Source organism: Lepeophtheirus salmonis, chromosome 3, assembly GCF_016086655.4.
Source record: "Lepeophtheirus salmonis chromosome 3, UVic_Lsal_1.4, whole genome shotgun sequence".
NCBI lineage: Eukaryota > Metazoa > Arthropoda > Copepoda > Siphonostomatoida > Caligidae > Lepeophtheirus > Lepeophtheirus salmonis.
The window spans coordinates 48,949,741-49,010,688 of record NC_052133.2 but is presented as its reverse complement, the minus strand read 5'-3'; the positions used below and the strand labels follow the sequence as shown (position 1 = coordinate 49,010,688).

The window sequence follows — 60,948 nt, the reverse complement described above, 5'->3', positions numbered from 1 at the left end:
AATAATTATCATGATTTATGTCTTCTTCTTTTTCTATATAAATCAATTAGCTTTTTTTTCTTTTTTTTTTTTCCTATTCACAAAAGTATATCCATGAATCATGATTCACTTCCTTCTTCCAATCCCTGTCCTTGAGGAGTAGCACTCCTTTCATTCAATGTGACAGCATAAGAAACTTTTAAGATTAAGCATAAAAATGTATTATACCTAAAACATATGTTTTCATACCTATAGATATATAAATAATTGATGAATAAATTACTAAAGGAATCTCTTCAAGCATGATGTATTTGCTTCAAAACTTCATATACAGGAGTGGTTTTTTTTTAAAAGTCAATAGTTGATAGTAAATTTTCAATGAGTCAAATCTGAATGGGATGATTTTAAACGTTACTAATATATTTTTAAAGATTTACGTATGAAAATATATTCAAATACTCAACCTTGTGAGTACAGACATGAGGCTCGAATTTGACTTTAATTTTCTATGATTAACCATGTATTTTTGAAATTTTTCGACAAAAAATTAATATTTGAATATTTTTTTGAAAAAATTATATAGGAAATTTAATTTTTGAAAAAAAAATTTCCAAAAATTTTTTATTTTTGTGAGTAGTTGTGGATTTTGGAAATTTTTCACCATAAAATTTAATTTTTTGTAAAAAGTTGAGGATTTTAGAAATTTTTATGCAAAAAATTTCATTTTTTGATGTTTTTTTCAAAAACCAAACCTCTTCAAAATATAATTTTGTGGACGCCCCTGATAGAAAAATTGTATTATTTAACTATTATTTAAAATATTAAAGGATTGGCATCGTGAATTTTTTTCTAGAATTGCATCAGAATCGATTTGGATTTTTTTTTTTTTTAATTGTCCCATCACCAATATTTTCTCAAAACTCAGAGTTGATTTCATTTCTGAGTAGTAATTTTTATTTGCATTTTTTTGGCTTTTATTTACATTTCTTTTTCTTTCTCTAGGTATTTGCATTTTTAGGTAGAAAATATGTACTAGTGTCATCGTTCTTACGTTACGGAGTTTATTCAGAAAATGCTTGACGACAAGAACAAGGCTGCCAAGGACTCCATGAAACTTTTTTATGATGCCTCTCTTCCCTAATACCTCGCCTAATAAATATTGGTTTAGTGCTCTCTAGTGAGAATGTGTCTCGTTTGAAGGAGATCCCCAACATCGAAGTGAGCTTCAACTACACCCCCATGACATCCGTGTACTATGAAAGAGCCTTGAGCTTCTCCAAGTACCTTCTCACCAATATGAGGAACAGGCTAACGGAGGGTCGCCTGAGGGATCAGATGATTATTCAGTGGAATAAGTGTTCTTGGAACTGGATTGGGCAAACTCGAATTCACTATTGTTAGCTAGTGAACAATTCACGATAGTTACTGTGTAGTAATTCTATAGTTTGGAACAATGATGTAAATCCAGTTGTTGTTTTTTCCAGCTGGCCCGTTAATTTGTAATAGGTAGTATAAAGAAAGAAGTTTCTTTTCCTTAGCAGTTGTCATTATTATTTAATTCCTGATTAGTGAACATCCTTTCCTAAATTTATTCAAAACATGATTGAACATTCGTACAAGGTAACCCTAGAGTGTTTGCTGTCATGCGTCTGTTCAGCCTTCTCCCATACCCCCAATGAGAAGGCTGAACAGACCCATGACAGCAAATTCCCTTCAAAACTATAATTAGATCTCCAGGCTTAATTTTCACACAGTATAGAATTCGATGTTTGTCTAGCCTTATGATTTCATTTTTTAATCTTTTAGATTCTATATTGCTTCTCTTGTCTATTTGAATGATAGATAAGTAGAGATTGCTCGAGGGAGTTATTGTGGCGTAAGACCACGTCAACTGTTGTATGCCCCTGCTTTATGACATACTTATATAATCTTTGAAAATAAAGAAAAAAAAGAAACATTTTATAGATGATTATAACATAAATACCCCTACAACCGCTGTCCTCATCTTCCGTCGATAACAACTTCCTTATTTGAAACTTCGTCCTTCTATGACGTGGTTAACGTTATTTTATCACACACCCTTTCTTTAAAAATGAAAAAAAAAAATCAGTTCACCAATTTTCCCAACCAAAGATGAAAGTCCATTGTTTAACGGGCATGTTAAAAAAAAGAAACCAAAAATCAATATGGTAACCCTGACAATTAAAAGAATGTTTTGGAGGAGAGAAAGAATAAAGTTCGTGACGTTTCATTAGATCATCCACAATCAGCTGTGACAAGGGAGGAAGGAGAAAATGAAATAAACAAGGACATTTGCTAGAATTACTCCCATGTCGATCCCCAATTCTACTCTGAGTCCAACAAGGACTTACATCTATAACTCTGGAACAGATCATCAGGGTTAGGCTCTGTCTTTTATGAGCACAAACAAATGTTCAATCCGGTTATTGAATGTAATTTAATCTATTTAGGAAAGGATGTTCACTACACAGGAATTAAACAATAATTACAACTGCTAAGTAAAAGAAAATTCATTCTTCACATTACCAATTCAAAAAAGAAAAAAAAACGGCCAGCTAAAAAATTCACCGAGTTTCCATCAATGCCTATGACTTATCACCTCTTTTTATTATTGGAGGTACCGAGAGATTAAAGTATTACAGATATAAAGAAAGTCCAATTTGATAGCTAAAATGCAATGTTAGTAGATTTGTAGATACGGACTTAGTGCGTATCCGTATATCCAGCTCATAATTGAGTTCCTCATCGATATGGTGGAGGGCTTTTGATACGTAAACGGCTGTCTCTGATATGTAGTCGCAAGTCTCGGGTCCAAGGTTCCATGTCAGTTAATAAGTAAAGAATAATAATCAGTTACATTGAACATGAAGGCTACTTAAACTGGGGATAGTCTCCTTCACTCTAATAATAACTTATTACTTATTTACAAGTAGTCATATTACTCAGATTCAATTAGATGTTGAGTATAACCATAATCAATAATAGTATGAGTTGACAATCACATAAGAGGGCAGGTGAGTAGAAATGAATTCTTTTGTAAAAGTTCTAATTGGGAAATACACCATAATATGATGAATTTCTTTGAATGGTTATATATTTACATAAATTAATTATAATTATTCTTAGAAGCTTGTATCAAGTGCATATTTGATTCGGGAAAGTTTTCTTAGAAAAGTTGTTATTATTCAAATTGATTTTCAATTTTTACAAAAACAAACGGTTAATGCGATTTAACTAACTCATGCTACATACATAGAATTGTGTACCTATCCCATGCGTCATATTTACGTTTACACTTAAAGAAATACTCAAAGCTTGAGTTTTCATAAGAATTTTTACAAACTGAGGTTGCGTTATATTCTAATAATCATTTGAAATTGTTCTAATAAATAATGGTTGTATCTTCAAAGACAACAAAATGGAAAGCAAAATAATTTTTGTGGTGGAAATGCTCGCGCGCCCGAAGACCCCAACTGAGATTGGCTATGATCTCAGGATCAACCAACCACCGTGTATACATTAAATGCGATTTGAAACCTAAGGAACAGTCGCCAGAAAGTCAGGGCAAGGTCGGGAAGGAACATTAAAAACAAAGGCCATGACTAATTGTGTCAAAAACCGCCTTGCTGGAAATCAAGTGAGGCTGATTCGTGGTATGTCCAACATGATTAATGTGAGCGAGATTACGCTCCAAAGGATATTAAAGATGACTTGGGAACAAAATCAAGAGCAAAGAGAAATAAACATATCATTACGACGACCACAAAGGAGAAGAGGTTGTCTAGAGCCCAGCTTCTTTTGAATGTGCTAAAAGCACCAATCATCACCTTCTCGGACGGAAGTTGTTTAGGGTTGACAAATTGTCAAATACTCGAACGACCGTTACATTTCGGACCTCGACGTGAATGAAGTACCACCAAATCTGAAATTCACATTTAAAACAAAGTATACAGCCTTGCTTATGGCTTTGTGCGCCTACGAATCCGATGGGAAGAAGTGCCCAACCATCTTCATTCGGAACAATGAGAAGGTGCACTCCTCAGGAAGTAAATAATAATGACAACAGCTTAGAAAAAGAAAATTTTATCTTCAGTTAGCCAACTCCAACAAAACGGGCGGCTAAAAAATGCAACTGATTTTCATCACTACGGGGTTGATTTTCTCTATTGGTACACATTTAATTTTTTTAAACTTTTCAAGGGTAAAATTGAAACAAGAGGTTTTGTGAGCACATTTATTTTACAAAATCATCTTAAAATAGTGATTGGCACAACCCTTATTATATATATTAGCCTTCATCTCTAATAGTTGCCTCCATACGAGGCCTAAATCACTGCGGACATTGACTACTCGTATATAGTCAGACTCGAGCTCGGTCCTCTCCTTTCTTGAGGAAACATCCAGATACTGGAACTTCTGTGAGGAGTAGAACACACCCTCTCCTCCAGATACTCCCAGATAGGGTAGTCCAAGGGGTTCGTTCTGCAGAGGAGGCCGGCTATATGTTGAGGTCCCAAAAGTCCAGAAAGTGGTATCTCACAAAGGCCTGGGTCTTCCAGGTGTAAAAACACGGAGCTCCGTTTTAAGTGAAAACAAAGTTGCCCCCGAACTTTACTCTGGCCATCCGGAAGTTCGATGTAATCTGCAGTGACCCCATTTTTATGGAGAGGAAGGAGTGTGTCAATGTAGATTACATCGAACTTCCGGATGGCCAGAGTAAAGTTCGGGTAGACTCCCGAACGCCCAAGACTGTGGTTTTGGCTGGATTTTTTGTTCTCAAGACATGTCCCACTGAAGCTGAGACATTGCCTGGATGTTCATCTGTTATGTAGCGGCTGTTTTGGTTATTCACAGTGACATCAACGGAAAAAAAAATTAACAGAAAAGAGCAAAACTTTGACCGAATTTTTGTTGGCTTTGAGAAAATTTAGAATCTTCTTTGCTTTTTCCAACTGGCTCAGCTTGCTCTGCTTATAGATAAGATGTGTTATTGTCTTTCTCCGTAATTTCGTACCAATTTTCTTCGGGGTTGAAAATAGTATTATGTGTGTTAGTGGTAGATATGATCAACTCTGTATCAATTGCTAGCATTGTTCTAAATTGTAAGCATTTGCAGCATGTAAAAGAAAAGAAACCGAAATTAACCTGGTAACCCTGACAATTTGAAGAATGTTTTGGTGGAGAGTAGATAAGCTGGCATGATGTTTCCTTAGATTAACTACAAGCAGTTAAGAGAGAATGAAAATATAGAGAAATCCGAAAATCAACATGGTAACCCTGACAATTTAAAGAATGTGTTGGTGGAGAGCAGATGTACTGTCATGACGTTTTATTATCTCAGCTTCAAGCCTGTACGTAGTAAAAAATATAATTCTTTCTTATGGGATGAATTGCTTTAATATACGAGTTTTTTGACAAACAATCTCAATCCACGAACGAATTATACTCGCATGTAAAGGTATTATTGTGGGTATATCTCGAACGATATAATAATTAATATCTGTTGCGTCAACACACAAGCAATCTTGAATAAAAATTTAGTGCTATCTTCCTAAATATAAATGACCCATTATTTAAATGACTTTTTTCGATTAATTATAAGCTGTATATTATAATTTGTGCGATGGGTTGAGATACTTAGAATTATTTACCATAGTCTGGAGCCTTTATTTGATATAGGTTACGTTATTTAACTCCAATATGGCCCATTCAATTAGAATCTATATTATCTTTTTTTTTTATAACGGATCGATGATTTTTACGATCTTTAAACGCAGTTTGCTCAAATGATGAATCAAAACTATTTATTAATAGAAATAAAACAATTACATACAAAACACAAATATAATCCAAAATCATTTATGAAAAAAATCAAGCCAACTTGTTTTTGTGTTGACGGGCAACATACTCATATGTAGTTGCATTTGTGAAAAGATCTATCTATGTACACTCTAAAGAGTTTCAATTAACCGTAAAATAGGATTTGGAGTAATTCCATGATAAAAACAAATCATATTTTTACATAAAAAAATAAAATAATCCCGAGTTAATATTTAGATTATTCAATATAAGTATATCAGGTTTGTAGTCGAATAGGGGGTAATTGGTAGAGATGTAGTAAATGCATTCTAGAATGCAGGAGCGGCTTTTTTAATTGGCAATCTCTGGAGGCTTTTTTATTTTCCAAAGTTGCTATAAAAAGTGGCGTTGCTAGCTTTTGGTGGGGGGCCCTTAAGTTTATAAAGCACCCCCTCCCAATTTTCATATCTTAAATATATTTATAAGTTTGTTTTTAGTGTTATCACACATGGAATCCAAAGTGGCCGAACAGATCAGTCTGATATTTAGCAAGCAGACGTATAAAAAACATAGCATGTACAAATGATATTTTTTGGGGCCTCAGACGTCATTAAGAGCTTGTTTTTGACCGAAATAAAACCTAACTTTCCTTTTCTCTTTCTATATATCTCTCCTTCTCTTCGTCTCTCCCTCTTCTCTTCTCCTTCTGTATCTTTCTACATCCCTCTGTCTGGTTCTTTTCTTCTACCTTCATTCCTTGTTTCTATTCCCTTCTTTTCATCCCTTTAACGCTGACATCTTCAACTAGTATCTGTATAAAATAAACCTACTTGTATATGTAATTATAAAATGGTGTTGATAATTTTTGGGCTTAAGCTTCCCCAAATGATGAAAGCTACCAAGGCCCCCTGGCTATTCTTATTGTTTAATTATTGAGAAGAGAACAATTAAGTATAAAGTAATAACTTATTCGTGTGCTCATGAAAGACGGAGAGTAACAATGAGGGATTGCTCGGGAGTTATAAGTGTAAGTCCTTGTTGGACTCGGAGAAGAATTGAGGATTGACATCGGAATAATTACAGGCTATACAGATGTCCATGCTATATATTGAGAGTGATTTGTGTTTATTTCCTTCCTACGAGGGCTTCTTTCAGTAGATCAAATAAAACGTCATGACGAATAAGCTACTCTCCCCCCAAATATTCTTCAAATTGTCATGATTACCTAATTAAATAATTCCCCTTGCATACTTTAAAATCAGGACAGTATTAGAAATTTTAAAATGAATGCCATCACTTTAACAAATATTGTTTTTATCCCATCAGAGGTGGTAATAAGTCCTTACTGCATGTATGTACAAGTTGAGTCTCCAGTATTTGCTCACTAGTCCAAGTCCTTGAATAATTTTTCAAGTCCAATTAGAGTCCTTGAATGTTTTCATTGAGCTCAATTCGAGTTCATTTCACGCCCATAGAAATCTCTCTTAAATTGAGTTTCTCCTTTAATAAAAGATACTTATAAAAAAAAAATGAAACAAGTCATAGTCAAATTTCGAGTATTAGCTTTCGAGTCCATGTCAAGTCTTTGATTGTGAGATCAGGTCGAGTCGCAAGTCTTGATTTTAAGTCCCCACCTATGCTTCATATTGTCTAAAAAAATGGTTTCTGATCTTTTGTAACCTGCAACCCAAAAAAAACAAGGGACTCCCCCACTAATGAGAGGGCTATAAATAAGATCTATGTCAAAGATAAATGTGTGGGGCCTTTTCTTTGTTTTTTTTTAAATATAAATTTAATTTCAAATCTTGGATAATAATTGATATCATGGGATTAAAGTAATTCTTTGGAGGAACAATATTTTTAGAATACTGAAGTCAGTTTTTCATTGTTTTTGCTGTCATTATTGATTATTTTCCTATCACTAAATCAAAAAGCAAATATCATTCATTAAGGGGAAATTTGAGATATTGTCCTTTGTAACGCTTAATACAAAGGGGTTCGTTGCTTCATCGTATTGTTTATTTTTCTTTATTCTTTCAGACATAATGGTAGTACACGAGATATCTGGAGTCGGAACCGTAAGGGCCATTGCCCCCCTTTTTTAGGCCTAAGTTAGTAATGTGTCAGTCCTTATTTATTCGGTCCAGTGTAGTCTCAGGAAAGGCCCTATCAGTCCTTGGGACCGATCCTTGAAATTTTTTATAAAAGTGTCGATGATTTATTAAGCCAAATAAGATATCGTATTAAGATTATTACACATATCTTGCAAAAAATATTCCTTTTTTCATTATAATACGAACATACTTAGTTATATAGTTGATTTTATTACGGGGAATAATTTAAAAAAGAGGAAAATACCCTCAATGACGTCACGAGGTATCGATTTTACCTTCTTTAAGGACCGATAAATGGGACTGGACTGGAGCGCGATCCTCGTTCCTATTTAAGACCTGACACAACACTAGTCTATGTATAATATTTCCATAAAAAAGTGTAAGATTGTCTGACTATGACGTGATACATGATACAATAACCTCCCCACCTCACTTCCAAATACATTTTTAGAGATCTTTATATTTCCTCAGGTGGTACACAATGTAAAATGTTTGAGAACCACTGCCTAAAGGCATTCATTATGTGATTTTTTTAATTCAATTCTCTCTTTAATTTCATAACTTTTCTATAAATAGATAAATAACCCTTAATAGGCTTAAAAAGGAAAGGAAAAAAGAGTTCGCATTCCAGGTATAAATTATGCCGTAACAAAATACATAGATCCAACTTTGAATTATAAATGGATCTACTAATGAATAAAAATAGATTTATTTGCAATAAAATGCGTTCAAAATGTCCGAAAATGATAATTACATTGTTGTTTTCATTTTTTTAAATCAATGAATAGCTAAAACGAATGTTAATCATTTACTAATTCATAGTTACATGCATTTTCTACATTCTTTACGAGTTTATAAGCAATACATTTTAATGTTGCATCATAGTGTCATTTACGTCATAAGTCTTTGGACGATCTAATTACTAAGCTCATTAAAATGCTTATAAAAATGTGTATGATAACTCAATTTAACTCATAAATGTGCAAAAAAAGTTCACTACTCAGGAGTTAAATAATAATGACGGCAGCTAAACAAAAGAAAAGTAATTCATCAGATTACAGAAAAAAACGGGCTACCTAAAAAATATACACGATTTACATCACTAACCATTGTACTTCATTTTTCTCTTATAATTCAAAAACCCTCTGAGCGTCTTAACATCTTAGATAACATTGATTGAGATGAATTAGATTCGGGTGATACGTTTCTCCATATCCACGATGAGCATAGCATACATTTATTAGAAATTGATTCGGATGCTTCTGACTTTAATTTGCGGAGAAGTCTAAATAAGGCAAAAGGGGGGACCCTCCAATTTTATGGACCACAAATATTTATAATACCAATCAAATAATATCTAAATCTCCCCCTCTTCATTATTAATAGTCAGGAAATATCTTGTACTAATTCTGAATACGATACAGTCAGACTCTTCGTTGTTGACGATTTCATTGAAAATGTTATTAAACAAAGGAATACAATATTGAATGTCACCACAAAAATAAAATACTAGTTATCTTCTGTTATCAGAATTTGCCAAATATACAAATAAAAATTATATTGGAAGAGAGAAACAGGCATTATAAAGGATGCAATAAGGTCATAGGCAGAATTTGAAAACTATACTAATCGGGGGGTTGTCAAGAGTTTGAAATTTATATAAAGGGGGGCAAATAATTTTTATTTACTTACAAGGTATATAATATTTATCGTATGTATGTTTGTAAACTAAATCTCGGGGATCAAGAGGGCCTGGCTCCCCTGGTCTGCCCCTCCCTGCAAACTGTGCATATGGCTAAGCTGTAATAGATTTGAAGACATCTTACATCAAATTAACTTTAGGTGTTTATGGTAAATACTAAAAATTCTTCTTTTTTTCGGAGGGAAAGTTGCTAAAAAAGAGTTATTATAAGATTTATTTCATGGATTACTCTTGTGTAATCCAGGATTACACAACCGCGTACCGTTTTTGAAAGTAACTCCAATAACGGTAATTAAGTAAATTAATTTTTTTGCTCCAGTATAACTGTAAATTCTCATAAAATACAGGTGTTATAGCCCCCTTTTGCATGGTCCCTTTGTGTGAAAATTTTAGCGTTTTATCAATCGATAAATTATGACAAATTTAAAACCTTTAGTATTCTTTTGAACTGAGTTCGCAAGATTATTTTGAAATAATATTCACTAAACATATTTTATTCATAATTCAAATATTTTGTTGCCTAGTTGTTTCTCCATAATTATTAGAAAGTCTGTCTTAAAAACTGTACCTAATGCTTAGGAGGATATCCTTATACAAAAAAAAACAATATTCCAGAAAATAGAAGAAACTGAACAAGGAATTGAAAAACTAGTTCATAGACAGTAGAGGTACATATTGACAAATGAATGGAGAGAAGGAAGGGGGAAGCGACTTTCTTCTTCCGACATATTATAATAATACCGCATGAAGTAAAATAATTATTTTATTGTACGTAGGAGTATGAAGTAACTTGTAGCGATGTGTCGCTCATGACGGATTTATTCATTTCAAACTAGGCAAGTAATTACTGACATACAGAATAGGAAACTCAGGCATTTGAAAGTATGTGAGTTGGTCTAAGATAAATTATAAAAAGATTGTCTTTACTGAAATAGTTACAAATTTGATAAATTAGTTTCAAAAATGCAATCAAATTTTTCCATTTAAGAAATTGAAATTTTGAATTATTCAACAAATAGAGTCAATTATTTTAATTTGTTGAGTTATAGCAAATGCTACAAATTTAGTTAGTTACGGACTTAATATTAGAAAAGAAGGATTGAGCCATTTATAAAGAATCGGGTTGATTATTTTGTGAACCGAGTCTTTTCCCCATCACTAGTGACTAGAAATATCAATAGTAAGTTTGGGCATCATAATTCATAGTAAATATATATAGTAATATATAGGAGGGGAAGGGGAGGAGTGTGTATGGCAGAGAATGGCTCTGTGGTTTGGGTGGAGAAAATAGGAGGAAAGAAAATGAGGGAGGGAGGGAGAGAGCTAGAAAAGGAAAGAAACTAATAATCCTAGCTGTGAATGCTAATAAAGCGTCATATTCGCCGCCATCTTTGTTTTCATTTCTTAGCCGAGAAGGGAAAACAAAAAGGGACTTACCTGCGGGAGGAAATCAGTTTGTGACTCTTCGTAGAAAACATATCCACATCCGATACGTAATTAAAGAAATCAACCCGTGGATTAATTATTTGGAACTGGGTCTTCTACGAACTTTTCAGGATGGAAATTGAGAAATTGAAGGTTGCGGAACTACGTTCAGAATTGACAAATCGGGGATTAGACCCCAAAGGTACTAAACCCATCCTTGTAGTTCGTCTCAAAGAAGCGATTCAGAGTGAAGGTACTTGATACTCAGTCTTAAGGATTCTCCATTCTTTCACCTCCACCTGATTCTTATATTGTTTGAATTGATTCCCATTTTAGAGAACAAGGGCTCGACCACGACCGTCAAGACGGAAGTGAAGAAACCCGAAGGCTCCGCTAAGGCAGAGGGAGACGAAGACGAAGAGGACATGGAAGAAGAGGAGGAGGAGGAGGAAGAAGAAGAAGAAGAAGAAGAGGAAGAAAAGGAAGAAGAAGCCGGGAGCAAAGAGGATGTCGCGGATACGAAAGAAGGGATCAAGGAAGAAACCAAAGATGAAAATGAATCTGAGAGTGTCAAGAAATCCTCCGACTCGAAGAATGAAGAGAAAAAAGAAGTGACTCCACGCTCGAACCGCCAACAACGTCGGGGAGTTAAAAGAAAAATGAATGAGGATGAGCCCTTCGTGATTCAAGAGGATGAGCCCCTCGTCCCTCAAAGTGTTTGCCTCTTGGATTGGTACAACTCAGATCTCAATCTCCTTATTGAAAAGGCATCCTTTTTAAAGGCTGAACCACTCTTTAAAGATGGATGGGGCTACGTTTGGGCTGGTGTTAAAGCCACCCATGGATTTAATGAAGGGAAGATTGGATTCCAAGTCAAGTTGATTGATAATATGGACTCAAAGTAAATTAGTCACTTATATATCAAGGGAGTTTTAATAATGATTTACCCTTTCTCAATCTAGGTTAGAGGATGAAAAGGATTTGCATGAACTCCGCCTTGGTTTCTCTACAAATGAACCCAGCATGCAACTTGGCGAATCCAAAAATTCGTTCTCTTATGGTGGCAGTGGAAAAAAGGTATGATACTTTTTCTCCATGAATGCGCCTCGATAAAAAGGACTGTAATCTTTCTATTATTTAGGTACGGATTGTACTTTTGAAGACTATGGAGAGAAATTTGTTAAAGGGGATGTCATTGGAGCCTATTTAGATTTGACATCTGATGATGTAAAGATTACCTTCACGAAAAATGAAACTACTTTGGACGAAGCATTTTCTTTTCCTAAGTCTCAATTAGAGGGAAAAACATTGTTCCCTCATATTAGGTATGCTCTAGTCTGACTTATTTCTTTTAGTTATGTTCTCTCTCTATATATATATCCCATCCGAATATAGCTCACGTAATGTCAAGTTTGAGGTTAACTTTGGCAAAAATTTGGACGAAACTCCAAAAGAGCCTTGGTTTCCTCTTCTTGCGGAATATGAATTTCCATCTAATGCCAAAGATAGCGAACAGGGACCAGCTAGAATTGCTACTAGAGAAGAATGTGAGATGATAATGATGATTGGTCTTCCTGGATCCGGTAAATCTAAGTGGGTTTCTGAATATGTCGAGGAACATCCTGACAAGAGATACTATGTTATTGGTACTACTTCTCTTATTGACAAGATGAAGGTATGTACATAATTAATCATTGAACAATTACTTAATCGTGATTAACAAATAATTCCGTGGCATAATAATCCCTTATTGGTGTTTCAGGTGAATGGTGTCTGTCGTAGAACGAGTCATACTGGACGAAGGGATGTTCTAATTCAGAAATGTACGCGCTGTTTGCAAGATTGGCTTCGTTTAGCTTCTCAAAGACGAAGGAATATAATCATCGATCAGGTATTGTTGTCTTATTTCAAGTGTATTAAATATTTCGTGGTTTTTCTTCGTATGGGATTGATACTATGTGCTATATATTATTCATTTTAATTTAGACAGTTCAAAATTAAAATTTGATATTTTCTAATGTTTCATTGTTCCATTATTAACATGACAATTTATATTTTTCAAATGGCAAGTGTATTACTTTAGTTTGTTTGAATTGTATTAATTTCCTTGAAGATTATATTATAGTTTCAGATTTTAATTATTTATTTAATATCTATCCATAGTATGTAATTCCTCAAATTAGCAGAAATTACGTCTATTGTAAACATATTCACAATACATATTAAGTTATTTTGTTCTGTAAAATGATTGTAAAGTCTGAAAAGCTCTGCAGGTGAGGAGCCTGACATAAATAATTTTCAGTCTTCATCCACGATCATTCATTAATTAATTAACTATTCAATCCCATATGTGTTAAGAACCAATTGTTTTAAATTATAGGATTTTTTTCTTTCATTTTTTTTTTGTTTTTTTTTTGTATCTGTTCATTAATGATTTTAATTGGTTTGTTTACAATGATAAACACTCCCGTTGGAACTTGAACGGATATTTAATCGTATGCATTGCGTTTGAAGGGAGTCTTGTTAATAACACACACTCTCACATTATTGCATCTTAGAATAGAACATTTATATGGTCTTAAGAGTTATAATGTGATGATGAGGATATTAGAAGAACTCAAAAATCCGTCGCATACATAGACGACAAAGATAACGGATAAGCGGAAATCTTCAATATTATAATACATATTTATTATTTATTCATAATTTACCCTTTATATACATATATATAATTTATAGATAATGTATATGGATTGACGCTTATGCTCAGTCTGTACCTACTATTATAATAACAATTTATATAATTATCTTCTTTTAAGCAACATTTATAACTATTTGGTGATTATTGTTGCTGAGCAGTTTAATCACCAAAGTATGTTGTCCCAAACTCTGTTATTTTTTTAGACCAACGTCTACCCTAACGCTCAAAAGCGTAAAGTTCGCCCGTTCGAGGGTATGATACGTAAGGCCGTTGTAATGGTACCCTCTGATGAGGAGTACAAGGTCAGGGCAGAGGCTCAAGAAAAAGCTGAAAGCAAGGACGTTCCAGACACTGCTGTTATGGAGATGAAAGGTATTAAACCAATGCAGCCCTAAGTCGTATCGACTTAAGGCAACAATTGTACTTAAATGTTCTAAAGATTTCATTTTTTTATATAAAATTATTGCTAAATCTTTATAAAATTTCACTGGAAATACTGGGGGTAGTTGAAGTACATATAATTAGATTATTTGGGGGTGGGAAATAGTTCCATTTTTGTGCCACTTTAGGAATGAGTAAAATGTTTCTTTTCTCATTTTGGCCAAGTTAAGCAGTTATATTTATATTTCCACTAACAAGTATTTTCGTGTAATTCCTTCTAGCACAGTAGAATCTGTATGAATCACTGAAGGGTTTTTTTCAATGAAATTGTAATACTGCACTGCTTACTTCTCTGTTCTTATTGAGCTCTTTTAAAAAAATATTGAAAATAGATAATTAAATTTGGTCTTTGCAATACCAACAGCAAGTTTGAATGCGTAAATTGGATTGATACAGGTTCTTCTCTGACTGAATTCGAAAGCAAATAAATAAATATATATATATCTATTTTTTCATTTTCAATTAAATTTTATTTCTATTCGTCTATCTAGCTAACTTTTCACTCCCTGTTGAGGGTGGCACTAAAATAACAACCAAGAATGCCTCAGGAGAAGAGGAAACAAAGGAAATTGTTTCACCCTTTAAGGAAATTATTTTTGCAAGTCTTCAGAGAGAAGAAGCTCAAAAATTAATTGAAGAATATAATAAGGTATTATTGCAAACATATTGCTTATTAAAAGCCGAATGTTTAATGTGGAATTTGTAGGATGCCAAAGAAAAAGGCTTCGGTAAAAAAGTAGAAAATAAGGCTAAGAGAGCCCGAGGCAATAATTTCCGTCGTGGACGTTCCATGATGAGAAATCGTAGAGGAGGAAGAAATTTTGGAGCTCGTGGTGGCAGCGGTTTCCGAGGAGGGCCATCTAATGGGCGTATGTTTATGAGAGGAAATAACTTTCGCCGTGGAGGTGGTGGGCCTCATGCCCCGCCACCACCCCCTATGAGAGGATTCATGCACCCTAGAGGACCTATGCAATATAATAGAGGAAATCGTAATCAGGTCAAATTTGGCAAAAACGGAAGATCAAATTGGGGAGGTCAAGACTCTGCTCCTTGGAGTCAATGGCAACAACCCAATAGACCAACAGGATGGGGTCATTGGAATCAAGGAAATCAAAACCATCAAAACCACCAAAACCACCATCAACAGTCATGGGGTGGAAGTCAAGGAAATAACAGGAATCACCAACCCCTCAATCACCAGGTTTGAATCCCTTATCTACGTATAGTATGAGTCTGTTTTTTGGGCTAAGGGAAGGTCATTTAAATAAAAGAAAAGGCCCTTCATTTTATTTTCTATATACGAGGGTGATCTGAAAAGTTTCCAACCTCAACGTGAAGATCTAGCATCTCAAACTCAACAAAAGTTACACCCATTTTGGATGGCCGGTTGTTATGTAGCAGTCGTTTGAGTGAGTTGAGGTGGTTGTTTTTGATAAAACGGCAAAATTGAGTAACGAGCTGTCATTAAATATTTGTTTTTGAAAGTGGTACCTTTTAATAGATTCAAACAGTAGCAGACATATAATGGCTTGTTGTATTAAAATTTGACGCAAATAGATCAATCTAACTTGGAGTAATTGAGTTGAAAACAAAGTGTCTCGTGAACAATTATTTTACAGAGAAAAAGGCCCAGTACTATTTGGACGGGTTACTAAGATGGGAGCATCACTTAGAGAAGTGTGTAGAGCTACATGGAGACACAAAAAATGTCTTGTATCTTTGTTAGGTCGGGAACTTATTAGACCACCTACGTTCAGTTATGAAGTATTACTTAACTGTTTCAAATAGGTTAAGTATTTATATTTTTGTAAATATGGGCCACACATCTATCTTTGTACAAGGCCTCGCTTACGCCAAGACCGACACTAGCTTTTAATAGTAGCAGTTGCAACTATTAATAAAGAATTCTACCGACTCATAATTATTTTTACAGGGTTTCTCTAGTGGTGGAAACGGTGGAGGTAACCATGGTGGTGGTGGTGGTGGCGGACATGGCCATTGGAATTCGAATTCCTCCGGGGGTGGGAGTGGTAATGGTTGGAACAACTCCAACTCTAACCCATCAAGCGGTTGGAACTCTAACCCATCAAGTGGTTGGAATAACTCGAATTCCTCCTCTAGTGGCTGGAATCAAGGAGGAAACAGCAAATGGTCCAATAACTCAAATCAGGGCTATCCTGGTAATTCCTACTGGGGAGGCGGAGGAGGATATGGTGGACGCTAGTTTATAATAAATTAATGCATATTTATTTATGTACTTTAACAAGTATTAATTTTTATCGTCGCATCGTTTTTTATTAGTACGAGTACCTCTCTCTTTCTCTCTTTCTGATGATGGAATCAACCTCATACATAATCTTTGTTTATGTACTTCTGCATTAAACGTATTATTAACTATGTACTGTTCATGTGTTTAGTGAGACTTTCTGTGTACCAGTATAAGAATTCGGTACTTAATATTCTAATCAATTACTGGTTATTTCATTTATATTTATAAGTTTTGTTATTTTAATAGAAGGAACTGTTATAAAAACTCATTCGACTTTTATTTTTCGCAAAATTTTGCTTCATTATTGTTATTGGGGAAGACATCATTAAATATGTTGGCAGGTTGCGGGATTCCAGATTTGTCAAAAGATGACCAAAATACTTTGTGAAAATGGTTCATATTTTAGAATTGGAATGGAAACAAATTAATTTTATCAATAACTAGCGAGAGTGATCTGCTTTGCTCGGAGTTATTAGACGTCGACAAACAGCATTAATTCTATAAATATGAATTCCCCTTTTTTATATGACACGCAGAGCTTTAGCTACACACGCTCGCTCCTACATTGTTATTTCTTAGCTCAAGGAGTCACACAGTTCCAAGATATTAAGCGCACATTCAAAAATAAGGTATAGACAGACAGACACATCTTGCTATATCCATACATATTTACTAAAACAAGATCTATATTTCTCTTTTTTTTGTTAAGAGAAAGAATGTTCTTGTCTCGCATTAAATCGCCAAAGGGTCTTACATGACCCAAAACAAGCTATTTACAAAAACAAGTTCAAAATGAAACTTTTTTTAACATATATTTACTTTTCATAAATAATACAATTTTTTTTCTAAAATGGCAAAAAATAAATGGGTTCATATTTTGAGAAGCAATCATGATTGCAACAAATAAAAATAGCTTGACGAGGGGGGACAAAAATACCCTTAAAACAGTCAAATAAAATAGTATCCTTGCATTTATTTTGCAAGTATTTATGAAACCAGAGTACTAATACTTTATTCAAAAGTATAACTTAAGTACTAAGGAAAATATTTCAGTCATTTTGCTTAAAAACGTTCCAAAAGCAATAAATTTGTTCATCTAATATTATGAGCAAATCCATGAAATTTTTAATCATCGTGGACACCCTTTCTCACAGATTTGAATTAAATTAGAAATAGAGTTAGATATATATGCAATTATCTTAAGTTTTAAATATCAGGGCTTAATTTGATCTACAGTAAGAGTTATGATAATATGAAATTCAAATCTGATTTCCTGCCCAACTTTCACCTCAAAGCACGATCCAACTTTACAAAGTTAGTTATGTGATCAAATAGTTAAGGAATTTTTATTTTCAAGAAATTGTCTGTTAATCATGTATTGAATAAAAACGTACGTCGGATCCCGATTCCCCTGTATTTAAATCCTTATATATAGCAACAACAGTCTCGAAGTGTAAAAAATTGTTTAAGGCATCATTGGAAAGCCAAAGAACTGCATTCGTGAAGTATGCATTTTATTAATGCTAGTTCTCCAGGATTTACATTAGATATTTAATCTTATCTCATATGGTTGTGTTAAGAAAAAGTATTTTAACAATGTTTCTTCATTTTATAATATATCTTAGATCAGGATTCTCAAGCTTTTTTTTTTAGTAATGTACGACTTGTAAAATATTTATTTAACCCAAGTGGTCCCTTTACAGTACAAAACATTTTTAGTTTCAGTAACAAGGGCGTTCACCTGATTCTATTTTGGAGGGGGCTTGGTTTTTGGGATTAAAAAAAAAAAATCAAAAAATTAAAATTTTGTGGAAAGAAATTTCAAAATATTAAATTTTTTGGAAAAAAATATCAAAAATCCATTGCTATTGTCAAAAAAATTTCAAAAAACCATATCCACTCTCAAAAAGTAAAGTTTTTTTGGGAAAAAAAAATCAAAATCCACAGCCGTTCAGAAATTATAAAATTTTTAGGAAAAAAAAATCAAACATAAATTTTTTTTAGTACCAAACAAAAATTCTTTAATTTGGGGGGGGCTGTATCCTGCAGACGCTCCTGAGTTATGTACCGCTTGTAAAATATTCTCTCGAAATTTCAAGTAGCCCTTGGAGGGTCTCCAAGAACCCAAATTTGAGAACCACTGTCTTAGATAATATATATAGGTGAATATCACATATTGTGGATTTAAATTGATTATAGATTACCCAGATCTCTAAAATATAGTTTCACTATTTTCAAGGGATTTAATCAAGGACAATCCACCGCTTTAAAAATAATTTTCACTAACTTTACAAATTGCATCATAATTGAAGCACAAATTTGAAATTTTTACTCCCATAAAATAGACTCATTTCCAATAAATCTTGATTAAACTCCATCAAATGACTTTATAAATAGAATAAGACTTGCATGATATAATAAAGGTAACGATGTGATTAGAAAAGTGGAATATTTAGAGAAAAATATTTTTCTATTATACTAGTTAATTTTGTATCTACAACATAAGATTGATAGAAATATATATTTGATTGAGATTATAATTTCCATGCAACACCCGGTATGCAGAATGACAGAGCAAGTATTGTTATGACTGCGAGGTTTCGTGACTAGAGTTGGGAAAGGAAGGGAAAGAAAAAGAGATGGAAATAGAGAGTTGTAGACTAGAAAGAGAGAAGAATCTGTTTTATGCTTAGATCATTCTCAAATTCGTAGTCGGGAATTTTGAAAGTAGATTCTTGAGGCTGAATAAAAAATGGATCGTTTGCTCCGGTTAACGAGTTCTTCTGGTGCAGGAGCAGGAGGGAATACGGATGTGCCCGTGGTGGACACTGCGGAGCAGGTCTACATCTCTTCCTTGGCCCTCCTGAAGATGTTGAAGCACGGTCGAGCCGGTGTGCCCATGGAGGTGATGGGACTCATGTTGGGGGAGTTTGTGGATGAGTACACAGTGCGTGTCTTTGACGTGTTTGCCATGCCTCAATCCGGAACGGGTGTATCCGTAGAAGCCGTGGACCCCGTATTCCAGGCTCGAATGTTGGAGATGCTCCGCGCCACGGGGCGTCCAGAGATGGTGGTGGGTTGGTATCACTCACATCCCGGCTTTGGGTGCTGGCTCTCGGGAGTGGACATCAACACGCAACAGAGTTTCGAAGCCTTGAGCGAACGCGCCGTGGCTGTGGTTGTGGATCCCATTCAGTCCGTGAAAGGGAAAGTGGTGATTGACGCCTTCAGACTCATCCATCCCAACATCGTGGCCATCAACACAGACCCACGACAAACCACCTCCGTTCTTGGACATCTGACTAAACCCTCGATCCAAGCCCTTATCCACGGCCTCAATCGCCACTACTACTCCATCTCCATCAATTATCGCAAAAACGAACTTGAGCAGCGAATGCTCATGAATCTGAACAAAAAGTCATGGATTGACGGTCTCACTCTTACAGACTACCATCAGCACGGCACTCAAAACCAGGAAACCGTCAAAGATATGGTCAACCTTGCCAAAAACTACGATAAAGCTCTTGAAGAAGAAGAAAAAATGAGTGCACAGGAATTGGCTATCAAGAACGTGGGGAAACAAGATCCCAAGCGTCATTTAGAAGAAAAAGTGGATGTTCTCATGACCCGTAACATTGTTCAGTGCTTAGGAGCTATGCTCGATGCCATTGTTTTCAAATAATTCTGTTTGTGTGAGTGTATATATATACATATACCCCTTTTCAATTTGTATGATATCCAATTTCTATTATCGAATAATAAAATTAAACAAAATATTCTTTATAAAATAATACAATATCAAATGCAAGCAATATATCTAAATAATTTATCCCCAACTTGAACAACATGAATTAGTCTTCCTGGCAGACTTATAGAAAGCCTTGGAATGCATTGAGAGTCCTTCACTCTTCTGAATAAGATCATCCAATTTCTCTCCTCGATCCAATACGGACTCAATAGTGCCATGCAAAATTATTTTAGTTTCATCCAATTCGTTTTGAAGACGAGACATGGAGTCGGCTTGCTCAGGAACTTGGAATTTTTTCAAGTGAACGTCCAAAGGACCATTAAATCCGGATACTTCTTTGCGACCAGACCATTCACTTCGTGGAACTTGGGCAGAAAAATCTTCGAGAATTTTGGTTAGTAGAGTATGGGCCACACGCGTAGGATATTCGTAGTCTGAGAGACATACTGCAGTTAGACCATCTTCTCTTACGAATACGTGACACATATATTCAGCCTCTTTGACAGATTGGCGAGAATTGTTCGAAGTACGCTCAGCAAGAATTTTTGAAGTAAATGTGATGAATTCTTGGACAGACGAGCGTTGAAAAAAACTAAAACTTGAGAGATCGTAGGCGGATTTTAATACATCAGCACTATCGGCTTTATAAAGGACTAGTAACGAGAATAGCCTTGTCATCCTGAAAAGAGTAAAAATAAAATGGATCATTATAGCATTTTATTAATGAAATTTAGTATCACAGCTTTTTTTATTATTTAATTATCATGGATGAATACGTGCATGCATAAAATAGCTCAAAAGTATAGAAACGAGGACTAGAGAGAAGTGTATATGTGTTCAACTCAATGAAACGGCATTATTTTTTTAACGCCCTGAATAACATGATATTCCATTTTATCAATTAAATCTAATTCGATTAATTCTTCTTGAATAAGCACAGAGTCATTATTCACTAAATTCCCAAAAAACCATAAAGTCTCTTTTACAAGATGCAGATAATTTGTGGATAGGAGTGTGGTGAGAACAGCTGGTAAGTCAGGTTCTTGCAGAACAGATAAACTAGGAGTATCCCCTGATGCACAGAGATTTCCCAAGAGTCTCACTAAAGGTGTCACAATTTTTACTAATGGGCGAGGATCGGATTTTTGAAATATTTCATAGAGTAGAACCTCAAAGACGGAAGGTATGATGGGAGTTAATTCATCAATAACGGATCCATATGATGAAAGAGCGTATGCTACCCAGAAAAGCTCTACTGGAGATCTAAGACTCAAGTTATGTACACAATATGTAGTCAATTCCTATAAGAAAAAAAATACAATAAGTATTAGTATTCATTAGTTGTAAAATAAAATATGAATATGAGCAAAATTCTATAATCATTATCTAATATCATATTTTAGAAAAAATATTATTTACTCCATAAGTGTAATATTAATATAAACTTTCTGAATAAGAGCAACTTTTAATGATATTTAATGAGGTTATTAATTCTCAAAATATCAACATGGAAAATTCTTTAAATTCACAAATAATTTTTAAAGCATAAAACTACCATAAATGTATTTCCTTTCTAAATCCATCATATCCAATTCAAGCAGCATATCTACTAGTATTATTTAGCAGGGTCTCGAGTCCCTAATAATTTTTTCAGTAGTAATATTTATCAGCCCTATTAATATTGAGTCCAAATTCACTTATACTATTTGCTAAACTGAATTAGCAAATATACAGAAAGATGGCTGATTTTATAGACTCAATATGTATACAATTTAATAATAATGAAATTGGATATGGCACTTCAGAAATATGGAAAATATTTTCATAGAAATCGAAATGCTACACTTTTCCGGATTTGCCTGTCTTTATAAGATTACATTAGTAATGAAGATGTCCCAGAATTGATTCATCCTTCATTATGAAAAAGGAAAGGATGTAGATAAGTGACCTTCTCTTCAATTTAAGTGCGCTTTTATCAAAAGGGAAGTATGTACATATGGTACGTGATGAAGCCCCAAAAGTTGGGGTTTTCTATTAGATAGAGTACGTTAAAAGGAATGAATGGATAGAGGGAGGGACGGAGCTTACAAGGAGTAAAGGCTGACTCGGAGGAATAACCCCAAGTAAATGATAAATAGCGTAGAAATAAGCCCCTTTCTCTTCTTCATCCACATCCTTCCGAATTTGTCGTAGTAACTGTTCCAAAACACACTGTTTTTGAAGTACTTCACCCCCTCCAGATAGACCAATATGTGCCAATGCAACAGAAGAAGCCTCACGAAGTCGTCGAGATCCACTGGAGAGAAAGGAAATGAGAATGGGGCTCAATGAAGGGGAATTCGGAATGGAGTCCATAGAGTTGGCCGCACTTTCCACATTTTCAGCCTTTGCAGAGGATATGGCGTCTCTCCATTCCTTGGATGTGAGGTCTTGTGGTCTCCTTTGCAGCGTAGCTGTGAGGCGGTGTCCGTTCCCATTCACTGACATTTCTGCTTCTCAGCTCTCCTCCTCTTTGAATGAACAATTGACGTCACTACTGCTCCCTTCGCTGTCAGCAAAAGCTGCTATTAATTGTAAGAAATGGTTTTTAAAGAGCTAGCTAGAATTAAAGAGAGCTAGAGAGAGAAAATAAAAAGGAAAGAACGACAGCTAGTAACCAGGCAGATGAGAATGAGTTAATTGATATGCCAAAACAGCAAGAACCTATGACGTATGTATGTTGTGCATAAGTTGCAACTTGTATAAGCAAATTGTACAAGTTGCCATTTCTCAGTCTCTAGAAGCATTATTTAATTACAGCATTGATCTATCTAATTAGATAATAATGACCGATTATTAACTGATACTATCGTTCCATTTGGATCAATTAAAATATCCCAAAATTACACCCTATTCAATGTTTGCATGATCCTCATCCCAAGTACTGTAAATCCTTCATCTAAAAATATACATATCATTTTTTGATTGCAACTTGTACAAAATTGCAACTTGTACACAATCTATACATGTATACTATAACACGTGAATTTATATTAAAGGATCCACTCCTTAATTTAATATTAAATATAAGCTGCTTCTTACTTGAGGCCTTACGTCAGATGTAATTTTTTATTTGTTTTTTTCCACTCCGTTGCTTAACGCATCATGATTCATGTGATGAATTAATTAAACCAGGCAATTAATTTCTGCCAACAAACTAGGATCTCATAAATAAAGGATTTTAACCATTAATTAAGGGCATCTTATTTTCTTTTCCTTACGCTTGAGTGCACTAACAAAAACATTCACTTAATTAACTAATATAATGAATTTAATCTTACAATGTATGATAATAAATTAACAGCGGGAGATTTAGGGATAGGATTTGTTTGAACAAATTGACATATTTTTTAATGATAAAGTAATATTTGTCTGATATTGCCAAACTAAATATGTTTATTGATATTTCTAGATGATCTACTTATTATTCAAAAATTTAGCCTACTTATTAGAGTGATCAACTGTTCTCTTTTATTGTCCGGGTACTTTTTTATAACCAGTCATGAAATGTCCGGTTTCATATAAAGAAAAGTATATGTTGTATATATTAAACGTTTTCCTGTGACGTCAACATTGTTAATGCAGGTCATTTTGATGGCCTTAATCAGTGAGTTCAACCCTTAAAATATGTGACTAGACAATGTGCGACCCTTACACCTCTCACTGAGTGATGAATATAAAATTTGGAGTGTATTTAATGAAAATCGATGACTTGGAGGTCATATAATTAACACTGAAGCAGATAATATTAGTTATTTGACTGTATTGATCAAAAGTAAAAAAAATTGTTCTACGTATATTGAAAAAAAAAAAATATAACAAAGCAATAATCGAATATATTGTAAATATTAAATCAGCAATATATGCATATTTACATACTCTTTTTGAGATAAATAAAGTTAAAATTGAAAGTCACAAACAAATAACAATACAGGCTATGGATGTGCAAATAGGTTTATAAACGAATCAAAGTCTTAATTTGACGGATGTGCACTCTGTATTGAGTAAAGCAGATATATTCTATGTTTAATTTTGGACGCAACAACTCAAAGATCATACTTGACGTTAAGCCACGATCTGTATTTATTTTTGATATAAATTAAGTGCATTCGGAAAAGGTCTTCTCACATAAATAAGTTGAGCCAAATGGTTAAGTAAATCTAAAGCTGCTTCATCGAGCAGTGAGTACTCATTCATCACATAAATCCATAATTCGTCACGTTTTTTATAATCAAAATCTTTTATTTAGTGTTTGGTCTCATAAAAGTTAAATACGCGCATCTTTCATTTCCGATGACTGATGATAAAATAAAGTTTTAATGACATAATTTAAATTATATTTTTCTTTGGAAATCCTTTTATGACACCTCTATAATAGCCCGCAACCCAGACTTTAGGAACCACTGGCATAAACAACCAAGTTGCATAAGAATAAAAACACTTTTCATTAAAATAAGGAAATAAAAAGTTTAAATAAATTAATAAAGCAAATAAAATAGCAATAAGTCCTTTTTTGATGGAGTAAAAATTGATCTAAAGGTTCTAAGTCAAACGATACAGACAATAAGGAAAAGTCCATAGGGCAATGAGTCATGGTTCTATTTTGCCCATTGCGTTACCAAAAATCGACCTAATATATTAAGTGTCTATCCTTAGTGTTGATTCAGTCATTATTTATTCAATCTAGTCCAGTCTTAGGACCGGTCCTAGGAATTTTTTCTAATGGTTTATTAAACCAAATAAGATATACGAGATATGTATTAAGAACATTGTTATATCTCCCAAAGAATATTAATCTTTTCATTATAATGCAATATTATATTTTTAGACAGTTAGATAATTTATTTTATTGTATAACCGAATGATTAACAAAAGGAAAAATAATCTCAATGACGTCACCAGGAACCGACAAGTTGGATTGGTTGGGAACGAATTATATAAGGACTGACACAACTCTGTCTATTTGTGACTCATAGATGACTCTTAACCCGGGAATTCCCCAACCCCCTCCAGAAGGAAATTTGCTATATTGAAGTCTCATCTAAAACGCCATCTATATCAAAAAGAATATACTAATATTACAATTAATGATGTTATATAAACAACTGCCTTAGTAACTACTGGTATCATTTGATTATGTATATAAGGACTGTTTAACGTCCGGCAGGACTTGTTTGCAAATGTACGATGCTAGTATCGCAGCAAAACCGAACATTATTTGAAACGATCATGATGTTAAAAAACAGTATGAAATGTGACAAGATCAATGATGCCATGGAGTAATTTGAATTTTTGAACAGAAATTGGACTTCTTCTTAGTTTTTACAATTTGACATAAGAGGTCATATTTTATACAACTCTAAGCATAGGCTTAGGAGATGATACGTTTTTGGAGAGCGTCTTCAAATTTATCCAAACCGGGAGTTTGGTTATAGTTAGCAGCCTGAACAGTGTTTTTATTTTCCAAAGCGATTACTATTTTTCTCTAATTATTGAGGAGAGGATATCCAAGTAGAAAGTTACTACATGTGTCTGTACTTATAAAAGACGAAACGTAACGATTAAAATAATAAATACGCAGGGGGATTTGTGTTTTTTCCTTTCTCGCATAGTTAACAGCTGCTAACATAATAAAATGTCATGACAGCTAAGCTGCTCTCCTTGTAAAACATTATTTAAATTGTCATGGTTACCATTTTGTATTTATTTTGTTCTACATACTGAAAGTACTTACAGTTTAAAAACTTTCGTTGTAAATCCTAATAATTTCTTAGTGTGCTAGCTTTTTTCATTGTTGGCAATCAAAACAGTGTTTTTTTTTAATTTTCCAAAGCTGTTGTATTATTTTTTCATTCTTAGGGAGTGAACATCGAAGTATAAAGTGCGTGTCCTCATGTAATACAAAGATTTATTAATGAGTTATAAATAATGACAAAATTTGGTGTATTTTTAGCTCGCCCGTTTTTTTGGGATTGGTAATCTGAAGAATTAATTTTCTTTTCATCAGCGGTTGTCATTATTATTTAATTCCCGAGGAACAAGATTAATAGAAATACAAGGTTATACCATCATGTAATCGGGCTTGCTAGAATTTCCAATTTGATGTACGGTACCGACTGCTGGGCAAGATAGACGGATTTTGACGAATAGAGTATAACAACGGCACTCTAACAGTTACAGTCAAGGACGGGAATAAAGGGGATATATAGCTACTCTTGTCAAAAGTTATACTCTTTGACGTCACTTTTAATAAGGGCAATGAAAGCCAAACATTATGGTATAACCTTTTATTTCTATTAACCTTCCCAAGGAGTAGACTTTCTTTTGTTCTTCATTCAATTATATACAAACTCTGATTAAACATGCATGTGTGCTCATAAAACATGAGGATTTGTTGCAGAGTTGGAATTGTAAGTCCTTCTAGAATTGAGGATCGGCATCTGAGTAATTCTTGCCAATGTCCTTTTTTATTTCATTCCCCCTCCTTCCTCGTCACAGCTGATTGTAGCTGATATAATGAAACGTCATGATAGCTAATCTGCTCTCCTCTAAAGGATTCCTCATATTGTCAGGATTATCATCTGAATTTACAACATTTCTTTTTTTAACTTGGCCAAAATACACAAGATTTTCATCACTAGTTATAAATATAACCATAATTCCTTCATCGAATTGTCAGGGTTACCATGTTCATTGTCGGTTTACAATTTACAACGTAACTTATAAAGGATAAGTTGCAATCATAGGCTCTACGAAGCCGAAAATATCTCTAATGTGTATATTTGTATAATGAATGATAATTATGGAGTTCGATTAAAAATATTCAAGTTTATTTCATAAATAAGATGTTTTTCCGCGTGTATAAGAAAGCATTGTAGTTATAGAAATTAATAAATACTTATCATTTAAAATTTGAGATATATGAGTCAATTGTGCGAACAGATTTCTCAAGTATTTTTTTTCAATTATTAAAAAAAATCATTCATATATATATATGTATTTGTTTCACACGTTTGTTGGACCATAAGAAAAAGGTGAATCTGGTCCCTGAATACAAATTCTTATCCTATAGTGTCCGTGTATCCATTCAAGGGTGGAGATCCATAATGAGGTTCTTACATTTCTTAGATCCAGATCATATAAACAACTTGGTCTGAGAGTCATCTACACAAATAGATCTAATTTTGAAACCTGGAAAAGAAAGAAAGAAATAAGATCATTCAGAATAGGAAGTATAATTAGGGTTAAGACACGGTTTGAGATATATTTTTTGGGTCCAATCTTTAGTGATTCTTTCTAGACCGATCTGGACTGATATTATATAACTCCTTTCACTAAAAAAAAATACGTGTAACCGGATCAAAACCGATTTATAGATCGAATTTTACTACGAACCCGATCAAGATCAAAGTTGTAAGGAATTAGTTAATAGGGCACTACCTTGCTAACACAAACATATCCGCTGTATCTTGCTGTGAGCTGGCGATTCCCTCATCTCACTTGATACGTCATGGTTATACCATAATAAAATTATTTCTGATAAATAAACGAAGTAATAAGTTATATAATACTTATGGTTCGTTTTCAAAAGGACAGAAATACAATTTCTTGTTGATCAATGATCCCTCGTTGTTAGTGTTGGATCCGTCCTAGGACTTATTTCCTAATCACTCTCCCCCCTTTACAGATTTACCATTTTCTTCCCTGCTAGCTAGGATTGAAGAATATAAAAACTAATAAAACTATGAATGATAGCTAGAACGTATAATAATACGCTCTAGTCAGACATCTCCTACTTTTAACTTGACGTATATTGTCTCTTTAAAAGAGTTTATGAATTATGATTAAACGTCAGTGACTCAAAATGACGTAATTAGTTATAACTACGTCCTTTCAGCTGTTGTAATTTATATAAAAGATCAATAAGGACTGGTCCTAGGACTGAAAAATTTGACTGGCCTGATAGGACTGTAGTCTATTTAATATTTTTGACTGATCCAACGCTACTCGTCATATATGTATACTGGCCATTTTATCATTTCTGTGAAGAAATTTTGACTATCATATAGAAAAACAAATGTATAGCTACGACTTTATTAAAATGTTACTTAGTAATATTTTAACACAGTATCGAATAAAATACATGTAGGATTTTAATTTTATTATAAAGCATATACTTGTATTTGTTTTGTAAGTCCTTATTTATTCGGGCGAGTCCAGTCTTAGGACTGGTGCATAAGACTGCCAGTCCTTCGGATCTTTATTAATAGAACTGATTAAAAAAAGAAGAAATACAGTTTAGTGACGTCACCAAGGACCGAACTTTTTTAGGACTCATATGTAGCACTGAGCTAGACCGGACAGAGATTGAACTGGACTGGAGTCTTTGGTCCAAAGTAAGGTCTGACAAAACACTATATATATGCACTTTTAAGATTATGGATAAATAATATGACAACGATTGTCTTAGAGTACGTAAGAAATAAATAGCAGTTGGCATGATTGACTTATTTGGCCAACTCTAAATTATTTACAGCCTTTTTTGTGGTTCTTTTTGAAATAAAGGTTGCGTGATAGAATAAAGGTAACGACGCGTTAAAATTTTATAAGTGTCTCAGACCGGTCTAAGATTCTCAAACCGAAGTCCAACACACAATTTAATGTAACTAGTGGAGGAATACCATATAGATGGAATTCCCAATTCCCCCTCCCCTTCCATTTTGACCAACTTAGGGCTTTTTTTATCTATCTTTTTATTAAGAATCGTATAATGGAATATGCCATTGGAATTAAAAGAAGTTTATTTACCAAATAACATTCTGATAACATAAAAACAGAATTTATGTTTCTTAACCCTCTGTTACTTTCATGGGTTGTTTATCCATCCCAATGTCTGAAATATTGCTTTAATCATTGTACTATTTGTCACAAAAGTCCAAAGTATTTCGTTGGGCTCAAATTTGTTTTTCTTCAAAATGAAAAATAAGGTCTATATTCTTGTATATCACTTGAGAAAAGGAACTTTAACGAAGCTTTTGATATTGAACAACATAACTTTAAAATTCAAACTTCCAAAGTTCAGTAGCCTAACTTTAAAATTCAAACTTCTGAATCCCTTTACAAATAGAGAAATTAGTTAAAAAAACCATTTTTCAATGGCTATAAAGGTCTAAAAATGCCCTTGGGAGACTGAAACTTTACAAACATATTTTTTTATTAAAATGCAACAGAAGATCGAATTAAAAGGTCACCCAAAAAATTGGACACCCTAGTAGACAAGCTAAAATATTAATTTAGAGGAAGTTGACCTTTTTTATGACCTTTGACCTTTTGAATGACCTCAATACTGAACTTTATAAACTTAAAATGTTATATAACTATTGCTTTAAGCATAAAAAGGCTTTAATGATCACGACATTTCCGAGTTTCTTCCTATTACTTTGAAAATATATGAAGGAATACGCATTCAAGGGTGAAAAAGTAATTTTGGAGTAGGAGGTTTTTCTTTTTGGCCAGAAATTTTTTAAATTGAATTTGATTTATTCACATAGACAAATAAAGTTTTATATTGATATATATATATTTTCATGATGGGGTGGCTAAACATCCCAAGGAACTACTTGCGATATGAGGGGACGGAGTGTAAGTACATTCATTACATTGTTTCTCTCTTTCGTTCAATTTCATTACTTTCCTACGCACACAAAAATGGATAAAATAGCCTTGAGTTGGTCAAAAAGAAGAAGGAAAAATATATTTGACAAAACTTACCCTTTCTGTATCTATGTCCCTCAAAACTTCAACACGTCATCTATAGTTGTGGAATGTAGATTAGATTTGACAGTAGAAAGATCAAATCCTGGTGATGAAACAACATTTTGGCTTTGTTTGAAAAAAAAAAAAAATGTTCGCATATTTTGCTGAAAACTGAAATAATGTTTAATATTATTATTATATATACACAAAAGATTGATCAAAAGTCCCGGACTTAACAAAGAAAACACGTTTTTTTGCTATTCAAAATGAGCTTTTTTATAATTATTATTATTTTATTTGTTTTATGGAGCGGTGTCTCCATTACAATTTTCAAGCCGTTTTTTAGCTTGAACCGTATTTTTTTCCAATCAATCAGCAGTGTAAAATGAAGGCATGAAATAGTTTTTGATCCATCGTATTAGAAATATCAAATGTATTTGCATAATAACTCACAAACTAACTTACTAAATGTTCATGAAATTAAGCAAGCTGTCTCTTGGAGATTTGTACTAACTAAACATGCGCCTTCTATGTCTGAAACTCATGTAATTAATGTAGGCTAAGACCTAACCCTATGCATCACTAGTATGTAGTTACATTATATTCAAATTGAATTTACCTTAGTATAAGCCACAACCTCGTAGGTTATTGGCAATAATGACATCAGTAACAGCATCAAATACAAATTGTACGTTTTGTGTATCAGTAGCGCATGTCATATGACAGTATATTTCTTTGGTTGTGGATTTGTTTTTGGCTTCGAATTGTGCTTGAATGTAAGCGGCTGCCTCTCCGTACTCCTGAGCACCTGCGTACTCAGGGAAGCAAATCGTGAGTGAAGAGCGTAGGATCTTCTCTTCAAAGAGATCTTTTTTATTTAAGAACAAAATGATTGAAGTATCTCCAAACCATTTATTATTGCAAATTGAGTCAAATAGTTTCAAACTCTCTTGCATACGGTTCTAAAGATAGAACCAGGAAAAAGGATACATTAGTGTCTGCTACGCAGAAAAAAACACAAAAATCATCTCACAGTTGTCTCATCTTCGTGCAAAACTTGGTCGTATTCAGACATAGCAACGCAAAAAATAATTGCAGTCACGTCCTCAAAGCAATGAATCCATTTCTTTCTTTCTGAACGTTGACCTCCAACATCAAATAATCTGCAATGTAAATTTGTTATTAAATCATTTATACGCATAATTAGTATTGTACAGTCCATTTCAATTAGGTCCGGTAAAGTCTAAATTTTTAGTCATTCAAAAAATAGAAAGGAAAACTCGATCCCTCGTGACGTCATTAAGGCAGTTATTTCTTATGAATAGAATATTATTCAGTTGTATTTAAGGACTCGTCCTAGACTGGACAACACTATAGGTACATAATTATATAATAGGCTAAATACTTAATGACTGTCACCTATCGTAATACTCTCAACTAAAAATATAGTGCTTCTAGAATATTCGAACTTTTAGTCTGCATAAACAGATCAGTCGTTGTAATAAGCTAGAGTCCGTGACCATTGTTCAAAAGACTTGAGCATCATATCTCCCTTGCTCATACCTTTCTTTGATCCATCAACATTAAGTATTCTATTTTTAATAGACAGTATTTGTATTAATAGTATTTGATCGGTAACGGTAATGCAGTATTTAGCCTATCATTTGAATTATGGACATTGTATTCAATTATAGTTATAAACTTTATTGGATTTATGAGACGATAAAATCTATCAATATCTAATTCTATGAGCTGTGAAAATGACTCTTTGCTACTGTAATTTGCAATTTGCAAATTTGATGGGGCATCAAAGTATTAATTATAATTATTTGTTGATAAAAAATGATTATCATTTGTCAAAAAATACAAATGTTCAGTCTATCTTGCTTTAGCGTTGATGGGCCACATATTATAACATACTCAATGTAAGAAAATTATAATACTCATCCAATGAAATTTCATTTACATTAACTAATATTTTTTTTTTTTATTACAAGAGAAATGTATGTAATTTGTAGCTTAGTTCATAGCGAGAAAGCCTTTTTTTTTCTCTCTCTCAAAGCAAACATAACTTTCTCCGACAAGAAAAAAGAATGAATGGTCTTAGCTTGTATAGGTACATAAAACATTCTGTTTTATCAATAAAATGCATTCAACCAGTAGTTTAAGTAATAAATTTTTTTAAATTTCAATTTGTAGCTCAACACTCACTTGAAATTGAGATTTTTGAACGAGAAATGTACTTCAACGATTCCAGTTGTTTTGACTCTCGTTCTCAATATATCTTGTTCTGTAGGCTGATATTCCTTTGCTCCAAGTCGATCCAAGTCGTCTAAAAAGCTGTAAAAATGAGTGAAAAGATGTAAGGAGGAGTTCTTCCTATGCAAATGATTAAGAAATCCCTTACTATTTAGCAGAGTCATTGAGCTGATACTCATTCGAACGTGAGAAACATTCTTGAACACCAGCATCGACCCAGAGTCGTTTCATGCCATGTAGCAACTCTTCAGAGAAGGGCTCCGTATCTTCCATCCTTGAAACGACATCCATAACCATTTTAGCGTCAGCTTCTCTATCGCCATTGGAAAAGGATATTCCAAGGTTTGGCATAGCTCGAAGTATGGCAACAAGGGATTGGATGGTATTACTGTATACCACTGGACGATATTGTTTGAAATCCTCGGATGTGAAGCCGCTTTCATGAATGATTCTGAAAAGGTATAGGAATATAGAAGATTGAGTTGCAGGAGTTCATTTTTGAGACGGTTTTGGCTACTAAATTGTTTGCTAAAGATGGTGAATTGACTTATTCTCTTGATTTTCTAATAAAGTTTCAGAGCGGAAAATTGACACTTTTGTTTACATAGTTTGAATTTTTAAAGGGATAGAATGTATAAGGTATTTTTTTTCTTTTCTAAAGAGGTGAGGGAATGTCAAAGTACTTGACATTCAGGTCAAATAATAATATTTGACCCCTACGAAAAAGTGTCTATTTTAGTTGATGCGAATGTCTCCCCCCTTCAAGACCCGGGGAGTAAGGAATGATGAATTACAATGAGAAAAATAGATAATAAGGGGGGAAATGTCTTACTTCATTTGTTTGACGATGGTCGACTTTCCCGACTCTCCAGCTCCTGGAAACGACATGAAGGGATTAGATAAAAGGTTTCCAAAGTGTATGAAAATATTTACCTAATAGTAGAAGCTTGATGTCCTTAGCGGCTTGAATCCCATCCTCCTTGAGATTTTTCTCGATTTGCTTACTTCGAGCCCGAGAAGCTCTTTCTTCAGCCGACATCGCACAGCCCATTTTCGCTGTAAAATTTGCTTCTTCGAGAAGAAGCAAATTATTGTGAATAAAGGCTTCAAATGATTATTGAAATACTGGATTAAGAAAGAAAAATAGGGAGAGGAGGCTTGACAAATAAAAACACTCGAACACTATATAAACCGAAGTAAAAATCTTAAAATCATTTTTTCAGCCTGTGGTTGTCTCTTTGTGGTCGTCGCGGGGTTCTCTCAATGATGGATCCGTGATCTCTCCCACTAATACAATAATGATCAATTGGGTTGATGAGAGAGACAGCGAGAGAGAGAGGTTGTTGTTAGAACGAATCCGTTCTAAGAAGTCTACTTGAGACAGGGGGAAAAGTTAAAAAGGGAGAATAAAAATAAAGTAAAGAATGTTTGGCAGTGTGTGTATTACCCTGGGCGGGCTGCTAAGATAGGCTTATTATGATTCAAAGAAGAAATATTGAGCAAAAAAAAAAAGAAAAAAAAAAAAACTACTTACAGGAACACATAACTCCTAAAGGCTTTCTACTATTCCTTCTCACTTCCTCCAATCCACTCCTTTCCTCTCCTTTTTCACCTAGAACATAGAAGAAGTAGCTGCTATTCCCGAGATGAATAAACATCTGTTTTTCCAAAAAAAAAAAAATATATATATATCTACTAATGTTACATACATACATCAATGAAAAACAAAAACAAAAAAAATTGCTTATCAGTTCTATACTCTTCCCACATAGCCTGAATTCCAATCTCTTCGCCTAGGCACACATAACACCATGATTAATATATTGATATCAATGTATTATCATCATAGTACATACACACACACACACACACACACTTATTCAGGTTGTGAGTCTGTGTACACAGTAGTAGTATGTATAAGCAGCTCTTTATTTCCCTACCTCTCTCATATTTCCTCTCTCTTTAATCGATCGAATCGGAAATGAGGCGTTGTCGTCAAATCAACAACTCTGTAGCTTTTATCAATTCATAAATTTTATCGACAATATGATATGTACTTTTAAAAAGGGATGCTTAGTAAACCCTAGGGATGTGAGTACTCCAAGAGGGGCTATTTTTCAGATAATATATTGAATTTCATAGACACATTTAATGTTCACTATAGAGGATTATTATTCAAATTTCTGGGATGAGTAGAGATAGCCAAGAGTTTTACCTATACATAGTTGCGAACCTTTATTTGGTTTGTGAGACTTATATTCGCTCACATATAGCCCCTTTCAAATGTATAAAATCTACCATTCTTTTATGGTGGTGATCAATTTTGTTTCTTCCAAAAGCTAATAAGAATAATTTCTCGAATAATACAAATGTAATCCACTTTTAATTTTGAGAAAAATCATTCCGGTTTGCTTTTGTGTTGAGGGGCACATATATAACTACGAGCTACTCAAGAGTCGGCGACAAGTCCGATTTGATTAAAAAGTTATTTCTCATGATGGGATGAATTGCTTTGACTACCGAGCTCTCTCAAGGGGCGAATGAAACTCGTCTGTTAAGATATTACTCTTTATTATGTATTTTACACGATTCAACGTGTAAAACTCAACAGGACTATTACCACTCTGTGGGTAGCTTTACTATTTAGGGGTGATACTCAGTCTGAGACCGATTCTTTCTTCTTGTGTTCGGTCTTGGGCCTATGTACAGTCGGTAGCAGATTGGAGGGAGTATGTACAAGGTTTTTTTTTGAAATTGCTACTCTTATAAGGGTCAAAAAATGCCAAACACTTCCGTACATACTATGTACACACGCCATAAGGGATTTCTTATTCTGGACCGATATTTACGTACAGACCATGAACTGAAACGTAATTGTTTTTAAATTGTGCAGGAATTTTTTTTACCGGTCTCAATCTATGGAACAATGTTCAACCCTCCAACCCCTTCGTAACCGACATTTATGAGTTGATCATAATATGATTCATAAAAGATATTAAACTTCATTATATAACGTAGATATTGAACCAACACGTCATGACAAAACCAGGAATTTATCAATAGAATCCGTCTAAATCAATTTTTTCTTTAGGATCAATCTCATAAAGTTACCTTTATTCTATTCTGCATCCCTTCCTTAAAAAAAAAAAAAAGGCCCAAAATCAGTTGATAGTAGTTGGCCAATACTTCCCACAACTTTTTTTATACAATATTACTTTAATTGGTCAGATGGAGTTGAACTGCTGATTAAGTATAAGTAAACGGTTACTCCATCTGACCCATGAATCTTCGTTAAAGTCCATATATATATATAAAGTATATTTCCTTCTCTAGGAACGACCGGTGCGTGAGCCTACACAAAATATATTCAAGAGAATCGTTTCTCCTGAGCGCATTGTCCATTTGGCTAAGACGTTCCATACTATTATTTAATAGCTTCTCTGAATTTTTTATAACTAAACATGGGCCTATTCGAATTCAGCCAATCTACGTTTAGATAGGGACAGAAAAATCCACGGCTGACAACAAATTAAATGTATATATATGTATTTTTGTGTTAGTGATCTAGAAAAGACTTCTTTAAAAGACGGAATAAGTCTGGTCCACGAAGGATTATAACGGTCTCAGACTGAAACCAACCCTAGTGGTAAAGCAGCTATTACCAACACGAAGAATTGAAAAGTTCTATTTTGTTCTATATTCACTTTAATAATAATATTAATAGTTGAATCATAGTTGTCCAGGCAACAAGTAGATTGTACTTAGAGCTTCCTTGAACGGTGTCTTTGATATAGTATCTATTTATCTTTCAACAACTTGTTAGATATGATTACATAGAAGGATGAATGGCTTCATTTGACATAATTCATTCATTCGATCCTAAATATAGATAATCTTTTGGCTCCCCCTTCCTTTTTCCAAACTGTAATTTTTTTTTTCCCCATGCACAAAAACCTTTTCTGTTTGGGACCTTAAAAAACTGCCTTTTGTGAAAGTGTGAGGCCTCTCCTGCCATTTTGAATAGTAGATATCCTTTTAATTTGATTGCCTCTTGTACCATCGGCCCAAATATGATGATTCTATGGGTCAAAAGTTGTACTTTTTAATATTTGGTTTATCATTGACAAATACATTGTGCACCTGGTACAGTGGAGCTAGAACCAAGGGGGGCGGGGCATTTTCCACTGCCCACTATTGCAGAATTCCGTCTTGTCTAAAAACAAATAAATGCCATAATTGGCCGAAAAAACAAAAACAAATTCAATGTGCCCTTTTAAAAAATAGAAATGGTTATACGTTCAAATTTTGTCTCTTCCCGGGAATTTTTTTACTCTAAAACCATTTTAAAAAAATGAAGTAACGTGGCTCAATGGGCAATTCTCTGGGGTGAAATTATTCTTTTGGACTCAATGTGCGTAGGTTCGATGGTCATTCGATTCTAAAGAACGAAAATTACATTATGTATATAGACTATAAATACGATTCCTATGTCAGATGGATGAAATTGTTCTACTATAAGGTATATTTATGCTTAGAGTTGAGTAGCTTGTAATGAAAAAAGTACTCATGAAAATTATAAAATGGAAAAACAGTCTCTTTCTTCTATTTTCCTCATAATTAAATCGGTAGTCGTGGTGTTAACTAATCCCTCTGTAGTATGCATTATTACCCATCTTTGGTGTAAATTGTTTTAAAAATCTATAATAAAATAAATAAATTTGAATTTAAATATAATTACAATATTTTCCCTACACTAATAATATTTTAAATGTACAAGTTTCTCCTCTTTATAATATTAATTCATCCCCTCCCCCCAATCTTATAACAGTCAGCTGATATAAACAAGGGTCTTAATACAAATGTACCATACGTCTCGCTCCCGCCTTCTCCTCGCCCTCTGACACAAATCCCATCTCCACATATGATATGAATTCCCCTGTTTCTCTCATAAATAAAACGGAACCCTTGTTGAAGATATCGGTTTTCTCTCTGATGAGAAAAAAAAAATCCTAAATCATTACTATGCTAATCTTAGATCCCTTCAACTATTCCAAACAATGTGTACTTATTTTTAACCGATAAATTGAATATTAATAAATATAAAGAGTAAAAGTTTTGACTCATTGCATCATAATTGGGACCTGGATACAAGAGGCTCTAAAATGACCAATTTTGACCCTCAAATGGAACATTCGGTATCAAGTGTACACACTTTTTGTAAATTTTGTAAAGAAACAACAATTGTGAAATTTTATACTTGTGGAGGTGTGAGGTCCCGTTTGGGAGTCCCTCAGTTTGGTCCCCTTCGAAAGACCTTGGAACATGAGTGAGACATAACTCCATTTAGAATACAGCAATTTTTTTTTTTTTTTTTGCATTAAAATACTTTTAAGAGCAAGTAAAAAATACTATGAAAACTTTATGCCAAAAAATAAAACTTAACGAACCAGCCAAGCTTAAAAAATGATGTCACCTATTTTTTGCAGAAACTTTAACCCATTCATATTCTATATGTGTGAAAAAAATTAGAGTTAGATCTCAATGGGATGACCTTCATTTAGACCTATTACAGGAAAAGGTCAAAAACGCCATAATAGTCAATTATGTCTTTATTTAAAAAAATGTAATTCTGTGTTATTCTTCGTTTCTATCCCCTCTAACTTTTAAATATTCAAAATCTTGTCATGTACTTGTGCCATCCATTATAGAACTTAATTATAAGTTTTGCTAATATCATCATGCAGAGCAGAGTTTGGATTTTATTAAACATCACTTTTTTTTTTCAGAACTAAAATAGTTGCACTATGTCGAAAATGCCCTGAAAGGCCTCAGGCTTTACCAAACTAATTTTTATTGTCCTCACGAGAACAAGTCTGTGTGCAAGGGAAAAATAAATATTAAACCGAATACAGGACACCCTACTTTCGGTATAGATTATACTAATTATATAGTCTTATCTTTTTTATTGCTGTACTCCAAGATTTCTTGCTGATTAATTATATATTAATATTTTATTATTGGACAGGGAACACCCGGACCAGCCTGTTAATAATAAGTAAAGATTTACAAATCCACGTCTTTTTGAGTGTCTGAGGATACCATTGTACAAGTTACAATTGGAGTCAAGGTTAATAGAAATGCAAGATTAGACCATCATGTAGTCAGGATTGCTTGAATTTGCAATATGATGTACAGACCCGACTGCTGGGCATGATAGACAGATTTTGACGTCATAGAATTATGTGAATACCTTTGCCGTATTAACTTTTAACAAAAATAAATTTAGATAGCAGCTACACGTGAAGGATGATCTTTGAGTTGCTGAGTCCAAAATTAAACCTAGGATGGACCTGCTTTGCTCAATGCACTGTGATTACCCGTCACATTAAGGCCTTAATTCGTTTATTAACCTATTTTCACATCAAGAACCGGTAATTTAATTTATTTGTGAGTCTCAATTTTGACTTTATTTACCGCAAAAAAAAAGATAATTGATAGGATATAAATTATTCCAAGTAGTACATATATTTGCTCATTTTTAGTCTTATTTCTTATATTTTTCAATATATGCAGAATTAAAATCCTTATCCTTTATCAGTATAGTAAAATAACTTATATTATTTCCCTCTGGGTTGAACATTATAGGGTTTAAGTAATTTATTTGCTTTAAATGCACTCCAAAATTTAATTTCATCACTGAATGAGAGTTGTGGGGATCCCAAATTTCAAGGGTCGAACTAAAAAAAGTTTTGTGAGCAACTGCCCCACAGTAGGGCTAGTAATAAAACTTTACAGTTTGAAAATAGAGGAAAGTTTGAAAGCCGAGATAACAGAAGTTGTGTGATCATAGGAACCAGTCCCAATTCTCGGAATTCCTTCAAAGTAGAAGCAATTCTAAGCACAAGAGAAGAAATACTTTTCTTTGCCAGTTGTCACCAACTGGTTTCGATATCAATAGCTATGGGAAAAATTCTAGAAAGTAGTTAAGTTACAAAAAAAAATCAAATTGTATATTTTCCTTCCTTATAAACCTGTTTATTTTCATAGATAATTCTCAAAAAGACATTTTCATACCAAAGTCATGTCTCTATCTTCAATATTAAGGAAGTTATAACCAATTTATCATCGGAATTTAATCCATTTTTTTCCTAATATTAATATTATAACCGACACATAAATCAATGATCTAATATGATATTTGAATAAAACAACATAACTTTCTTAAACATCAAGATAATTCACTGAAATTTTCAGTAATTACAGAATACAGTAACGTATGTCCAAAAATTGATGGTGGTATTAAAAATATCCATTTTACAGTAAAAAAAAAAGAAAAATTGGTTGGAATAAAATGAAATTTGGTTGATACAATATTGATTTTTTCTGATGCCATAATTTTTGATGATTGCATCATACATAAGTATAAAAGGCCTCAGAAAATACCACAGGATGTTAGTTGAAATTCAATATCCGAAATGATGAGGGATCACTCTTTGGAGACCAGGGCCAAGACTGTTGGCATGATAGAGAGTGGATCAAGCCAGAGAGACGTTGCTCAAAGGTTACAAATTCATCTCAGGACCATTGAGAATTGGTGTAAGAAAAGGAAGGATGGGCAAGCCCTTGCAAATCAGAAGGGTCGAGGAAGGAAGAAATAAATTAGCAAAGTTTCGAAACTGGTGATTTCAAAATCTTTGACCAAAAAGAGGTAATCCACAAGGAAACTTGCAGCAAGATTGACTTGAAAGGGCTATCCAATATCCAAGTCATCTTTCCACAACTACCTGAGGCACTCTTTGAATGCTTTGCCATACAAACCTCGTCTGCACCCCAAATTTTCAGAAAACTAAAGGAAGGCCCGGCTTCAATTCTGTCGTGAGCGGAAACACTGGACTGCAGATGACTAGAAATGTATCCTCTTCAGTCATGAAAGTCCATTTGAGCTATTTCATGCCCCAAATCCCCAAACAGATTGGGTTTGGGAAAGAGATAAGGGAGATGTGGAACCCACTCCGACTGTGAAATTTCCTCTGAAAATTCAGGTTTGGACCGTTATCAGCCACCAGGCAGTGTCAAATCTTCACCTGATTCCACGAAACCAAACTGAGACGGCCGAGTACTACGTAACGGAGATCCTCAGCAAGTCTCTGGTGTCAGTTTTGTCTCATACTGAAGAAACTGGACCTCCTTTGAAGAGGAAAATGTTGTCTGACACATCAAAGCCCATTTTCCAGCAGGATGATGCCCCTGCAAAAAAGTGGTGTTGAGACAACTTGGATTTCTGCCAACAGTCCTGATTTGTCTCCCATTGAAAATTTGTGAACCTTGATCTAGAGGGAACTCAATGAAAATACGCCAGCAACTTTAGAAGATGAATTAAAAAATACTGACAAAATCTTGGGAAAAAATTTCTCCAGATATTTGGAATAATCTATATGAAGGGATGCCAAAAGGCATTAAAAAGGTATTAAGCTTAAAGGTCGTCATATGGGAAAGTAAATAAAGATTTTCGCCAAAAAAAATCACTTGTTTAGGTTATTTTATGATTTTTTTTTAAACCACCATCAATTTTTGGACATACTGTACTGTTCAAAAGATGTTACTTTTAAATACCTACAATTGAGAAGAAAATAAATAATAATAGACAAAGTACTTTCATATTGTGCAGAAATAAAGATTGAAGGTGGTTATGTCGGGTTAAAATTTATGTATTTTTTATCAACAAATTGTATGGAAATTTTACAAGAGACTAGACAAATAAATTTATTAACGTCCATCATACCTTTTATTTGATCCATTACGCTTTAAATGCTATTTTAAAAGGGTATCTTAAGATAAGTTATATTCCAGTAAATGATGCGATTAAACAAAACAACTTATTTGAATTATTTTTAAACTGGGTGAAAGATTAAAATAATAAATTAATTTTTCCCATTCAAGCGATGAAACCCCAGCATTTTAATGGGAATCCTCAAAACACTTGTAGACTTCCGCGCTCACCTCCTGCAAGTTTTTGTCGCAAGGTAAATCGGTATTGTGTAACATACCTATAGAAAGGAAGCTCAACATTTTGGAGAACTTTACAGAAAACGGAGAACGTTGACTTCTAAATTAGTTTAGTGTGTTTTTTTCTTTTAATAATAATTTGCTAAACGCTGTGACTGTCTTCTCATACGTCTTGATTCATTTTGTAAAAATGTTTCCTACTAATATATTTATACTTTTAGTATAGTTCATTAAGAATTTTCTTACATCATTTTTCGTTTATACTACATTTTCTAAGGATATTTTTATTCCTTTCCATCGCTATTATACAACGATTAGTATTATTAATTCATGTAATATGTTATATAGAAAAATAACAAGTTTCTTAATAAATAAAAAATATACAACGATATTATTTCATATTTTCATTTATCTTTTTTTGCCTTACTTGGCAATAATTCCTTCGCTCATAACATCACCTACGTATACCTACTACTAAAGTTTTCATATACTGGGTGGTCCAGAATTAGAGTCCCATCAGGAAAATGAAAATTTGTTTGTACTAGAATATGTATCAATACTTTTTTACAGATTTAAACGGTCAAATAATTGACCAATATACATATCATTCAATGTGCTGGCCTTCGCTTTGAAAAACCAGGGGGAGAAACCTCCTCACTGATCTGCAGCTGCCACACTCAACGTTGTTGACTCAATAGCTTTAATTATTATTGTATGTAAATAAACATTTAAGTTATTTTATAATGTCTGAGCGACGAAAGAAATTATGCGTGCACATTATTTCGTGTTTATGTTTTCCTAAAAATATTTAACATTGCCCACGAATTGACCCATATCTCATTGAATGTGCTTGTCCTAGTTTTGAGCAATTAGTAAGAGACTGACATGCAGTGAGTAAGCACACCCTCCTATTTTGAATATTTGGAGGAGCATGGAGTCTCCTCAAGCTGCGATCGGGAAGTCCTTGCTGAGTCTGGAAACTGCATTGATCTTCCTTTTCGATCATAACCTACATTGCAAAATCAAGAGGAAGTGAAGATCAGGTGAAGAGAGGACTAGTCCCAAAAGTGTTTAAAATTGCCTTTGCACCATTCTTGAAGGCCTGTGACTACGGGGGTTGGGTGGAAGGGGATGGTGCACCTCCCAGATTCAAATCTGGTTGCCAATTTTTATATTTAAATGTTCCACTGATTAAATATAATTAAAAATTATACTATTACAATTACGCAATCTGACCTAGGAATCTTCTTTGAATTCCATATACATTATGTATATTTGTTTCTCTATGAACGATGGAGACGCCAAATGACACTCATTGAGATAAGGACAATAAATTATCCAAAGCGTGTTATACATTGAGCTACGTCGCTTCATCTTTTTTTCCAATTTTAATTGAATAGATTTCTCAAAAAGCCCAACACACCCCAAAAAAATTTATACTTATACAGTGGTGGTTAAAACCCCAGCCTTAGTGATGAAAATCGCGTGCATTTCTTAACTCATCCGTTTTTTGGAGTCAGCAAACTGAAGAGTGAATTATCTTTTCCTAAACTGTTGTCATTATTATTTAATTCCTGATGAGTGAACTTCCTTTTCTACAACATACAAGCTATTCTTCATATATTCAAAACCAGATTGAGCATTTGCCTGTGCTCATAACAGGCAGAGAGTAACTCTGGAGATTTGCTGCGGAGTTATAATTGTAAGTACTTGTTGGACTAAGAGTAGAATTGAGGAATGATTTGAGTAATTCATGCCAATGTCCTTGTTTATTTACTTTTTCTCCTCCCCCTCCCTCTTGTCACAGCTGATTGTAGCTAATCTAATGAAATGTCATGACAGCTAAGCTGCTCTCCTACAAAATATTATCAAATTGTCAGGCTTACCATGTTGATTTCTGCTTTTTTTTATACATTACCAAAAAGCTCCCAATTTCCATCATTACTTCCCATCACACCTTGGCTAACAAAATATCCACAAACAATATTCCAAATTACGTTAAAGTAAATGAAAAACTATTTTTGAAACACCCCTATATAGTTAGTATGATGAAGAGCTGCCTATATTACAAAAAAAATAAAAAATAGTTGCATATCCTTATTGGGGCTTTCTTTTTTTAATGTAACAATTTTTCATAACAAAAGAGGGGTACAAGTCAGTAAGGGGCTAATACTATGCAACACAATGATTTGTCAGGGAAGTAGTCAGGAAGGATAATTATATTACAGTAGCACCTTGACATACGTATTTAATTCATTAGTCAAAGCAATTAAAAAAAAACTTGCACTCGGATCCAGAGATCGGTAAAAGTCCTTATATGCAAGTCTAAGTCAACTCAAAGTCCACGAATATTTGTATCAAGTCCTCAGACTTACATTGAGCTCATTTCAACTCCCTAAATACAATATAAAGGCCATAGTGTTAAGATTTATCTTGAATTAAGTACAAACTAGCTTTCGAGTTCAAATAAAGTCATCATAAGTTGTTGAATGTGAGATAAAATCGAATTAACGGTCTTCAATATATGAACTCAAGTCCAAGTCGATTCCCAAGTCTAAATTCTAAGTCCAAACTTCATTCGTATCTCAAGATGTTGCTGCATATTGAAGAGTTTGGAATATTGAATAAATCAAGGAAGGCGGTGCAATCCTTTGTTTTGTAACTATTTTGGATGTCAATCTTTATGAGGAGTTGTAAATTAAAGAGAATTGTTTTTTGTCAGAAGGAATTAATCAATAAGGATAGGGTGGGGTCAAATCTTTACTTTCAAAAATGATAAATTTTTGAAAGTACATAAATGTAGCCATTACGGCCTACATTTGGGCTATCAAAATTTCTAAGTTTTATCAAATTTATTTTAGCTATTTATGAATGAATCTGTTTTGGGGCAATAAAGGGTCTAACTGACATACAGGACAAATTTTGACTTTATCAGATGAATAACGTGGAAATTGCCCCCAACAAGAAGTCCATTGGACTTCTATGTCCAAGGGGAGCTAGAAGGCCAGGCCTGTGCCAAGTCCCACCCCTCCCTGAAGGTCATTATCGTGCGTGAGGCCAAGAATCTGGAACAAGTTCACGTTAGAAAAGCCTGTGACATTTTTCAGGTACAGAATGGTGCGCTGGGTAGAGACTAATGGCAGTCAAATCGAAGGAAATGTTTTTTCAATCCTGATATTGTTAAATAAAGGGCGTAGACCTTGAACAATTTATTCTCGTTATCGATCTTGATGAAGTCAAACTTTGTTCGGATTTATGGGTTAGACTCTGTATATTCTAAAAAAAATATTAAGGGAAAAAATTAACCAAGTTAAAGTTCCTGAAACTCTTAGGAAAAACAGGAACTACATTGAAGCTTGTATGAAGCGGTCAGGCAAAGGGAAAATGAAAAACAAGCATTAATGCACATGCATACATATTTTATTTATTAAGTCGTCAAATAAGGGTCTATACTCTATAAGTCAATAGCCGGTCTTCATTCTTTCTTTTTCTTTAACCTATATTTATTCACGTAAAATACACATTACAAAAACAATATATAAATCATCCGGCAATACTTCAACTAATAAAAATGTTCACAGGATCATTATTTAAGAAAAAAAAAGTTCAATACAGAAATTTTAACACTCTACTTCTTGATATATATTTAACCAGGTTCTCATTCTCATCAAAACTGTCCATCATTGATATTGATATCTTGAACATCTTGTGCATCCCTTTGTATTGTCTTTTTATTTGTCCTTGCTGCGTACATGACTGACTGTATTTTTGATATCGAGGCTTCTATTTGGAATTTTTCCAGGTAACATGAGGCCGTTGATACTATCCAATTACCCTTTGTGATTCTGTAATTCCATTTTTTTCTCTAGTATCACCTCCACTCTGTTAATTAATTGACGTATGAACGAACGAACATAGGAACTTAATTTTTACTTAACAGTCTATATAAGTTTAATAAAGTGGCCGTTAAAAGCAAGTTCATCTATGGACCAACTTAGTTGCTGTGCTATAATTTATGTGACCACAGGTCAGGGATTCCAAATACGCACTTCGTACAGTTTTTTATATTATAAAATTCCTGTGTGGGAACAGGGTATGACCGCTAAGTGCAATGACCGTTATACCAGGTTTGACTGTCTATGGATTTCTTCTTATTTAAATTAGGTAATTCAAAAATTACATTCTTTAACGTGGGGTCAAATTGAGTTAATATTTATGAGTAAATTGAAATGATTTATTCATTTAAAAAAGTAACCATATGATTAAATTTTTTAAATGGACGTCTAATCAAAATTGTAAGCTGAAAAGTAATTAGATTTACTATCAAAATAAAGGTAAGGGATGAAGAAAAACAGTATTTTTTTTTACAGATGCATTAGAAAGTGTTGTACACTGAAATTTGAGCCTAAGGGTTTAGTCAAAAGTGTGTACCACACGCAAAAATACATCCGTTTGACACCACTATATTATATTGCGTTCAAGTTGTAACTCGTACACCATCTAAACAAGAAGATAGTGTAAGTTGTAATAACATATTAGATAGAACTGTTTTATATATACCGGGTGGGCCATTGAAATCTGATCACTTACTAATTTAATAGTTAATGAAGGTTGAGTAATTGAAATTAACTCATATTTGGATAATTTAAACCATAAACAATTAGTTTCAAAACAAACAAACCTCGTGCAAGAGATCTTGGGATTTCACACGAGACTGTCAAAAAAGCTATCCAAAAAGTGGATGGTAAGATCCTTGTGAGGGTGGAGAGATCACTTTTGACACCAGCAATGAAAAAAATCCATCTCCTCCGTTGCAAGACTCTTTTGAGTACTTTTTAATTCTATTTTGACACTTTGGGCTCCTTTACAGCCCTGATGCAAATCCCTTCGACTACACCTTTTGATTACATGTCGAGGGGAAGGCCTGGAGTGTCAATTATCCAAACACCAAGACCCTAAAAGCCACTGTCAGTCCGGGACGCCATGACTAAGGACTACATCTGCAGCGAGTGCCAAGTCTTTCGCCACCGCCACTTGGAAACCATTATTGCTGCAAATGTGCAGCTAAATTTATGATTAAAAGAGCTCAAACACACATCTATTTATAGTATTAATTTTGAGAAATTATATATTTAATTAATAAATTATATCTTTTTGAATTTTAGAATTTAAGGTGTTCAGATTTTAATGAACCACTCGGTAATTACTTTTTCTAACGTGGGGTCAAATGGGCTTATATAAGTAAATTGAAATTATTTATTCATATAAAAAAATGGACAATATTTTTTTTATTTTTTAAATGGACTTGTACACAAAAGTATATGCTTAAACATAATTAAATTTTGTATCAAAATGAAGGTAAGAGCGTTTTGACACTCATTTGACCACAATTTTTTTCTTTTATTGAAATTTTAACAATTACATTTCTTTCTAAAGTATGATAACGCTCCCTAGTGTTATCAAGATACCTTTATTTTCGTACTGGTACCAAAATGTCTATCAGGGGCTATATCCCCCCTGGGACACCCTTGTTAAGGATAGTGTGTGTCGTTCGTATTTAGTTAGATACTCTTCCCGAATATAATATAATAAGTCTATGATTCCCAGCCTGTGGAGTTTGACCACAAATTGGGTCAACCACACCAATACCACGGGGGCGTTTATTGATTTCGAGCCGAATGTGAATATGATATAAAACACGTTGAAAAAAATATTAGGACAGTTATATAAATACATGCTACGACACTCAATCTAACAGTTCCTAAAGTCACTCAAAACAACGTCTGAGACCGAATTATGTAAATAAAGTAGAAATAGTTTGAATATTGTGTCAATGGTGGTCAAGGCTACTGACTAGAAGTCAAAGAGGTTTAGCATAGGCCATTTTTGTCTCAAAAGTATGGACAATTACGTATAGAACGTTGTGGAAGTCTTCTTAATGACCTCAAACATCATGGCAAACGATTGATTTTCTTCTACGATGAAGAATTTACGGAATGTATAGTTACTTCACGAATAAATCATATATAATTCATAGTTGCAATATATAGAAGTTTCTTATACCAAAAAATGAATGTATAATATATAAGATATTTTAGGAATTTGGGTCGTTTCCTTATTGCTTGTTCTAAAAGGGTGGGTATATTTGCAAGGTTGGGAACCACTGGAGTAAAGTAAATAACTAAATAAAAAAAATATGCTTTTATTTTATTACATTACTATTAACACATAAATATTTTTTGCAGGATATGTGCAATGCTTTTAATACATTTCTCATATATCTTATTTGTCTTAATAAAGGCTCGACATTTTTGAGAAAAATTCCGAGGATCGACAGTGAAGGACCAGTCTTAGGACTGTACTTGACCGAAAAACCAAGGGCAGACATAACACTAAAGGGTAGTTGACTTCCACAGGGACGTCCACATTATCTTTGTTTAGAGTGGAGGGTGACTCAGCAAGTTTGAGGACTTATTTTTATAAAAGAAATTTTTTGTTTTTTTAATAAAGTACCAATAAGTGTTTTTTTCAGAAATTTGAGAGGTTACGTAATTCGTGGGCATATTTTTTTATGACGTAGTGGAACTGCTAGTAACGATTGTAATGTTAGTTTATTTTGGTAGTGTTTGAAAGGCGTCAGTACAGCTGTCCCCACTATAGTACCGGTATAGAGTACAAGGGGAAATTGATAGGAAATAGCTGTAATGCCAACAAGTACATAGATTGTGCAAGTTGTAATAAAGAAAACCACTTTAAAATCAGGTATTAATGATTCAAAATGTACTCTTTTTATTTAGTTTGTAACGGGCAATAATCTTCTTTATTCAACTAAAATGCCTTAAACAGTCTAATGTTCTTTGAACATCATTTTGCTCGACAAAAGTTAAAGCCTTGGAATCGCTTATTTTATTGTTTTATTCTTTTAATTATGGCACGTCAGTGCAAAAGCAACCTAGAAACATTTTTTTCTTAAAATTGATTGTGGATTACATTCGTATTCTTCAACTTCGAACTAAAGTCAATTTCTATGTGCCAGGATTATTCTTTTATACCCTTTGAGTGTGGTGCAAATTGCACTTAATGTTGCCAAAATTGATTGTCACAGTAAAAGAATGAAAAATGGATAAATATTATTTGAAAGGGGCCTTATAAGGGGCAATGAGATGACTAATTTTAAATAAAGGATTTACAGTACTTAGGATGAGGATAATGAAATAATTGAACATTCCATGGAAGATCGATATAATAGTCGTCTAAATTTTGACTATTTGAATAAAAATTACTAGAATATACCGGGCAGAAAGCTTAAAACTTACACACGTAGAAAGACGTAAGAAAATAGCCAGCCATTTTTTAATTGTATATTTAACAAAAATCATTATTAATCTTTTTCTGATACGTAGCCAATGTCAATTTGATTTGTTTGGCTTCTATCGACCTCGCAGATGGCAAAAAGTCTCTTGCGAAAAGAGTTGCAAGTATTGCGAATGAAGTTTAGGTCCATGGAAGCTCACTCTTCCTCGACAGAGGCTTTCATGACTTTAATGTTCAGGTGACGGATGCTACAGGCACTCCTCTCGATGTGCGACCAGAAATAAAAGTCGAGGGGAATGACACCCAGACTGTATGGTGGCCACATTTTATCGTTCAGAAAGCGATGTTGTTAGCTAATAAGGTCTGGGTATTTTAGCATTGTGAGCAGGGGACCCTATCTTTGCAAAGTCGATGTTGCCGTCGGGGACATTTTTCTAGAGCAGATTGGCCTTGAAAACGTCGATGTACATTACTGAAATGAGTATAAATCTTCAAGAACCAGAACAGGGACGTCCTTGAGGATATTTGCATTAATGAGGGGCCTTTTCCGGACATTTCTCTTCTGATTTAAAAAATTCAAAAAGCAGCAGGTGCTTAAGAAACATGGCTACTTATACAATTACAGACTGTTTTAACTTCCTTACACAGAACCTTTATTATCAATGTAATAAAAGTGTGTAAGTTTTAAGTTTCTACTAAGTATGTATTATTTGACACATAATAAAGTTCAAATGCCCAAAGTTATATTATTATACTACAGACCTGATGCTAACCCCCTCAACTTTTTATTATAAGAAAACAGAAAAGAAGAACAGAAATCAGTTGTTGGCTAGCTAATTATTCCCAATTATGGAAGTATAATTTAATAATAGTGTAAAATTGTTTGCAGCTTAACAAAAGCTAGTTTAACGTTCAGTACACTCAAGGTTAACATAAATATAAGGTTAGACCATCATGTAATCGGGCTTACTAGAATTTTCAATCTGATGTATTGTACCAACTGCTTGGCAAAACAGGCAGATTTTGACAAAAGACGCAATCACTCAGAGTATATGACGTCACTATTTCTATAATTTTCAATTTAATGTATCGTACTAACTGCTGGGCAAGAAAAACAGATTTTGATAAAACATGCAACGATGACGTCAATATTAAAAGTGTGGTGGAAGTCAAACATCAGTCGTATAAACTTGTATTTCTATTAACCTTGAGTACACTGAAGAAAAAGAAAAAAATGACAGCTGAAAATAAAACACAGATTTAGTTTGGAAACATTGTGATATATATTTTTATATTGTTAAAAATTGGCACTTATCAAACGTCATGTATAATCAGAACTATAAAACTAGAGGCCAAATATTGTAATAATTATTATTGTAAGTATTCATCTATCGAAAACATTACAATTTCCTTTGATTTCAAAAATAAAAGTTGCCGTGACAGGTTAACTTATTTACCTCTTTTATAGGATGAAGTAAATAACTAGTGATGTGACGGTTCAAAAAAAAATATCCATACCTATTCCGTTGCAATTCTAGTCAAAATTACCGATGAGGATTCTTTAAAATTTTAAATGATAGTTAAAAAATACAATTTTGCTATCAAGTACGCCCACCTGATTATTATGTTTCATTGGAGGGGGGAGGTTTCTGGAAAAAAATTTTTTTGAAAAAAAAATTTTATTACAAATTTTTTAAATAAATAAAAAAAAATTAAAATTAATTGATGAAGTAAAATTTTCAATATTCACAACTGTTCACAAAAAATAAAAAAAAAAAAAATTCAAAAATCCCCAAGGTTCTCAAAAAAAAAAAAAAAAATCAGAACTATATGTTTATGATAAAAGTTTCTGAAATATAAATTCACATATTATATTTTTTGGAGAAAAGTTTAAAAAATACAAAGGTATTTACAGAAAATAAACATTTTGGGAATAAAATTTGAAAAAAAAAAAATTCAAATTATAAATTTTCTTGTAAAGAGCAAAAAGTTCTTAATTTTTGAGGGGCCCACTTTTTTTTCATAACCTAACAAATTAATAAATAGTTAATACCAGTAATAAATAAGAATCATTATTTTCCCGATGTCGATCCTGATTTAAAAACAAACAAACAACAGATTCTTCGATTTCATCACTATAGAAAACAGCTAATTAGTTGACAATAGAAACCTGTTAAAAACATCATAAATAACGTCATTTGTGGTAACATATAATTTCATTTGTTTTTCTAACACCTGAAAACTTTCATGACAAAGTATACATTTAATAATATGTTAATATGTATTTTCAATGTTATAGAGAAGGTGCTACATTTTTTAAATGGAAATTCCGCAGAACACACGAAAATATTTTTTATTTTGTGTGACATAACATTTTTTAGTCTTTTTCAACTTTTTTTTAAATGGTTATTTTCCTTTGTCACACTTTCATCTGTCACTCAAGTAGAGTTGATTTATTGGTAATGAAAAAACTATCTTTAAAACTTAGAAAAGGAAACACAGTTGTTGCGTGTGTTCTTTCTTCTTTTTGTACATTATTTAGTATAGTGATGTGCCGTAAGCTGAATTTTGCTATTCGATTATTTCCAAGTTTATAAAAACAACTAAAGGAATTTCGAGCTACACTCGTCAATCGTTTGAATACTCATTATCCCCATGGGTATGAAACTTACAATTTTTACCTTTCTGATAATTTTGGAGTGATAAAAACAAAAAAGCTATTGATTGAGGGGGACTACATCCCCTCCAGTCTACCCCTTACAGGCGCCATTGACACTACCTAACCCTTTTTACATGCTAACAAATTTGTACCATTCAATCATACATGCATCCTTATTTCAAGCTCCATGGATACAAGATGACTTGTTGCATCCACATAGTGAGTGACTGATTCCAAAAGATGCACATTCAAGGGAGTTCTCGGAGCTAATCCTACTGGACAGGACAGTTCAGCAGGGATTCGTTCCTGCACATTCCATTGATGAACACCGATACCAAATTCGGAATTATACACTCTCAAAATGGATTGCATGTCACTTTTTTTTTTCAATTTCTCCCCCTACTTTTTCTTTTCCTCTCTCTTGGTTTCTATCTCTTTTCTTCTTCTTTCTCTTTTTTTCTATCTCTTCTAACTAGGGCATGCCAATACATATGGACTTTTATTATGAATCAATTCAAAAATGAGTTTTATCTTTGAAATATTGTCGTGGCCTTAATGACAACGATATATAGCGTTTTTGGGGACGCTTTTTTGTTTTAAAATCAAAGTTCATACTTTCAGCTATCCAATGAGATACTTTTAAACTTTTTGAATCTATTTGTCATGAAACTATGAGCTTCTGAATAGAATACACCGATTTTCCACTTTAAACAAAGATAACTCGAGTTAAAAGGATGATTCAGACATTTTAAAAATAGTTTTAAAATGTTTTAACATTTGGCATTAAAATATATTAACATAATCTATCCCTATCTTTAACACAGAGGGCTTAAAACAGCTTTGAACCTTAAAAATAGAAAAAAAAAGTGTATGGCCTTTTTGTGAAGGCCATTAGGTTATGAGAGAAAAAATAAGGCCATGTTTGGGGGTCACGGGATCAAACTGTACTAAATTGAACATATGCTGTTCTTGTGCATTAGAAAAAGTGTAATTTTGTTGGATAGTGTTAATGGAAATGTGTCATTTAAAAATTATTTTTCCCTTCTCTAATGCGTAATAATAAGATGCACATTCTAAACTGACTCGGATGATGCAGTCTTCCCTTGTGGACTCGAAACTTTTTGGATCCAAATAAAAAAAACCAGTAAATACTTGCATTTTAGACACACGAGGCGATTTTTTTTTTTTTTTGATTCTTTTTTTGTTTATTTCATAAATGTTTAGTACCAATTTACGAGTTTTGCTCCTGACACATCACTAATTTAATAGGTAGTTTTCGTGCTTTCTTCTCCCTCTGACGTAAGCGTTACTTATTGCTTATCTTTGATGTAAATTGTTTTAAGAATGCATAATGAAAAGGATATATATGAATTTGAATATAATTTCGATATCTTCCTAGCACTAATGCTTTTTTAAATGTAGAAGATTCACCTCTTATGGCAATAATTCATTTTCTCTCTCAAAATCATATTTAGGGAGCTGATATTAACAAAAATCTTATTTCAGTTGTACCATATATCTCGTTCCTGCCTTTTCTTCGCGCTCTATTTTTCCTTACAAAAATATCAACTCTACGGATGATCACAATAGGCTTTAATTGGTTACTCAGACTTACCCTTATACCTATGCAACTACTCTTTAGTGTTACCTTCCGTCATTCATGAGTACACGCACTTGTAATTACTTTTTACGTAGAAGTTCTCTCATCAAGAATTGAAAAATACGGATAACGGCTTTGGAAAATAATTAAACCCCTGCTCAAATTACAAACTGAAAAATTATTACTTATGATTTACAGCTCTATGAATAATTGTCTTCTAGTTTTCAAAGTAGAATGTCTGAAGGGCTAATTTTGACGTGAATAACTTATTTTTTAATGTTTAAGGCGTCTATAAGCCCCTTTTATCAAAATATCATCAGAAATTTAATCCTTAAATGATTTATATATACTTTTTTTTTTGGCTGGAAAATAATTCTATTAAATAATAAACGTTTCATAATTTTGGATATTCGTTTTAATTATCAATATTTACCTAATTAGCGTAATTTAATTATGTAACATCATACAAATATCTAATCACACTTACCAACAGGGTTATCTCAGATGTAAAAAAAAGTTGCAGTTTCACAACAATATGTTGAATAATTTATAAATTTGCGGTATTTTTTATGTTGCATATGGGCAACAAAAAGTTATTAACTACGATCACAAATACTATAGTGTATATATTTTTAGGAGAAGTGTCGTCATGCAAGCTTTTAAGGGACACTGGTTACAAAAACTAGCCCTAATATACATACTGGAGTGGGGGGAAGTATTTGTATTTATCACACATGAAATTTAAATGAAACAATTACTTGTTGTATCATTCAATATGATCCATGGGACAGCCTTATTGCATCTTTTTTGTTGAAGTGGAACATGTTCCTCTTCAGAGAGAGCTTCAGGGATCTCAAGGAGCTATGCAGATGTTCATTTCACTTCCTTCTCATCTCTGACTATAACTAAAAATCACTGGATGGCACTGTCCACCGTTCTCATACTGATATACCTCCTCTCAGTATGATCAGCCATTGAGATGCAGGGTTTCCTTTGATGGACCTCTTGAGCCCAGCCAGGAAGTTGTCAGTCCGCTTGTGTGATCCACATAAGGAATAGGATACCCCAACATCCTCCCTCGGTCCCTTGTAGACGTCGTAGACGTTGCTCTTGGGATATTTGGTTACTTTTATAATTCCCTTAGCATCGTTCCTAGCCTCAAACTATTCTACAATGACTTTTGTCCTCATGCTGTTTGATGGTGAAACTGAAGAGATTAAGTTTAAAAACAATTTTTTTTTGTCAATAAACAGCACTTTCAGTTGAAGTTATAGCTAAGTAAGATAAAGTCACTAAATTTAAAAAAAACAATTATAAATTTGTCCTGATCCTTCTGTATATTCTGCTCCTGTATAAATTTTTAATAGGGTGACTAGATGGAGCCTTTCAAAAGCTGCGAGTTAATTTCCCCAAAAATGTTATCCTTATCATATCGAATAATCTTAATTGGCATTTTCTAGACACCCGGACTTATGTTAATTTGGTCTCCATATTGTATTGTCATCCTAGAATGTTCTTTCAAATAGGATTTATTCTTTTATTTCAGGTATCAATACGCATATATGTGCATTTAAATCACTTCCGACTGTGCCATGTATTGATGGGTTTGATGTTATCTAATTAAGAAACAATTTATTTTATCTTACATAATTTTACCAAATGTAATATACATTTATATCGTGGGCGGACAATTGGCCGAAACCATTTTTGCCGAAGGACAATTTATTGAAGAACATTTTGCCGAACTGGTAATTTGCCGAATGTATATTACCATTTGACGAAAGGACATTTGGCCGAAGGATTATTTGAGATATTCAGGCGAAACTTAATATTTAATCAATACTATATATTGATATATTGGATGGCAAATTTTAATTCAATTAAAAATATTGTATGATAAATTGCTCGATTGTTATTGTTCATATTCTATATATGTCATAGAAGTCAATTAATTAGTGTTCTTTTCCAGAAAATATTTTTTTATTAATTATGTATATTCATAATTGATCATTATATATATATGAACACACCATAGTAGCATATAGTTAGAATCTTTTACCGTTCTAGAACTTTAAATAAATTAAATAATAGACAAACCCAACAGTGATTCAACCAAATGAATGAAGTCCTAATAAGAAATATCCGTGATATATCTATTATTAATTAGTGTTCGCCATGATGGATTATTTATATTAGAAAAGACTCATGTATGGACGAACAACCATAACATCAGATCAGTGAAGAGTTGTGGTTCCAGATTTTTACTTTGTTATGATCCAGGATGTTTTGAAAGAAGAGGAGCTTGGCTGTGGTGAATCAAACCACTGAGAAACTGGGAGGCACTCAAAGGTCGGGTCGTAGGAGAACACGAGGAAATGATAGACGTAAGCGAGGAAAACTGTAAAGCTCAGTACAGTTGGAGCAATCTGCAATCTGAATAAAAAGATGAGAACGACGGTCTTTGTCTCATCGTGAACCGTCTTTCTATCACAAAGAATACGAAACAGGCTACATTTCGTAGTCTTAAAAATATGTATTCGACAATCTAGTATTTATTAAATATTATATTTCGGCCAAATGTCCAAAATGATCATTCAGTCAAATGTCTATTCAGCAAAATTGTTCTTGGCAGAATTGTCTGTTCGGCAAAATGTTCTTCGGCAAAAATGTTTTCCGCCAATTGTATTAGAAACCATTTATATATAGTTATTTATACGGAAATTGCATATGTATAATCAATAAAATGTATTTTTGTCGTAGTAGGGCAGTATGCGTCTCCACTTTAGGGGTTCAGAGAGGCTTGAGTAGGGGTAGGGTTATAAAAACTATGTATTTTTTATTTTGCTTAACATTATCTCAAAAATTATACAAGTTTTACATATGCAGAGAGGCTGACTTTAGGGGAAGGGGTTATACACAAGTTTGAGAGCTGAAGAGTGTTGTATTTTGATCCTTTCTGACAACATATATAATTAAGTATTCGCAATATAAAGCTGTTAATAATTTGTTAGTTACACTATTTTAGGTTATTCTTCATTCAGGACCTATAACTTATTTGCAAGTATAATGAGGTAGAGATGTAAATCCTTCCTTTCACTTCCCAATCTTTCCATAGGCATAATTTTTTGTGTATACTATACTGTCCTTGTTTCTATTGGTCACATTAAAAAACCTATGTTGACATTTTTAGCGTGATAAATACCATTTTAATGTGAAAAAAAGGGACTTTTATATCCAAATGTGTCATTTAAGGCCTTTTACACCGTTCCAAATATTATACTTTTATTAGTTTTTAGTATTTGATTTATATCTGTTTAGTATTGTTATTATTATTTAGGATACGTCTGACCGTTTTTGAATATAGAATATATGTGTGATATACGTGTACTCATATAGAAGTCTCCCATGATTATATCCGTGATCGAATCAGATAAGACACGTATTAGTAATTAAGAGGTCTATGACGTGCTTAATAGTGATTTGTTGTCCCTCAGTCTTATCAAATAATAGCGGTACTACCCGGCATTGCCGGGAATAATTAAGCTCGGTAAAAAGAAGATAACTACCCAAGAAATCCTCAGAGTTACACTCCCTGTTTTTCATGAGCACACTCACACGTAACTACTCAATACTTATATAAATTCATATGATGTGTTCCCTTTTAAGAATGAAAGAATTACAATAAGGGTTTGATATTTTTTTAAATATGACTAATGCGTACTTTAGTCTCTTGAGTGCTTACGTACAAAAACAAAATAACCAGTGTTCACTGCATTGTAAATACAAAACGTCTCCGATATTTAATTCACATTTTACATACCAGTGTTTATAGGCCTGCAATATTTCATTAATACGACTAAATTGTTATTTCTTAGATCAAATGGATAGTTTATTTGATACCATAAGTTACATGGACCAAACTTACACTAATGTAGAGTAATATGTCTGGACATCATAAAAAACCAAGACTGACAACAAATGTCCATTCGGGAAAATTAAGTCAGACCTCCCAATAAGTACAACTCCCCCCCTCAAAAAATTTAAATTGTACGATTTTTTGGGGTAATTTTTTTGTTCAGTCTCAGTGTTTCTTATGATGCCCTGACATAGTACTATACTTTCGTACAAGTTTTGTCCATATAACTTATGTTGTTAAATAAATCATCAAGAGGCTGTTTTCAGGAGCTTCTGGAGGCCAGGCACAGCTGGGGGGGGGTCAGGCTGACAAAAAATAAGTTATAGGTGACATAAGTAATTTCAGGCGGTCAAACCTTCTTTATCATATAGGCAAAATCTTCCTTGGGAGGCTTTCAGATTATAAAGTTAGTTTTGAAGTTTACTTTTGTCCCCATCAAACGGTTTTAGCGTGTATCTCATCCAAATCATCCTCTCCTACAGATCCCAATTTTTAACTTTTCAAACTGCGTTATATCACAAAAACAAATATATATATACAGTGCATTCTGACGACAGCTGTGGATGTTTGTTTAGTGTTTTGAACGTTGATTGGGTTCCTTAGAATGATCTCTTGTTAAGTAGTGAACAATACAAAACAATTATTGGATAATAATTCTATTGTTGCGAAGAATTGGCACAGAATTGGCCAGCAGCCAATTGATTTTGCCCTTTTCCCATTTTTGTTTCTGTATGAAAGTTTGCGTGATGCAATAAAGGTAACGATTAGTTAAGTTAAATTTGATTCACGTCATGAAGGACCGAAATTTATAAGTTTTAGGACTGATATGATGTACTAAACTAGACTGGTCCTTGAAAGAACTGAATAGGATTGCAGCCTTCAGTGCTAAATTAGTATCGACACAACACTACACAGGGACGTCTACAGGATTAGACATATATATATATATATATTTTTTTTTTTTTTTTTGGGGGGGCTCCTGGTTTTGGTTTTTTAAATAAAATTTCAAAATTCATAGCTATTCACAAAAAATTTCAAATTTTAATTTTTTTGCTCTGTGTGTAATTTTCCCCATGAAGAAATCACCGATGTTTATTTTACCGTTTTGGGGTGCCAACCCCAATTTACTTTTGCAAAATAAAGAAATGGGCGTGGAGAAAATCTATTATCCTTTGACAATGGAACTTTTACGTCTTCATCTCGAAATGGCATATCAAACTTGTCTTTAATCAAAAGCTTAAAGCTTCAGTTATTAAATAACCTCATTTTTAATTACGTTTGGTTATTATAGAAGGCTACAAATTATGGACAAGCAAATGGGGAAATTTCAAGCCGTCACCCTGTACGTATAGTACTATTAAATATATATAAATTCACATCTATTAAACGAACATGATATTTATAACTTTGTAAATACGCAGATACATACATTCTTATAATCGGATGTCTATATTTTTAAGATACTTATGTTGTACATTGTAAATATTTCAAATTTTTCCTCATCTCTAAGAAATGCATGTTAGCACGAACGAATAAATTATGAATATGTATAGAAGGTCTTCTTCTCCATTCTTATTAAATACTTGTGATTAGGTAGGGGAGACCGAAGATACTTGCAACAGGTCCTTCCTTTTCTTCAACATCAAAACAGCAACAAAAGAAAAATTACAATAATCGGCGCCGAAACCATGGGGCCATCCTCACACTTTTGTAGACTAAGTATAATCACATCGCTATCTTTATTGTAACATGCAACCTTTCCTCCGAAAAGAAACAGAAAAGGTCCAAAATCAGTTGGTAGTTGGTATATTCTTTCCAATTAATGAATAATTGTTCAACTATTTCTGCAAATTGTTTATAATTCAAATAATCAACACTTAGATCATTGATTTGGTGAAAAGAAGAATTCGAAAGCCGACAATAAAATGCACACTATACTTTTTGTTAGTGTGTAACACCATTATAAATTGTTAGGTTGGGTGATTATGACGTGACCATAGTATAATTTTTCTTGTCTCCCACTTGCAAATACTAATGTTGAGGCTCGGCCCAAGACCGATTTCCCCCACCCCCTGGTTCGCCCTTCAATGACTTTTTCTTGGCCAATTTAGAATAATATTTCGGTCCAGACCGCGATCTCAGACCATAGATCAAAATTTAATCGTTTTCAAGTCGTAGACCGATTTTCTCCTTTTCTGATTGATGAGCTGTACAATTATGATTTACTGAGTGGTCCATTAAATCCTCAACACTTTGAATTTCCAAATTCAACAGGATATAGTTTCTTAATTAGCTAATGAATTTCAAAAAAAAAATAATATAAATAGATTTGTTTCTGAACTCTCTTAATCATTAATGTAGTCGTCATTAGCGGCAATGATGACTTTCAGGCGGTGGCAGAAGTCCTGATACTCGCTGCATATTTATTTATCATTGCTGGTGTCAAAAATGGCCTCTCCTCTCTCAATAGGCTCTTTCCATCCCCTTTTTAGATAGCTCTCTTGACAGTCTGGTGTGAAATCCTGAGTGGCATGGCCACTCGTGCACTTGAGAGGATTGGCCAGGACCGTTTTCTTTAACTCCTCTGTATCCAGTTTGGCCATCTTGACAAAGTCATTTTACCCCTACAACATTTTGGACTTGCTGACGGCGTAGACGGTGATATTGGAGACACCCAACTGCTTGGAGTGTGGGAATGGAAATGCGTCGATCACGTTCAAGTGTCAATTTTTCGACTTGTACGTAAGATAGGGCCTTCTTTTTTTTTTTTTTTTTTTTTTTTTTTTTTGTAACTAATTGTTTATCCTTTAATGAATATGAATTATAAATTAGTTTCAATAACTCAACGTTCTAGTCAACTAAAAGACAAATAATATAGAACAAACTCCTCAAGAAATCCTCAGTGATATTCTCTGTTTTTCATGGGTACACTCAATACTTATATCAATTCATATATGTTCTGTTCTCAAAAATGAAAGAATAACGATAAAAATCTAATATGATGTGAGTTCACTGGTTGTCCTTTATCTCATTGCTAAACCTCATTAGTCATTACCAATTATGTAAATCCGGTGTGCTTTTTAGCTGGCCCGTTAATTTGTTATTGGTAATCTAAAAAGAAGGAATTTTCTTCTCTTTAGCAGTTGTCATTATTATTTAATTCCTAAGTAGTGAACATCCTTTCTTAAATAGATTCAATTATATTCCAAACCTGATTGAATATTCGTTTGTGCACATAAAAGGATTTCTTGCAGAGTTATAATTGTAAGTCCTTGTTGGGGATCGACATCGGATTAATTATAGCAAATGTCCTTTTTTATAACCTTTTCTCCAGCCTTCCTTGACATAGCTGATCTAATGAAACGCCATGAACCTTATTCTTTCTCTCCACCAAAACATTCTTCAAATGGTCAGGGTTACCATGTTGATTTTCAGTTTCTTTTTTTAAACATACCCATTCTACATTGGGTTTTCATCATTGGTCATTACATTTCATATTCATAATATTTTTTTTATATAACAAACACAAACAAAAACAGTTTTTCTTGATGTTACACACACACGCCTGCAATATTTCATTAATACCGAACCGATATCTGAGTCTTCTTGAGTCACCAGCTACATGAGAGGCAAAATCATCAACCGAGGCGGCAGAGAGTCACAGATATAGAATGAAAAAAAAAAGATTCTACCTTATTTTGAGACATAACTTCAACCGTCTATTCTTCCAATCTTTAAATGATTCTTTATCTCTCAAATTTTTTGATGTTATTTCATAGGAGGTAGAAACTTTTATAAATGAGTGCAAATTTGAGCAATTTTATCGTTCTTCTAAAAGGATGAGCGCTCTCTCGCTCAATAATTTTGAGCGCCGCTCACTAATGCTTTGGTAATTATGAACCCTATATTACAATGGTGTATATGAAATATATTCAAAATAAATCTGAACTTGGACTGGCAGTATAAGGACTTTTCTGTCTCTGAAAACTACTGACTAGTATAATTATATTTAAGTATATTCAAACAATAGAAGACATCCGATGTTGATCAAAATGTCGTGTTATATTTTGACGTGTCAAAGTCCAACGAGCTCCGGGTGTAATTGAATCCAAAAGTACGAGTGTTTAACCACCCTAGTCTTCCCTAGCTATTTGAGTATTAGAAGGTAGTATTAATCATTTGCATGTCGATGATAATTAA

General features: G+C 33.4%; 5 protein-coding genes across 11 annotated transcripts; 2 read left to right on the top strand and 3 right to left on the bottom strand.

The window, feature by feature from the left end:
- Positions 1–11,002: 11,002 nt before the first annotated feature.
- Positions 11,003–16,715, top strand: LOC121115269 (uncharacterized). Its single transcript, XM_040709476.2, has 10 exons — positions 11,003–11,293; positions 11,377–11,941; positions 12,003–12,116; positions 12,180–12,365; positions 12,436–12,715; positions 12,803–12,931; positions 13,945–14,113; positions 14,674–14,831; positions 14,889–15,383; positions 16,116–16,715. The coding sequence occupies exons 1-10, from the start codon at positions 11,173–11,175 to the stop codon at positions 16,404–16,406; spliced, it is 2,508 nt and encodes an 835-aa protein (XP_040565410.1). The 5' UTR covers positions 11,003–11,172; the 3' UTR covers positions 16,407–16,715.
- A 2,488-nt stretch (positions 16,716–19,203) lies between these two features.
- Positions 19,204–20,227, top strand: Rpn11 (regulatory particle non-ATPase 11). Its single transcript, XM_040709472.2, has one exon. It carries the CDS (start codon positions 19,204–19,206, stop codon positions 20,131–20,133), a length of 930 nt encoding a protein of 309 aa, XP_040565406.1. The 3' UTR covers positions 20,134–20,227.
- On the bottom strand, positions 20,178–23,471 carry Ykt6 (YKT6 v-SNARE). The gene is made up of 2 exons (XM_040709475.2): positions 23,281–23,471; positions 20,178–20,878 (listed from the first exon to the last, which is right to left on the bottom strand). Exon 2 carries the CDS (start codon positions 20,875–20,877, stop codon positions 20,278–20,280), a length of 600 nt encoding a protein of 199 aa, XP_040565409.1. The 5' UTR covers position 20,878; positions 23,281–23,471; the 3' UTR covers positions 20,178–20,277.
- On the bottom strand, positions 20,879–22,748 carry LOC121115267 (uncharacterized). The gene is made up of 2 exons (XM_040709473.2): positions 22,288–22,748; positions 20,879–21,500 (listed from the first exon to the last, which is right to left on the bottom strand). The coding sequence occupies exons 1-2, from the start codon at positions 22,684–22,686 to the stop codon at positions 21,042–21,044; spliced, it is 858 nt and encodes a 285-aa protein (XP_040565407.1). The 5' UTR covers positions 22,687–22,748; the 3' UTR covers positions 20,879–21,041.
- Positions 23,472–27,046: 3,575 nt separating the features above from the next.
- On the bottom strand, positions 27,047–34,795 carry Galphao (G protein alpha o subunit). 7 transcript variants are annotated; one of them, XM_071887458.1, is made up of 10 exons: positions 33,967–34,795; positions 33,788–33,865; positions 33,187–33,324; positions 33,086–33,128; positions 32,402–32,704; positions 32,206–32,334; positions 31,028–31,157; positions 30,614–30,956; positions 30,010–30,165; positions 27,047–27,429 (listed from the first exon to the last, which is right to left on the bottom strand). In XM_071887458.1, exons 3-8 carry the CDS (start codon positions 33,302–33,304, stop codon positions 30,615–30,617), a joined length of 1,065 nt encoding a protein of 354 aa, XP_071743559.1. In that variant the 5' UTR covers positions 33,305–33,324; positions 33,788–33,865; positions 33,967–34,795; the 3' UTR covers positions 27,047–27,429; positions 30,010–30,165; position 30,614. The 7 variants fall into 7 exon arrangements, with proteins under 7 accessions (XP_071743559.1, XP_040565405.1, XP_040565403.1 ...); XM_040709471.2 differs by having other exon boundaries at positions 33,788–33,911; positions 33,967–34,208; XM_040709469.2 differs by having other exon boundaries at positions 33,187–33,357; positions 33,963–34,164.
- Positions 34,796–60,948: the final 26,153 nt, after the last annotated feature.

Bases quoted from the DNA above. Each gene is read 5' to 3' on its own strand.
- Ykt6 (XM_040709475.2), bottom strand. From the start codon at position 20,877: ATGACAAGGCTATTCTCGTTACTAGTCCTTTATAAAGCCGATAGTGCT.
- LOC121115269 (XM_040709476.2), top strand. From the start codon at position 11,173: ATGGAAATTGAGAAATTGAAGGTTGCGGAACTACGTTCAGAATTGACA. The intron at 14,114-14,673 runs GTATTAAACCAA...TCGTCTATCTAG, and splicing joins TGCTGTTATGGAGATGAAAG to CTAACTTTTCACTCCCTGTT. The intron at 14,832-14,888 runs GTATTATTGCAA...TGGAATTTGTAG, and splicing joins TAATTGAAGAATATAATAAG to GATGCCAAAGAAAAAGGCTT.
- Rpn11 (XM_040709472.2), top strand. From the start codon at position 19,204: ATGGATCGTTTGCTCCGGTTAACGAGTTCTTCTGGTGCAGGAGCAGGA.
- LOC121115267 (XM_040709473.2), bottom strand. From the start codon at position 22,686: ATGTCAGTGAATGGGAACGGACACCGCCTCACAGCTACGCTGCAAAGG. The intron at 21,501-22,287 runs GTAAGCTCCGTC...TTTTTCTTATAG, and splicing joins CGAGTCAGCCTTTACTCCTT to GAATTGACTACATATTGTGT.
- Galphao (XM_040709468.2), bottom strand. From the start codon at position 34,023: ATGTGGGAAGAGTATAGAACTGATAAGCAATTTTTTTTGTTTTTGTTT. The intron at 32,705-33,085 runs GTAAGACATTTC...ATACCTTTTCAG, and splicing joins ACCATCGTCAAACAAATGAA to AATCATTCATGAAAGCGGCT. The intron at 30,957-31,027 runs GTGAGATGATTT...TTCTATCTTTAG, and splicing joins TGCACGAAGATGAGACAACT to AACCGTATGCAAGAGAGTTT.